Source organism: Bubalus bubalis, chromosome 16 (assembly GCF_019923935.1).
Source record: "Bubalus bubalis isolate 160015118507 breed Murrah chromosome 16, NDDB_SH_1, whole genome shotgun sequence".
NCBI classification, from domain to species: domain Eukaryota; kingdom Metazoa; phylum Chordata; class Mammalia; order Artiodactyla; family Bovidae; genus Bubalus; species Bubalus bubalis.
The window spans coordinates 35,442,820-35,514,908 of NC_059172.1; the positions used below are offsets into that span (position 1 = coordinate 35,442,820).

Below are 72,089 nucleotides of genomic sequence, written 5' to 3' on the forward strand. Positions count from 1 at the left end.
AAAAAGCTGGCTTAAAACTCAACATTCAAAAAACTAAGATCGTGGTATTTGGCCCCATCAATACATAGCAGACAGATGGAGAAACAATGGAAACAGTGAGAGAAATTATTTTCTTGGGCTCCAAAATCCCTGCAGATAGTGACTGCAGCCATGAAATTGCAAGATGCTTGTTCCTTGGAAGAAAAGCTATGACAAAACTAGACAGCATATTAAAAAACAGAGATGTTAGTTTGCCAACAAAGGTCCATGTAGTCAAAGCTATGGCTTTTCCAATAGTCATGTATGGATGTGAGAGTTGGACTATAAAGCTGAAGAATTGATGCTTTTGAACTGCGGTGTTGGAGAAGACTCTTGAGAGTCCATTGGACTTCAGGTAGATCCAACCAGTCCATCCTAATGGAAATCAGTCCTGAATATTCATTCAAGGACTGATGCTGAAGCTGATGCTCAAGTACTTCGGCCACCTGATGCGAAGAACTAACTTATTAGAAAAGACCCTGATGGTGGGAAAGGTTGAGGCTGGAGGGGAAGGGGACACCAGAGGATGAGATGGTTGGATGGCATCACCGACTTGATGGCCATGATTTTGAGCAAGTTCTGGTTTGGTGTTGGGACTTGATTTTAATATAGTACTGTGAAAAAAAAATGTTTTACTTATGCCAAAAATGTATTAGCATTATTTTATAACAAGTAGAATTTGCTAAAATTCAGATGTATTATCATAAGAAAAGAATTAGTTGAAACCATTCAGAATATGTATATATATGTGTGTGTATGTATATATTTGTATATATGTGTGTGCATATATATATATATAATATTTTGCCTTTTGGATATTATTAATTTTTCTTTTCTTTCACTAGCATCCTACTGTTATCAACTACTTCTTTTAGAGGGTACCAGCTAGAACAAAGACAGAAAGCAAAGAGTTTGGGATGTAGAAGAAGTTTCTTTTAGATATTAAAACAAAAGAAGAGTAATCGAACCCCTTTCAACACGAGATGGAGAAGAGAAACACAGATAGGCAAGGAGAATTGAAAAGATATAATCTTCAAGGTCTCAGGTTCAGCTGCATTCTTTGGCCCTTATTTAGTGTCAGGGCATGAGAAGCTAGAAACTCAATGTGTTTTAAGGGAGAAGTTAAAAGCAGAAGGAGATTAATAACCTACTACTTATTTATCTCCTGAGGGAGATTTCCATGCAAACTATCTCATGCCATCATCAGAGAGCAGCATTAGGGTAAAAATTAGCACATGGTATATTCAGTGAGGGAACCAGTTTCTTGCTCTTCCACAATGCAGCACATGGATCTAGGTGTTCTTTACAGCATTGTGGGGAACACAAAAATCATGGTGAATGCTGACTAGTAGAGTTGTCAAGGGAACTGTTATGCCTAGGAAACAATGATTCTGCAACCAAAGGCTTAAAAAAAAAAAAAAATAGAGTCAGGGAAATAAGAGAAAATGGGTCAGTTTTCAGAGCTTGTAGACTAAGAGCCATTTACAGTTGGATTACTAACTAGACTGAAGAGAGTCAGTCAAAATTCAGCAGAGGATGAGAAAAATCAGTGTTCCATACAGAGTGAGGAGGTAAGAGAAGATTCATTTAGCAAGGGTCTGCCAAGTATTACAGACTTAGAAAAGAGTCCCATCCAGTTCTTGAAAGCAGGGCCATGTCAGCTTCCCCTTCAATGCTCACTGTGATGAGGGGTTTGTAGAGAGGTGACAGTTAGTGGCAGAGACCTGTGGAAGAAAGAAATTTCCTGGCAGAGAATATCAGTTTCCAATTGACAGAAAATAAGACACCACGGCAAATATCTTTTTTAAACTCAAGAAATTTAATTGACATTTTAAGTGGAAGAACCATTAATTCTCTGAGAGCAGATAAGACTAAAAATAAACTAAACTCATCACATGTTATTATTTGAGTATAAAGTACAAAACCTGTTACATTAGAATTTTTTATATCATAATACTGGCTGATGAAAGAATGGCCTGCTAAATGGTTGTTTCAAGTGCTAATGCATTTGAAAACTTATATTTACAGCAACACACAATTTAACATTTTTAATTCACACCATGAACACCACCAACAATAAAAACAAATAGAATGATGGGGTGATAACTGCAATGTAAAACGGTACAGTAATGGCAGTGGTAAAAGTGCTGTGAAACTAAAGTGCCCCACAATTATTTTCTACTTTTTAAAAATCCCTTTACTTCAATTTCCTCATCTGCAAAATTGACAGATTATGATTTACCCATGGACTGGCTCTAAGATCAACAGTGAGAATCATTACTGTGTCCTTCCACAGTGCCTGGCATATAATAAGAATCTGATAAATAGAACCTAATTATTATTTTATGACCATTATAATTGTTATTGTGATGGTTAAAAATAAAATCTCACAATATTAGGGAATTGCTTTTAAAATTGCCTGGTGTAGCTGTTTATAAGTGCTTCATTCGAAATCAAAACTATAAAATGCTAACCCAATCAATTAATGAATAGTTTTCCCTATGTAGTACAATGGAATAAAACTCAAATATAAAAATGAGCTGTGGATGCAGGCAACAACAACAAGGTGAATCTCAAAAGTATTATTGCAAGTGAAAGGATCTGGACAAAAAGATTACATTACTTATGATTCAATTTACAGGATCTTCTCTAAAAGCTGCTTCCCAGGTGGCTCAGTGATAAAGAATCTGTCTGCCAACTCAGGAGACATAGAAGATGAGGGTTCAACCCCTGGTCAGGAAGATCTCTGGGAGTAGGAAATGAACCCACTCCAGTACTCTTGCCAGGATAATCCCATGGACAGAGGAGCCTGGTATGCTACAGTCCATGGGGTAACAAAAGACCTAGACACAATTGAGCACACACATAGGGGCTCTCTTAAAGGCAAAACCTATGATAGAAATTAGTTTGGAGGCAGTGGAGAATTTGTGGCTGTGGGAGAAGAGTGACTGCAAAGGGATAAAAGGAACTTGTGGGGTGATGGAAATTTCCATATCTTGATTTCCATATCTTGGTGGTGATTTCATGACTGTAAATATTTTTGAGAACTTATCAGACAGTGCACGTACATACATCTAAACAGAGTGAACTACTATTTGAAAGTATGCATTAACAAAACATGCCTTAAACATATCAAGTAGATTATATAAATATCCTTGCAACAATAATGTAAGGAAATTTACACATACCAAGAGTCCAAATGTGTGCATTATTTTGCTATCCATGATTTATTTGTGTTCTTGCTCACTTTTATTTTATGAAAGGTTTATGATGGTTGTGGAACCATTTAACAAACTTCATGTTAAAAAGTACAGAAGGGAGATAGGAAGGAAAGACTTTTCATGTGATTTGAAAATAAAACAGAGAATATATTGAAGTCATATCACCTACTACCACCTAAAAATTTGATGTATCATTTAATCTTTGTGTGTTTTAAACTACAAATCATATATGTATTAGAAAATAGCATCTACCACAGAGTCTTGATGGGGAGATAAATTAGAAACGTTTTTCTTTGATCACAGTAACATTCTCTCCCCATTGGATATAAATGATCTATGGGTTCATAGGAAACATTTTCAAATGGTTTTCAAGGGGAATAGCTATTTGTATTGTTCCCTGGATTAAGAAAATAAAACTAATCACAAAAGTATATTTTTTTTTTCTAATCTGGAAATTACTGATTGTCTCTCTCTCCAGTTCAGTAGGGTGGGAGTGGGGAAGACTGGCCGATGGGCAAAAAGCATCAAGATTAATTTTTTGTTGTTTGCTTGCTTCATTGCTTTTTAAATTTATTCAAAAAGGTCAAATTCTCTATTATGCTTATTTAGTTATATTGCCATGGGACTAAACTGGGAAAATGGGTAGACAATAAACAAGAATGTCATTTACAGTAGGGAGAATTTGAGTAAGATAAATTTTGGTCCTTAAGTAATTACTTGGGGGATTTTAATCAGCAAAATGTGCCTTTTATAATGAATGAATCCCAAACTGGCCATAGTGAGATGAATTTTAATAGCTAATCTGCCTCAGACCTTATTATGATTCAGAAGCTATTATATATGTATTTTCAGATATACAAAAATCATTGACAGCATAACTCATGTCAATTTCACTGATATGATAGTTTCAAGGAAAATGCAGAGGAAAGTATTTGTAAAATGGAAAGCCTCATTCAAATGAAAGTCATTAAACATATTTTAATTATTCACTGACTCTTACCCTTTTGAACTCCTTTGCTGACTTTTAAATACATTCACATTTGATATTAAGACTTACATTTTTTCAAGTAAAACAATCTCTGGACTCTTCTTCGTATTTGCTGAGTCTTGATACTATAAATAATGGGGTTCATCAAGGGCGGGAAAAGGATATAGACATTGCCCATGAGAACATGAACCCAGGGTGAGAGGTGTCTGCCAAAACGATGAACCATGGTCAGACCAATGATTGGGATGTAGAAAACCAAAACAGCACAGATGTGAGATACACAGGTCTGCAAAGACTTGATTCTCTCTTCTCGTGATGCAATTGCTAAGACGGCATGCAAGATCATGATATAGGAGATAATGATGAGCACTGCATCCAGCAACAAGTTGCTGATCACCAGGGCCAGACCATAGATGCTATTGAAGCGAATGTCTGAACAGGCCATTCGAATTAAGTCTTGGTGCAGGCAGAAAGAGTGAGAAAGGATGTGGGGGTGACAATAATTTAAGAACTTTAGGCGAATAATGACTGGAGGTATGAGCATAGAACTCCTACATAAGATTGCCACCCCAATCTTCATGATTTTGTCATTAGTTAGGATGGAGGAATAGCGTAGTGGGTTGCAAATGGCAATGTAACGGTCAAAAGCCATAGTAAGGAGGACAGAGGACTCCATGAAGGACAGACCATGGATGAAATAGGACTGGGCAATGCAGGAATCCAGGCTGATCTCTTGAATGACCCCCCATAAGATTCCCAGCACTGTGTGCACGGTGGACAGCCCCACACACAGGTCAGTGAGGGCCAGCATGGCCAGGAAGTAGAACATGGGCTGGTGCAGGCTCGGCTCAGTCCTGATCACATGGAGCACCATGCAGTTCCCCAGGAAAACCATAGCATAAATGGAGGCAAAAGGGATGGAGAGCCAGAGATAGTCAACTTCTAAGCCAGGAAAACCAGTGAGAGTAAATCTGGAACTATTGAAGTTCAGGATAGAGAGAGCAGACATTAATAGAGGATTAAAAATATTTCTAGAGAGGTATTAAAAATTAGATCACTTTATGACCCTTTAATTTCTAGTACTGTTTGTCTGCTTTTGAGAAGAAAATATAATACAGTTTCCTCGAGTATCATGAACTCCGCAAAGTAGAGGCCTGATTCATTATTCTTTAGATCAAGAACCAGTTGTCTAAACATAGCTATTCCAGTGCTAGTGACTAAGAATGTCAGAAGACTAGAGGGTTTTATGCAGAAACAATAATGTTAATAGGCTCATGGGACTTGGTTGGGGATACACTTCTGGGATCTCTGTTTATTTCTAAAGGAAGATAATATATGGCCACATACTGCTGCCATGGCTGGCAACACCACTGGGAAAATGTAAAATGCATGTGTAATTTTTCTCTTGGGTAGAACAGCTGATCATTTTACTATCACCAAAGTATCATAAGATCCCAAAGGAGATAGACTTGTTAAAGTAACCTAACTTTGCATAAAATAAAGTTAGCCAAAATAAATCTGACAAAATAAGTGGAATCAGAACTGTTGTGTGGTGTATTCCACACTGCTTAGCTTCTAATAAATTATTTACTGATTTTAGTTGTACTTTATTTTTCTTCTCTATGTTCATGTATCTCTTTATCCTGTTAAAAGCTTTCTAACTTTTCTGACATTCTCAATACTTTTACTTTTTATGTCTTTCTATAAAATATAAGTCATGCATTTTAGACTGTAAAGTCCAAAGCTTGCATTTGATCTTGAGTAATAGCTGGGCATGAAATAGCTAGATCATATGGTAGATATTTAACACTTTGGCAAGAATAGAGTGGAATGAAATATTTGAGTGTTCTAAGGAAAAAAAAAAAACAGTCTAAATTCTACATGTAGTGACATTATCCTTCAAAAGTGAAAGAAATGTTTTCTCAGGTGTGCAGAAACAGAGAATCAATAGGTAATAAACTGACACTGCAAGAATTACTTTAAAAAGTTCCTCAGCATAATGAAAAATGATATTGTCAGAAATTTAGATCCACATTAAAAAAGCATCAGAAATGGAATACTGAAGCTGGATACTTTATTTTTATTTTTAATTGATGTAACAGATGACCATTTATTCAAAGAAATAGTTGTAGGAATTTATTTTATGATTATATGGGTAAGTGAATGATTAACAGCAATGTTATAAAACATGGAAAAGAGAAACTGGGAGTTGGGACTATTCTAATGTAAGTTACCTTCAGTACTCATAAAGTGGCATGTTATTGAGTCGCTAAGTCATGTCTGACTCTTTTTTAACCCCATAGACTGTAGCCTGCCAGGTTCCCCCATGCATGGGATTTCCTAGGCAAGAATACTGGAGTGAGTTGCCATTTCCTTCTCCAGGGAATCTTCCAGACCCAGGGATTGAACCTGCATCTCCTGCACAGCAGGCAGATTCTCTACTGCTGTGCCACCAGGGAAGCACATAAAGTGATATATTACTGTTTAAAAGTGAACTTGGATTAGGCACTCACTAAACAAAAATGAAAAATGGGTAAAATTGATATGCAAGCAAATAAAAAGGAATCATCTAATGTGCTTAATTAAAACTAGGGAAGGGGAAAAAAGAGAGGAAGAAGGGAACAAAAACAAGAAAGAAGAGAAAAGTAGAACAAGTATAACTTATAGAAAACAATATCAAACATGGCTGATTTTAATCCAATTAAATTAAAGATCACTTTAGGTGTGAAATATCTGAATATCAAAAGTAATAGGGATAACTTGTCAGAGCGGATTTTAAAAACATAATTATATATTGTCTACATGATACCACTTTAAAGGCATAGGTTAAAAAAAAAACATTGTATGAACATTGATAAAAATAAATCTGAATTAAATACATTGTTTTCAGACAAAACTGATTTCAGAACAATGAAAACTATTATGATGAAGTAGTACATGACATAGTAAAAAGAAATGGGGGATGTGGGGACAATTTTTACCCAAAATTAGTATTCAGAGCTTTTGTGGCTATTTGTGGACATGCTCAGAGAGGGAGAAAATTGAGTCTCCTGATGTAAATACATGTCCCTGATGTAATACTCTCCTTTCTTGATTCAGCTCTGGTACTGTAAATAATCTTCTTCATGATCTATTTCGTGCCATCATTTAAACATTTTTGTACTTTTGATGATAAATTTGCTGCTTGAAATGTCTCCAAACATAGTGCTGTCTAGTATAACAGCAAGAAGGCTGGGATGTGCCTTACAGAGAAAATGTGTGTGTTACACAACCTTTCTTCAAGTGTGATTCATACTGCTGTTGTGAGTTCAAAGTCAATGAATCCACGATAGAGTACATCCAGGAAAAAAAAAAAGAGAGAGAAAATACCTGCATCCATATATGAGGGCCCTCCAGAAAGTGCTATAATAACATCTGTAGTGCATCATGAAGCTTGAAGAAAATGGGATAACAGCTAAATTTGTGGATTCATGAGATGACAGCTGACAAAAAAATTCATAGTGGACATCATTGTTGAGTGATTGAAAGCCAAAGAAATTAATGGTCAAGATTTTTGAGTGTTTCAAATGGCCTTTTGGCATGGTAAATATTAAATGTTAGAATAGTTTTTATATATGAGGAAGCAGAGGAAGATTTTTTTAATTAATTTATTATTTATTAAAGGATAATTGCTTTACAGAATTTTGCTGTTTTTGGTCAAACCTCAACATGAATCAGCCATAGATATACATATATCCTCTCACTTTTGAACCTTCCTCCCATCTTCCTCCTCATCCCACACCTCTAGGTTGATACAGAGCCCATATTTGAGCTTCCTGAGCCATACAGCAAATTCCTGTTGGCTATCTATTATACATATGGTAATATAAGTTTCCATACATCTCACCCTCTCCTTTCTTCTCCCCATGTCCATAAGTCTCTTCTCTAGGTTTCTCCATTGCTGCCCGTAAACAAATTCTTCAGTACCATTTTTCTAGATTCTGTATATATGCATTAGAATATGATATTTATCTTTCACTTTCTGATTTCACTTTGTTTAATAGGTTCTGCGTTCATCTGGGGCTGCCCCGGTGGCTCAGAGGTTAAAGCATCTGCCTGCAATGTAGGAGACCTGTGTTCGATCCCTGGGTCGGGAAGATCCCCTGGAGAAGGAAATGGCAACCCACTCCAGTATTCTTGCCTGGAGAATCTCATGGACGGGGGAGGCTGGTGAGCTACAGTCCACGGGGTTGCAAAGAGTTGGACACGACTGAGCGACTTCACTTCACTTCACTGCATGTTCATCCACCCCATTAGAACTGACTCAGATGTGTTCCATTTTATGGCTGAGTAATATTCCACTATGTATATGTACCACACTTCTTTATCCATTCATCTGTTGATGGACATCTAGATTGCTTCCATGTTCCAGCTATTGTAAATAGTGTTGCAGTGAACAATGGGATACATGTGTCTTTTTCAATTCTGGTTTCCTCAGGGTATATGCCGAAGAGTGGGATTGCTGGGTCATATGGTAGTTTTATACCTAGTTTTTAAGGGAATCTCCATACTGTCTTTCATAGTGGCTGTATTGATTTACATTCCCCCCAACAGTGCAAGAGCCTTCCCTTTTCTCCAAAACCTCTCCAGCATTTATTGTTTGTAGACTTTTGGATGATGGCCATTCTGACCAGTGTGAGGTGATATCTCGTTGTAGTTTTGATTTGCATTTCTCTAATAATGAGTGATGTTGAGCATCTTTTCATGTGTTTGTTGGGTATCTATAGGTATTCTTTTGAGAAACGTCTGTTTAGATCTTTTTCCCACTTTTTGATGGGCTTGTTTGTTTTTCTGATATTGAGTTGTATGAGCTGCTTGTATATTTTGGAAATTAATCCTTTCTCAGTTGTTTCATTTGATACTATTTTCTCCCATTCTTAGGGTTGTCTTTTCACCTTGCATATTATATATATACAATATATTACATTGTTGTGTAAAAGCTTTTAAGTATAATCAGGTCCCACTTGTTTACTTCTGTTTGTATTTCCATTATTCTAGGAGGTGAGTGTTCTACTTATGTTTTCCTCTAAGAGTTTTACAGTTTCTCATCTTACATCTAGGTCTTTATTCTATTTTGAGTTTGTTTTGGGGTATGGTGTTAGGAAGTGTTCTGATTCTTTCTTTTACACGTAGCTGTCTAATTTTCTCAGCACCATTTATTGAAGAGTCTTTCTTTGTCCCATTGTATATTCTTGCCTTGTTTGTCAAAAATAAGATATCCATAAATACATGGGTTTATTTCTGTGCTTTCTATCTTGCTCCATTGGTCTATATTTCTGTTTTTGTGCCAGTACCATATTGTCTTGACATGTGTAGCTTGTAGTACAATCTGAAGTCAGTAAGGTTGATTCCTCCGACTCCATTCTTTTTTCTCAAGACTGTTTTGGCTATTCGGGGTCGTTTGTGTTTACATATAAATTGTGAATTTTTTTGTTCTAGTTCTGTGAAAAATACCATTGGTAATTTGATAGGGATTGCATTGAATCTGTAGATTGCATTTGATAATATAGTCATTTTCACAATATTGATTCTTCCTACTCAGGAACATGGAATATCTCTCCATCTGTTTATGTCATCTTTGATTTCTTTCATTAGTGTCTTATAATTTTCTGCATGCAGTTCTTTTGTCTCCTTAGGTAAGTTTATTCCTAGATATTTAATTCTTTATGTTGTAATGGTGAATGGGATTGATTCCATAATTTCCCTTTCTGATTTTTCATTGTTAGTATATAGAAATGCAAGTCATTTCTGTGTATTGATTTTGTATCCTGCAACTTTGCTGAATTCACTGATTAGCTCTTGTAAGTTTCTGATACTATTTTTAGGATTTTGTATGTACAGTATCATGTCATCTACAAACAGTGAGAGCTGAATTTCTTCTTTTCTGATCTGGATTCATTTTATTTATTTATTTATTTCTTCTCTGATTGCTGTGGCTAGGACTTCCAGAACTATATTGAATGATATTTGTGAAAGTGGACCCTGTTGTCTTGTTCCTGTTCTTAGAGGGAATGCTTTCAGTTTTTCACCATTGACAATAAAGTTTGCTGTAGGCTTATGATACATGACCTTTACTATGTTTGAGTATGTTCTTTCTATGCCCATTTTTTGAAGAGTTTTAACCATAAATTGGTGCTGAATTTTGTCAAATGCCTTTTTTGCATCTATTGAGATTATCATATGGTTTTTATCTTTCCATTTGTTAATATGGTGTATCACATTGATTTGCATATATTGAAGTAGCCTTGCATCCCTGAAATAAACTCAACTTGACCATCGTGTATGAGCTTTTTGATGTGTTGCTGAATTCTGTTTGCTAAAATTTTGTTGAGGATTTTTGCATCTATGTTCATCAGTGATATTGGCCTATAGTTGTCTTTTTTGTGTGTTGTCTTTTTTTGCTTTTGGTATCAGGATGATGGTCACTTCATAGAATGAGTTTGGAAGTGTTCCTTTCTCTACAATTTTTTGAAAGAGTTTTAGAAGGATAGGCACTAGCTCTTCTCTAAATGTTTGATAGAATTCTCCTGTGAAGCCATTTGGCCTTGGGCTTTTGTTTTGTTTTGTTTTGTTTTTGGGAGATTTTTGATCACAGCTGCAATTTCAGTGCTTTTAATTGGGCTGATCATAATTTCTATTTCTTCTTGGTTCAGTCTTGGAAGATAGAATTTTTCTAAGAATCTGTCCATTTCTTCCGGGTTATCTATATTTATTGCCATATAGTTGTTCATAATAGTCTCTAATACTCCTTTGTATTTCCACATTATCTGTTGTAACCTCTCCTTTTTCATTTCTAATTTTGTTGATTTGATTCTTCTCTCTTTTTTCCTTGATGAGTCTGGCTAAAGGTTTGTCAAGTTTGTTTATCTTCTCAAAGAACCAGCTTTAAGTTTTATTTACCTTTACTATTGTTTCTTTTATTTCTTTTTCACTTATTTCTGCTCGGATCTTTATGATCTTTCCTTCTACTAATTTTGGGGTTTTTAAGTTCTTTTTCCAGTTGTTGTAGGTGTAAAGGTAGGTTGTGTATTTGATGCTTTTCTTGTTTCTTGAGGCAGGATTGTATTGCTATAAACTTCTCTCTTAGAACTGCTTTTGCTTTATCCCATAGGTTTTGAGCTGTGTTTTCATTGTTACTTGTTTCTAGAAATTTTTTGATTTCTCTTTTGATTTCTTCAGTAACCTGTTGATTATTTAGAAACCTGTTGTTTAATATCCATGTGTTTGTGTTTCTTACAGCTTTTTTCTTGTAATTAATATCTAGTCTCATAGTGTTGTCATTGGAGAAGATGCTTGATACAATTTCCTTTTTCTTAAATTCATTGAGGCTTGATTTGTGATCCAAGATGTGGTCTATCCTGGAGAATGTTCCGTGTGCACTTGAGAAGAAGGTGTATTCTTCTGCATTTGGATGGAATGTCCTGAAGATATCAAAGAGATCCATCTCATTTAATGGGCCATTTAAGATTTGTGTTTCCTTATTAATTTTCTGTTTTAACGATTGTACATTGGTATGAGTAGGGTGTTAAAGTCTCCTACTATTATTGTGTTACTGTCAATTTCTCCTTTTATGTCTACTAGTGTTTGTCTTACGTATTGAGGTGCTTCTATGTTGGGTAAATTAGATATTTACAATTGCTATGCCTTCCTCTTGGATTGATCCCTTGATCATTATGTAGCGACCTTCCTTATCTCTTGTAATGTTCTTTATTTTAAGTTCCATTTTGTCTGTTATGAAGATTACTACTCCAGCTTTCTTTTGCTTCCCATTTGCAAGGAATATATTTTTCCATCCTCTCACTTTCCATCTACATGTGTTTCTAAGCCTGAAATGGGTTTCTGGTATACAGTATATATAGAGGTTTTATTTTATATCCATTTAGCCAGTCTGTGTCTTTTGGTTGGAACATTTAATCCATTTATGTTTAAAGTAATTATTGATATATATGTCCCTGTTGCCATTGTCTTAATTATTTGGGGTTGATTTTGTAGATCTTTTTTTCTTCTCTTGTATTTCTTGACTGTGTAAGTCTCTTTAACATTTGTTGTAAAGCTGGTTTGGTGGCACTGAATTTTCTTAACTTTTGCTTATCTTAAATATTTTTTATTTCTCCATAAATTTTGAATGAGATTCTTGCTGGGAACAGTAATCTTGGTTGTAGATTTTCCCCTTTCATTTCTTAAAATATATCCTGCAATTCCCTTCTGGCCTGAAGAGTTTCTGTTGAAAGATCAGCTGTTAAGCATGTGGAATTTCCCTTATGTTTTACTTGTTGCTTCTCCCTTGCTACTTTTAATATTCTTTCTTTCTGTTTGGTCTTTGTTAGTTTGATTAGTGTGTGTGTTGGTGTGTTTCTCCTTGGATTTATCCTGTATGGGACTCTTTGTGCCTCTTGGACTTGATTGGCTATTTCCTTTTCCATGTTGGGGAAATTTTCAACTATAATTGCTTCAAAAATTTTCCCATACCCTTTCTTTCTCTCTTCCTCTTCTGGGATCCCTATAATGAGAATGTTGGTGCATTTGATATTGTCCCACAGGTTTGAGACTGTCCTCAAGTTCTTTTAATTCTTTTTACTTTATTCTGCTCTTTAGAAATTATTTCCACCATTTTATCTTCCAGCTAATTTGTTCTTCTGCTTCAAATATTTTGCCATTGATTCCTTCTAGAGTATTTTTAATTTCAGTAATTGTGTTGTTTGTCTCTGTATGTTTAGTTTTTAATTCTTCTAGTTTTTTGTTAATTGATTCTTGCATTTTCTCCATTTTGTTTTCAAGGTTTATGATCATCTTTACTATCATTATTCTGAATTCTTTTTCAGGTAGGTTGCCTCTTTCTTCTTCATTTATTTGAACTTCTGTGTTTCTAGTTGTTCCTTCATTTGTGTAGCATTTCTCTTCCTTGTCACTATTTTTTTTTTAATTTATTATGTTTGAGGTCTTCTTTTCCCAGGCTTCAGGTTGAATTCTTTCCTTGAAGAAGGTTGAATCCTTTCTTCCTTTGGTTTCTGCCCTCCTAAAGTTGGTCCAGTCATTTTTGTAAGCTTCATATAGGGTGAGACTTGTGCTGAGTTTTTGTTTGTTTGATTTTCCTCTGACGGGCAAGGCTGAGTGAGGTGGTAATCCTGTCTGCTGATACTTGGGTTTGTATTTTTGCTTTTTTTGTTGTTTAAATGAGGCCTCCTGCACAGGGTGCTACTGGTGGTTGGCTGATGCCAGGTCTTGTATTCAAATGGTTTCCTTTCTGTGAGTTCTTGCTATCTGATACTCCTTGACATTAGTTCTCTGGTAGTCTAGAGTCTTTGAGTCAGTGTTCCCACTCCAGTGGTTCAGGGCTTGAGCTTATTGATGTATGATGCAGGTAGTTCCTCAGGTCACAGACTCATAGAAGACAGATATGGGATTTGAATCTTATCCAGTTTCATAGAAAACCCAGTGCTTATCTTAGTAAAGCACAGTGTAGAACTCTGGTGGAATCCTTGACCTCAAAGAGCTTCTTGGCATCCCTTACAGGCCACTCCTCAGAGCTCTCCCTGGAACTGCCAACATGCACTGGCCTCTTGCTCCAGTGCACTTTAAGTCCCATGACTGCTGGGCTTGAAATGTTTTCACTCACATTGTGACCCGGGGTAGCATGGAGAGGAGGCCACTGGGCCTCTGAATGTTGAAAGTAAGCTTGGAGCCGAGGTGCTGGTCATTGTGTCGGACACAGGGCTCTGACACGTGATCTCTCAGGAATCAGGAAGATATTTTTTAAATATCTGCTAAGTGTTATATAGGGAAAGAGTTTTGTGCATGAACTAGTTTTCAGTGTTTGTGAGACTGGCTTGTCTTACAGAGTCATGGGCAAGTGAATCTATATAACATAACAGTAGTTCTGTTATGCTATTATATGCACAAAGCTGTCAAAAGCAAAAAAAATACAAAGATGCTGTGACCAAGACTTGTAGAAATCTACCCTTGTATTTCCCCTAGAAACAGTATTTATGTGGTCACCAGTTCAGTGTATGTGGCAACTTTATAGAACACAACTACCATGAATAATGAGAATTAGCTGTATAAAGGTGGACTCAAGGTTTTCAGTATAAGTAGGTAGATTTAATACCTAGCTAACGCCCCTGAAAGAACAAATAGGAGCAGAGTTTATCCAATAGAACTGACCTGTCTAGAATGCAAATCTCAGCTTCTGAATAGTGATCTGTATGAAAAAGAGCCATAACTTTTTCAGAAAATGGATGATTCCAGGGCCAGGTTAGTGAAAGTACATTGAATACACTGTTGTGCCAGAAACCAAAGAAGTGCTCCAAGAATAATGAACACAAGTCAAAAGCATGCCAAAGCCAGATTATGGTGCCCCCAACTGGCCAAATCTGGAACATTATAAAATCAACATTAAATTGAACACTAAAAATAATGATAGTGAATATTCTCTCCCCCAAAATACTTATTAAATGACAAAAGAAAATATGTAACTTTATAGGAACAAACCCTGGCTGACCTCACCTAACAAGATAATCATCCACAATGGGGTAAATTCAGGCATAACCTGAAACAGATGCATGGGAAGAAAAGAGACTGACAACCATGGCATTCCTGCATAATTGGAATCTAACCATGAGGACCCATCAAACAAACCCCATTGAGGGACATTCTACAAAATACATGACCTGTGATGTTCAAGTTTGTGTCATATAAAACAAGACAATTTTGAGGAAGTATCAGAGAAAAGACTAAAATAACAGAACTATTAATACTAACACAAATAATTCTGAACCAGAATTTTTTTAATAAAAGTTACATTAAAGGTACAATTGGAGAAAGTTAAATTGGGTTCTACAAATTCAATGGTAGTAATGTGTCTGTGTTAATTTCATGATTTGATGGTTGTATTATTGTCATTAGGAGATTGTCATTATATGTAGAAAACACATACTAAGGAATTTGAGGATCATGAGACATCAGATAAGAAACTTACTCTAAATGAATCAGGACAACTGTTTTGTGTGCTGTATTTGAAAGTTTTAAACAAGAAAAGATTTACTGAATTGTCTCAGAGGAACAAATTGAATAAAAGTTATCTAAAATTTCACATTCAGCATTTGACAATAATTATACACATATGAAGATAAGAAAATAAATTAAGTATTTCATAGATAAGTGCATGATGAACTAAGTATAATTAACCCTAATTGAATGTTTTAGCAATATGTGTATGTGCTCAGTCTTATCTACTTTTTGCAACCCCATGAACTGTAACCTGCCAGCCTCCTCTGTCTAAGGAATTTTCCAGGCAAGAATACCAAAGCAGGTTGCCATTTCATCCTCCAGGGGGTCTTCTCCATGCAGAGATCAAATCCATGTCCCTTGGATTTCAGGTGTATTCTTACCACTAGTGCTGCCTGTGAAGCCCAAATGTGTGTCATTATTATAGCATATTTTCAAAAAATTTTATTATATGGTTCTCTTTATTATGCCTGTCAAAAAGGAGACATATTTAGCTACAGTTCAGAAGAAAGATCAACTAAAAAAAATAAAGAAATTTAGAGAAAAATAAATCAATTTACTTTCTCAATTATGTCAAACTCTTTGCAACCTCATTAACTGCAGCACACCAGGCATCCCTGTACATCACCAACTCCTAGAGCTTACTCAAACGTATGTCCATTGAGTCGGTGATGCCATTCAACGATCTCATCCTCTGTGTCCCTTTCTACTCCTGCCTTCAATCTTTCCCAGCATCAGGGTCTTTTCCATTGAGTCAGTCCTTTGCATCAGGTGGCCAAATTATTGGAGCATCAGCTTCAGCATCAGTCTTTCCAGTGTATATTCAGGACCGATTTCCTTTAGGATTGACTGGGTGGATCTCTGTGCAGTCCAAGGGACTCTCAAGAGTCTTCCCTAACACCACAGTTCAAAAGCATCAATTCTTTGGTGCTCATCCTTCTTTATAGTCCAACTCACACATCCATACATGACTACTTGAAAAACCATAGCTTTGACTAGATGGACCTTTGTTGGCAAAGTATTGTCTCTGCTTTTTAATATGCTGTCTAGGTTGGTCATAACTTTTCTTCCAGTGAGCAAGCGCCTTTTAATTTCATGGCTGCAGTCACCATCTGCAGTGATTTTGGAGCCCAAGAAAATAATGTCTCTCACTGTTTTCATTGTTTCCCAACCTATTTGCCAAGAAATGATGTGACTGGATTCCATGATCTTAGTTTTCTGAATGTTGAGTTTTGAGCCAGGTTTTTCACTCTTTTCTTTCACTTTCATCAAGAGCCTTTTTAGTTCTTCCTTGCTTTCTGCCATAAGGGTGGTGTCATCTGCATATCTGAGGTTATTGCTGTTTCTCCTGGCAATCTTGACTTGTGCTTCATCCAGCCCTGCATTTTGCATGATGTACTCCATTACTTTGTCCACCTCATGTGAAGAGTTGACTCATTGGAAAAGACTCTGATACTGGGAGGGATTGGGGGCAGGAGGAGAAGGGGATGACAGAGGATGAGATGGCTGGATGGCATCACCGACTCGATGGACATGAGTTTGAGTGAACTCCGGGAGTTGGTGATGGACAGGGAGGCCTGGCATGCTGCAATTCATGGGGTCACAAAGTGTCGGACACGACTGAGCAACTGAACTGAACTGAACTCTGCATGTAGATTAAATCAGCAGGTTGACAATATTCAGCTTTGACATACTTCTTTCCTTATTTGGAACTAGTCTGTTGTTCCATGTCCAGTTCTAACTATTGCTTCGTGACCTGCACACAAATTTCTCAAGAGGCAGGTAAGATGGTCTTGTATTCCCATCTCTTTAAGAATAAAGTAATAAATAATAAGTAAGCAATAAATAATGAATAGGTAAATAATAAAACAAAAAATAAGACTTACTAAAACATTTCTTATTTCAAAGTGAAAACAAGTCAAGAAAAATGCTTCAGAATGCTGATATTCTATTTTCCTATTGAATGTTAATGTTTTGCCTTCTCCTTTTGAGTAAGTGTTAAATTTTCAGTCCATACCATTATGTTCCTCTAAAGCAGAGACATTACTTTGCCAACAAAGGTCCATCTAGTCAAGGCTATGGTTTTTCCAGTGGTCATGTATGGATGTGAGAGTTGGACTGTGAAGAAAACTGAGTGCCGAAGAATTGATGCTTTTGAACTGTGGTGTTGGAGAAGACTCTTGAGAGTCCCTTGGACTGCAAGGAGATCCAACCAGTCCATTCTAAAGGAGATCAGCCCCGGGATTTCTTTGGAAGGAAAGATGCTAAAGCTGAAACTCCAGTACTTTGACCACCTCATGCGAAGGGTTGACTCATTAGAAAAGACTCTGATAATGGGAGGGATTGGGGGCAGGAGGAGAAGGGGATGACAGAGGATGAGATGGCTGGATGGCATCACTGAATCAATGGACGTTGAGTTTGAGTGAATTCTGGGAGTTGGTGATGGACAGGGAGGCCTGGCGTGCTGCGATTCATGGGGTCACAAAGAGTCAGAGACGACTGAGCGACTGAACTGAACTGAAGATTAAAAAAGAGTTGTGGACTCCCTGGAAAATGCAGTTATTCATCTATTCTTCACATTTCCAGGAACTACTAGTTTATAAGTGACCACACAGAATCTCTCACTTACATCATTTACCCAAGGGGACACAGGTGTCCCAGGAGCATGGGTTCACTGAACTCACACAATCAGTCCTCTACTTTCCTTCCTCATAAATGTGAACACTCGGACTGCCTGGGCTCAAGGACTTGGGATGGAGAGAGTGTGCAGAGGCTTCTCAGGAGCAGCAGAACAGACAGCACTGTGCTCTCACTAACTGCAGTCACTGTCACCTGCCTTGTGTGCTGCTAGTCTCTCAGAGACTGAAAGGGAATGAAGTTTATGACTCACTCTGCCTAAAATCATCAGGATCTTGATTATCTTCTCTAACTTCTCAGACTAATACCAAGGAGGTTCCCTATGAAGTCATCTTGTGCTGTAACTTCTAATACAGAGTTGACACTCCCTGGGATTCTACAATCAGCTTTCCCTGGGTGATAATCCAAGAGGGTGTGTTATATCTGACTATTCTTATAGGCAGCAGAAAGTTTAAACAAAATTGTGAATAAATATTTATTTTAACTTGGAAATTATTTTTCAAATATTCATGTCTGCTTCTTCTGCTTCCAATATCAACTCTTCGATATTCATTCTCACGGGGTTCCCTGGCCTAGAACAATACTATCCCTGGTTTTCAGTTCCCTTTTCTTCGATCTATGCTGTGGTTTTCCTGGGAAACTGCCTGGTGCTGCATGTGGTTCATACTGAGCCGAGCCTGCATGAGCCCATGTTCTACTTCCTGGCCATGCTGGCCCTCACTGACCTGTTCATGGGGTTGTCCACAGTATACACGGTGCTGGGGACGATGTGGGGGCTCAGCCAGGAGATTGGTCTAGATGCCTGCATTTCCCAGACTTATTTTGTTCATGGACTATCTTTCATGGAGTCTGGAGTCCTTCTTGCCATGGCTTTTGATCGCTTTATAGCAATTTGCAATCCTCTGAGATATACATCCATTCTGACTAATAGCAGGATCATTTGCTTCATGGTGACCATTTTGACAAGAAGCTCTTTGTCTATTCTTCCTGTCATCATTCGTTTGAAGTTCTTTCCTTACTGCAGACCCCACATTGTCTCTCATTCCTTCTGCCTGCACCAGGATCTACTCCGACTGGCCTGCTCTGACATTCGCTTCAATAGCTTCTATGCCCTGGCTCTGGTGATTTGTACCTTGTTGTTGGATGCTGTCCTTATTCTCATCTCCTATGTTTTCATCTTGCATACAGTGCTGGCAATTGCATCTCGAAAAGAGAGGCTCAAGGCTCTGGAGACCTGTGTCTCCCACCTCTGTGCAGTTCTGGTTTTCTACATTCCCATCATTGGTCTCACTATGGTACACCGCTTTGGAAAGCATCTCTCACCTTTGGTTCATGTCCTTATGGGCAACATCTATATTCTCTTTCCTCCCATGATGAATCCAATAATCTATAGTGTAAAGACCCAACAGATTCGAAGCAGGATGAAGAAGTGGTTTTCTCTGCAAATGTAGTGCAACTCTTTGTTTTTATCAGTAAGAATACTATAATGACAACACAATATGCTAGTTCCTATTTGTGCAACCATTTACACATTGAGTACTATTTTCTATAACTTTTTGTTCTTTTTGAGGGCTTGAATATAAAGAACTTATGTCTTGCTAATCATAAAGGTGAGAATTGAGTTTTTCTAATCTACGTTCCATGATAGTCTTCTGAAATTTGCTGTAGAATAATCATAGTTCTTATGAACATGACAATGAATATCTCTACATTTTGTGGACATATTCTTTAAGCATGATTATCATATAAAAATTGCGTTACCCCGAATTCATCAATATTTTGATCATCTAGACCTATTTCTAATTAACTAAAATTTTGAAAATACGTCTAAGATTTAGACTTTTATGTGATGTTCATGTCAAAACCAGAGAAAGCAATGGCAACCCACTCCAGTACTCTTGCCTGGAAAATCCCATGGACAGAGGTACCTGGTAGGCTGCAGTCCATGGGGGGTTGCTAAGAGTCGGACACGACAGAGCGACTTCACTTTCACTTTTCACTTTTCACTTTCATGCTTTGGAGAAGGAAATGGCAACCCACTCCAGTGCTCTTGTCTGGAGAATCCCAGGGACAGCGGAGCCTGGTGGGCTGCCATCTATAGGGTCACACAGAGTTGGACACAACTGAAGCGACTTAGCAGCAGCAGCAGCATGTCAAAACATATGATGCAGTAAAATTGGGTTTCCCTCATTTCTAGTGGTGATGTAAATATCATCTGAAACTGATGCAGAAACCTTCCCTTTCATCTAGTTATTTTTCCCCATTAGTGACCTTGTGGAAGTCTATTGAAGGAATTTTGACAAGAAAATTGATAATTTCTCTATTGCAAAGATTGTCTTCTTAATCTCTATGCTCTTAAGATGACATTATTGCATGAATAAATTTCATTCTACATTTTTACTAAATATTTTTTTGAAAGTTAGTTCAGTTCAGTCACTTAGTCATGTCTGACTCTTTGTGGCCCCATGGACTGCAGCATGCCAGGCTTCCCTGTCCATCACCAACTCCTGGAGTTTACTCAAACTCATCTCCATTGAGTCAGTGATGTCATCCAACCATCTTATCCTCTGTCATTGCCTTCTCCTCCTGTCTTCAGTCTTTGCCAGCATCAGGGTCTTTTCAAATGAGTCAGCTCTTCACATCATGTGGCCAAAGTATTGGAGTTTCAGCTTCAACATCAGTCCTTCCAATGAATATTCAGGACTGATTTCCTTTAGGATGGGCTGGTTGGATCTCCTTGCAGTCCAAGGGACTCTCAAGAGTCTTCTCCAACACCACAGTTCAAAAGCATTAATTCTTCAGCACTCAGCTTTCTTTATGAAAGTTAGTAAGTGGTTTTATTTTTGAAATTAAAAAAAATTATTTAAAATTTTTATTGGAAGATAACTGCTTTTCAATGTTGTGTTGGTTTGTGCTATTTAACAACATTAATCAGTTATAAGTATACATATATCCCTCCATCTTAAGCCTCTGTCTCACCCCTCAAGGTCATTGTAGATCACTGAGCTGAGTTCCCTGTGCTGAAAAGATGCTTCCAGCTAGCTATCAGTAGGATTTCTGTATGGCATTGTATTTTTAAGATATTTAAAATGTACATCATGATGATTTGATGAATTCATCATTTTTAGTGATTATCTTTTTTTTTTACAGTGATTTCTAATTTTATTTCATAAATAAACTATTTGATTAAACAAATCATGCTTGGATTTTCCCATAAAAAAGCCACACATGATCTACCCTGAGTTTCTAATAAAGTAGGCATTCATCAAAGACAAACACTCTAAAAGCAAAAATATTTCCAATTCAATATAATTTCCATTCAATGTATTCCCATCCCACTTAAGAAAAAACAACCTGTCGTATCGACACATCATGCCAAAAGGACAAAAGGAAATCAGTATCCATATAGATCAATAAAATAGAAACTGTTCCTTTTTCTCAGAATATCCTTCAATGCATTGCTTGTCCCGGGCTCTGTGATCAGCCTTGATTGTCCATCCAGAAAAGATAGTTCTTGAGATTAACCTCCTTGCAGAACCCTGTGAACACTGAGTCCTTCCTTCCAGGTCCAGTTCCACACCATTGTTCCCCACATTGGAAGGGTTGGCATGTCATGTTGGCATGAGACGGTTCCTATTCTCCTGACAATTCTTTATGTGAAGTCACTAGAACAGGTCCCATTCATAGCAAACCCAACCAGCACAAAGATCACCCATTCAATACCAAAGATATTCAGTGTTGTTACATTTGTCCAACTGCTTTTGTCTACACCCTCTCCCAAGACAGCAACTTCCCAAGATCCATCCAGATCTCTGCACTACATCTAAACCTGAAGCAGGACACTCATCAATTTTCAGCTGTCAACCCTCCAATCTTTGTTATTTTTGCAGCTCTAAGGACTCTTAGACAAACCATGTCACACCATCCATTTCATCCAGTCCCATTCCCTTTAACATTTCATGGACACTTTTTTTTTTTTTAATTTTATTTTATTTTTAAATTTTACAAAATTGTATTAGTTTTGCCAAATATCACAATGAATCCACCACAGGTATACACGTGTTCCTCATCCTGAACCTCCTCCCTCCTCCCTCCCCATACCATCTCTCTGGGTCATCCCAGTGCACTAACCCCAAGCATCCAGCATTGTGCATCGAACCTGGACTGGCAACTCATTTCATACATGATATTATACATGTTTCAATGCCATTCTCCCAAATCTTTCGACACTCTCTCTCTCCCACAGAGTCCATCAGACTGTTTTATACATCAGTGTCTCTTTTGCTGTCTCGTACACAGGGTTATTGTTGCCATCTTTCTAAATTCCATATATATGCGTTAGTATACTGTATTGGTGTTTTTCTTTCTGGCTTACTTCACTCTGTATAATAGGCTCCAGTTTTATTCACCTCATTAGAACTGATTCAAATGTATTCTTTTTAATGGCTGAGTAATACTCCATTGTGTATATGTACCACTGCTTTCTTATCCATTCATCTGCTGATGGACATCTAGGTTGCTTCCATGTCCTGGCTATTATAAACAGTGCTGTGATGAATATTGGGGTACACGTGTCTCTTTCCCTTCTGGTTTCCTCAGTGTGTATGCCTAGCAGTGGGATTGCTGGATCATAAGGCAGTTCTATTTCCAGTTTTTTAAGGAATCTCCACACTGTTCTCCATAGTGGCTGTACTAGTTTGCATTCCCACCCACAGTGTAAGAGGGTTCCCTTTTCTCCACACCCTCTCCAGCATTTATTACTTGTAGACTTTTGGATCACAGCCATTCTGACTGGCGTGAAATGGTACCTCATAGTGGTTTTGATTTGCATTTCTCTGATAATGAGTGATGTTGAGCATCTTTTCATGTGTTTGCTAGCCATCTGTATGTCTTCTTTGGAGAAATGTCTATTTAGTTCTATGGCCCATTTTTTGATTGGGTCATTTAATTTTCTGGAATTGAGCTGTAGGAGTTGCTTGTATATTTTTTAGATTAGTTGTTTGTCAGCTGCTTCATTTGCTATTATTCTTTCCCATTCTGAAGGCTGTCTTTTCACCTTGCTTATAGTTTCCTTTGATGTGCAGAAGCTTTTAAGGTTAATTAGGTCCCATTTGTTTATTTTTGCTTTTATTTCCAATATTCTGGGAGGTGGGTCATAGAGGATCCTGCTGTGATGTATGTCAGAGAGTGTTTTGCCTATGTTCTCCTCTAGGAGTTTTATAGTTTCTGGTCTTATGTTTAGATCTTTAATCCATTTTGAGTTTATTTTTGTGTATGGTGTTAGAAAGTGTTCTAGTTTCATTCTTTTACAAGTGGTTGACCAGATTTCCCAGCACCACTTGTTAAAGAGATTGTCTTTAATCCATTGTATATTCTTGCCTCCTTTGTCAAAGATAAGGTGTCCATATGTAAGTGGATTTATCTCTGGGCTTTCTATTTTGTTCCATTGATCTATATTTCTGTCTTTGTGCCAGTACCATACTGTCTTGATAACTGTGGCTTTGTAGTAGAGCCTGAAGTCAGGTAGGTTGATTCCTCCAGTTCCATTCTTCTTTCTCAAGATCGCTTTGGCTATTCGAGGTTTTTTGTTTTTCCATACAAATTGTGAAATCATTTGTTCCAGCTCTGTGAAGAATACTGTTGGAAGTTTGATGGGGATTGCATTGAATCTATAAATTGCTTTGGGTAGTATACTCATTTTCACTATATTGATTCTTCCAATCCATGGACATGGTATATTTCTCCATCTATTAGTGTCCTCTTTGGTTTCTTTCACCAGTGTTTTATAGTTTTCTATATATAGGTCTTTAGTTTCTTTAGGTAGATATATTCCTAAGTATTTTATTCTTTCTGTTGAAATGGTGAATGGAATTGTTTCCTTAATTTCTCTTTCTGTTTTCTCATTATTAGTGTATAGGAAAGCAAGGGATTTCTGTGTGTTGATTTTATATCCTGCAACTTTACTATAGTCATTGATTAGTTCTAGTAATTTTCTGGTGGAGTCTTTAGGGTTTTCTATGTAGAGGATCATGTCATCTGCAAATAGTGAGAGTTTTACTTCTTCTTTTCCAATTTGGAATCCGTTTATTTCTTTTTCTGCTCTGATTGCTGTGGCCAAAACTTCCAAAACTATGTTGAATAGTAATGGTGAAAGTGGGCACCCTTGTCTTGTTCCTGACTTTAGAGGAAATGCTTTCAATTTTTCACCATTGAAGATAATGTTTGCTGTGGGTTTGTCATATATAGCTTTCATTATGTTGAGGTATGTTCCTTCTATTCCTGCTTTCTGGAGAGTTTTTATCATAAATGGATGTTGAATTTTGTCAAAGGCTTTCTCTGCATCTATTGAGATAATCATAGGGTTTTTATTTTTCAATTTGTTAATGTGGTGTATTACATTGATTGATTGTGGATATTGAAGAATCCTTGCATCCCTGGGATAAAGCCCACTTGGTCATGGTGTATGATCTTTTTAATGTGTTGTTGGATTCTGATTGCTAGAATTTTGTTAAGGATTTTTGCATCTATGTTCATCAGTGATATTGGCCTGTAGTTTTCTTTTTTTGTGGCATCTTTGTCAGGTTTTGGTATTAGGGTGATGGTGGCCTCATAGAATGAGTTTGGAAGTTGACCTTCCTCTGCAATTTTCTGGAAGAGTTTGAGCAGGATAGGTGTTAGCTCTTCTCTAAATTTTTGGTAGAATTCAGCTGTGAATCCTTCTGGGCCTGGGCTTTTGTTTGCTGGAAGATTTCTGATTACAGTTTCAATTTCCGTGCTTGTGATGGGTCTGTTAAGATTTTCTATTTCTTCCTGGTCGAGTTTTGGAAAGTTGTACTTTTCTAAGAATTTGTCCATTTCTTCCACGTTGTCCATTTTATTGGCGTATAATTGTTGATAGTAGTCTCTTATGATCCTTTGTATTTCTGTGTTGTCTCTTGTGATCGCTCCATTTTCATTTCTAATTTTATTGATTTGATTTTTCTCCCTTTGTTTCTTGATGAGTCTGGCTAATGGTTTGTCAATTTTATTTATCCTTTCAAAGAACCAGCTTTTGGCCTTGTTGATTTTTGCTATGGTCTCTTTTGTTTCTTTTGCATTTATTTCTGCTTGAGAAATATATGTAGGACCAAGGAACTAGCCAAAAATGAACTGAACCCACAATACTCACAACAAAACCAGAGAAAGTCCTAGATATATTTTTACTATTTTTACAATCAGTTTCTTTCCTTTTTTTTTAATTTTTTAAAAAAATTTAAGTGATTATCTTATATTTTATTTTATTTTTTACGAGATTGAATTTTCTTCTTCTTCTTCTTCTTTTTTTTTTTTTTTTTTTTTTTTACTTTACAATATTGTATTGGTTCTGCCACACATCATCCTCAATACTACAGTTAACCATGAGTCAGAGGCTACTGTCAATACAAGTTTTATTTAAAAAACAAATGAATAAATGAATTCTGAATAAATCTACTGGCACAGTTACATATTTCTTTCCATGTTTTTTTGTATTTCTAGGAAGAAAATGAGCTTCATATTTGCACTAAGTTGGCATGGGCTTATCCAGAATAGTCTACATTTTGACACATATGGAATTATCTTTCAATTCATATGAGCAGTGGAATACATGATTGCAATTTTTATGTACATAGACAAATAATTGGCTAACTGCTTTTCAATGAGTTTATTATTTTTTTCCATTCTAGATAAGGACTATGCTAAATAATGCTCTCATCATCTGCCAAGCAAACCCTAAATATCATCCCATTGCAGACAGAATTTGAGTCAGTAAAATCATAGCACCATGAGTCCATAAGGATTTCTAGTCCTATTATATAACAACACTGAATATATTATTTGAATTATTTATTTTTTCAAATTGAATCTTTAACATTATGTAGAAATATTCTACATGTTTCTTTCATCCTTCTGCAACCTCTAGCTGTTTCCTCTAGAAGACATTTCTGATTCATTTCTGTTTCCAGTGCTTTAGAATCCAGTTACCAAGATCTCTGAAAATACCCACTTCACCAATGGTCCTATGTTGATATTACACCCACAGACAGACTGCTACCAGGATTTAAGTCATCAAATTCAAAGTGGTGGTGGTTTAGTTGCTAAGTCATGTCCGATTCTTGCAACCCCATGGACTGTAGCCTGCCAGGCTCCTTTGTCTGTGGGATTCTCCAGGCAAGAATACTAGAGTGGGTTGCCATTTATTTCTCCATAGGTCATCAACACAATAATTTCTACAGGATTAATCTTGCCCTGTTTTGAAAACAGCAACTGTTTTTTCAACTGACTGTAAGATATCTCTATATTAGTTTTCTAGTATCACTGTAACAAACTACTGCAAATCTGTTGGGCTGAAGCATAGATTTATTACCTTACTGATTTGGAGGTTAGAAGTCTAAAATGGGTTACCAGGTCTCTGTTCTGCTAAAGAGTCTAAGTAGGAATCTGTTTCTTTGCCTGTTTCAGCTTTCAGAGACTGTCTACTTTCCTTAGATTGTATTCCCAATATGATTCTGCTTCTGTTGACCCATTACCTTCTCTGATTTTGACCTTCAAAAGTTTCACTATTAATCTCATCAGGATAATGCATAAACTTCTCTATATGTCAAGATGCTTAACTTAATCACATTTGCAAATTCCCTTTCAATATATAAACTGATATATTCACAGGTTCTAGAGATTAGGACATAAACATCTTTCAGTTCAGTTCAGTCGCTCAGTCGTGTCCGACTCTTTGTGATCCCATGAATCTCAGCACGCCAGTCCTCCCTGTCCATCACCAACTCCCAGACTTCACTCAGACTCACGTCCATTGAGTCAGTGATGCCATCCAGCTATCTCATCCTCTGTCATCCCCTTCTCCTCCTGCCCCCAATCCCTCCCAGCATCCGAGTCTTTTCCAGTGAGTCAACTCTTCACATGAGGTGGCCAAAGTACTGGAGTTTCAACTTTAGCATCATTCCTTCCAAAGAAATCCCAGGGCTGATCTCCTTCAGAATGGACTGGCTGGATCTCCTTGCAGTCCAAGGGACTCTCAAGAGTCTTCTCCAACACCACAGTTCAAAAGCATCAATTCTTCAGCGCTCAGCCTTCTTCACAGTCCAACTCTCACATCCATACATGACCACTGGAAAAACCATAGCCTTGACTAGACGGACCTTTGTTGGCAAAGTAATGTCTCTGCTCTTGAATATGCTATCTAAGTTGGTCATAACTTTTCTTCCAAGGAGTAAGTGTCTTTTAATAATAATGAATAATAATGACTGCATCATGGCTGCAGTCACCATCTGCAGTGATTTTGGAGCCCAAAAAACAAAGTCTGACACTGTTTCCACTGTTTCCCCATCTATTTCCCATGAAGTGATGGGACCAGATGTCATGATTTTCGTTTTCTGAATGTTGAGTTTTAAGCCAACTTTTTCACTCTCTTCTTTCACCTGCATCAAGAGGCTTTTGAGTTCCTCTTCACTTTCTGCCATAAGGGTGGTGTCATCTGCATATCTGAGGTTATTGATATTTCTCCCAGCAATCTTGAGTCCAGCTTGTGCTTCTTCCAGCCCAGCATTTCCCATGAAGTACCCTGCATATACGTTAAATAAACAGGGTGACAATATACAGCCTTGACATACTCCTTTTCCTATTTGGAATCAGTCTGTTGTTCCATGTCCAGTTCTAACTGTTGCTTCCTGACCTGCATACAGATTTCTCAAGAGGCAGATCAGGTGGTCTGGTATTCCCATCTCTTTCAGAGTTTTCCACAGTTTATTGTGATCCACACAGTCAAAGGCTTTGGCATAGTCAATAAAGCTGAAATAGATGTTTTTCTGAAATTCTCTTCCTTTTTTGATGATCTAGCGGATGTTGGCAATTTGGTCTCTGGTTCCTCTGCCTTAAACATCTTTAGTGGGTCATTATTCAGCCTATTAGAATCTCCATTTTGAAATGTCTAAATTGAAATTATTTTAATTTGGAATCCATAGGGTTTCCTTGTTTTCAGTTTAATAAAGTATGTGATAAAGAATTTTTTTTGTGTGTAATGGTAAAATATCCATAAGACAAAACTTACAATTGTAGCTATTTTTCCATATACAGTTCAGTGTCATTAGAATAATCACATTTTTTATGTAACCATAAGCACAACTTAGCTCCAGAACTTTTTCATCATTCTACACTGAAACTCTGTTCAGTTCAGTCACTCAGTCGTGTCCAACTCTTTGTGACCCCTGCAGCACTCCAGGGTTCACTGACCATTACTAACTCCCAGAGCTTGCTCAAACTCATTTCCATAGAGTCGGTGATGCCATCCAACCATCTCATCCTCTGTCGTCCCCTTCTCTTCCCACCTTCAATCTTTCCCAACATTAGAGTCTTTTCCAATGAGTCAGTTCTTCACATCAGCAGGCCAAAATATTGGAGTTTCAGCTTCAGCATTAGTCCTTCCAATGAATATTCAGGACTGATTTCCTTTAGGATTAACTCGTAGGATCTCCTGGCAATCCTAGGGACACTCAAGAGTCTTCTCCAACACCACAATTCAAAAGCATCAATACTTTGTAACACAGCCCTCTTTACAGTCCAAATATCACATCCATACATGAATACTCGAAAAACCATAGCTTTGACTAGACGGATCTTTGTTGGCAAGGTAATGTCTCTGCTTTATAATATGTTGCCTAGGTTTGTCATAGCTTTTCTTCCAAGGAGCAAGCAAGTGTCTTTAAATTTCATGGTTGCTGTCATCATCTTCAGTGATTTTGGAGCCCAAGAAGATGAAATCTGTCACTATTTCTATTGTATCACCATCTATTTCCCATGAAGTGATGGGACAGGATGCCATGATCTTAAGTTTATGAATGTTGAGTTTTAAGCCAACTTTTCACTCTCCTCATTCATTTTCATCAAGATGTTCTTTAGTTTTTCACTTTCTGCCATAAGAGTGGTGTTATCTGCATATCTGAGATTATTGATATTTCTCCTGACAAACTTAATTGCAGCTTATGTTTCATCTAGCCTGGCATTTTGCATCATGTGCTCTTCATGTTTAACTTATATGATGTATTTTGCATATTTAACTCTTGAGAGTCCCTTGTACTGCAAGGAGATCCAACCAGTCCATCCTAAAATAAATCAGTCCTGAATATTCATTGGAAGAACTGATGTTGAAACTGAAACTCCAATATTTTGGCCACGTGATGTGAAGAACTGATTTATTTGAAAAGACCCTGATGCTGGGAAAAATTGAAAGTGGGAGGAGAAGGGGATGACAGAGGATGAGATGGTTGGATGGCATCCCCAATGTAATGGACATGAGTTTGAGTAAACTCCTGGAGTTGGTGATGGACAGGGAATCCTGGTGTGCTGCAGTCCTTGGGTCACAAAGAGTCAGACATGACTGAGTAACTGAACTTAACTGAACTCTGCATATAAGTTAAGTAAGCAGGGTGACAATAAACAGCCTTGATGTACTCCTTTCCTGATTTGGAATCAGTCTGTTGTTCCATGTCCATTTCTTTCTTTTTTTTTTAATTTTATTTTTTAACTTTACAATATTGTATTGGTTTTGCCATATATCAACATGAATCCACCACAGGTATACACGCGTTTCCCATCCTGAACCCTCCTCCTTCCTCCCTCCCCATACCATCCCTCTGGATCGTCCCAGTGCACCAGCCCCAAGCATCCAGTATCATGCATTGAACCTGGACTGACGTCCATGTCCATTTCTAACTGTTGTTTCTTGACCTGCATACAGATTTCTTAGAGGAAGATAAAGTGGTCTGGTATTCCCATCTCTTGAAGAATTTTCCACAGTTTGTTGTGATCCACACAATCAAAGGCTTTGGTATAGTCAATAAAGCAGTTGTTTTTCTGGAACTCTCTTACTGTTTTGATGATCCAACAGATGTTGGCATTGTGATCTCTGGCTCTTCTGCCTTTTCTAAATACAGCTTGAACATCTGAAAGTTCATGGTTCACATACCATTGAAGCCTAGCTTGGAGAATTTTGAGCATTACTTTGCTAGTGTATGAGATGAGTTCAACTGTGCAGTAGTTTGAGCATTTTTGGCATTTCCTTTCTTTGGGATTGGAATGAAAACCGACCTTTTCCAGTCATGTGGCCACTGCTGAGTTTTCCAAATTTGCTGGCATAATGAGTGCAACACTTTCACAGCATCATCTTTTAGGATAGCTCAACTGGAATTCCATCACCTTCATTAGCTTTGTTCATAATGATGCTTCCTAAGGCCCACTTGACTTCACATTCCAGGATGTCTGGCTCTGGGCGAGTGATCACACCATCATCATTATGTGGGTCGTGAAGATCTTTTTTGTATAGTTCTTCTGTGTACCCTTGCCACCTCTTCTTAATATCTTCTGCTTCTGTTAGGTCTCTACCATTTCTGTCCTTTAGTGCATCAATCTTTGCATGAAATGTTCCCCTGGTATCTTTAATTTTCTTGAAGATATCACTAGTCTTTCCCAGTCTGTTGTTTTCCTCTATTTCTTTGCATTGACTCCTGAGGAAGGCTTTCTTATCCCTCCTTGCTATTTTTTGGAACTCTGTATTCAGATGGGTATCTTTCCTTTTCTCCTTTGCTTTTAGCTACTCTTCTTTTCTCAGCTATTTGTAAGGCCTCGTCAGACAAACATTTTGCCTTTTGCTTTTCTTTTTATGGGGGATAATCTTGATCATTACCTCCTGTACAATGTCTCGAACCTCCATCCATAGTTCTTCAGGCATTATGTCTATCATATCTTCCCTTGAATCTATTTGTCACTTTCACTGTATAATCATAAGGGATTTGATTTAGGTCATACCTGAATGGCCCAGTGGTTTTACCTACTTTCTTCAATTTAAGTCTGAAGTTTGTAATAAGGAGACATGATCTGAGCTACAATCAGCTCCAGGTCTTATTTTTGCTGACTATATAGATCTTCTCCATCTTGGCTGCAAACAATACAGAAAATTCAATTAAAGACTTACTGATCATGGCCCCACCCATCAGATCAAGAGCCAGTTTCCCCCATAGACAGTCTCTCCCATCAGGGAGCTTCCATAAGCCTCTTATCCTTATCTCTCAGAGGGCAGACCAAAGGAAAACCACAGTCACAGAAAACTAATCAAATTGACCACACGGACCACAGCCTTGTCTAAATCAATGAAACTGTGAACCATGCCACGTAGGACCATCCTAGACAGACGGGTCCTGGTGGAGAGTTCTGATAAAATGTGGCCCACTGGAGATGGGAATGGCAAACCACTTCAGTATTCTTGCCTTGAGAACCCCAAGAACAGTATGAAAATGCAGAAAGATATGACACTGAAAGATGAACTCCCAAGATCGGTAGGTACCTAATATGCTACTGGAGAAGATTGGAGAAATAACTCCAGTAAGAATGAAGAGACAGAGCTAAAGCAAAAACAGCGCCCACTTATGGATGTGACTGGTGATGGAATTAAAGTCCAATGCTTAAGAACAATATTGGATAGGAATCTGTAATGTTAGGTCCATGAGTCAAGGTAAATTGGAAGTAGTTAAGCAGGAGATGGCAAGAGTGAACATCCACATTTTAGGAATCAGTGTCTTAAAATGGGCTGGAGTGGGCGAATTTAACTCAGATGGCCACTATATCTACTATTGTGGGCAAGATTCTCTAGAAGAAATAGAGTAGCCATCATAATCAACAAAAGAGTCTGAAATGCAGTTCTTGGATGCAATCTCAAAAATGACAAGATGATCTCTGTTCGTTTCCAAGGCAAACCATTCAATATCATAATTATAAAAATCTATGCCCCAACCAGTAATGCTGAAGATGATGAATATGAACAGTTCTATGAAGACCTACAATACTTTCTAGAACTAACACCCCAAAAGATATCCTTTTCATTATAGGGGACTGGAATGCAAAAGTAGGAAGTCAAGAGATACCTGGAGTAACAGGCAAATTTGGCCTTGAAGTAGAAAATAAAGCAGGGCAAAGACTAACAGAGTTTTGTCAAGAGAACATACTGGCCATAGCAAACATCCTCTTCCAACAACACAAGTGACGACTCTACACATGTATATCATTAACTACATTGCTTTCAGACAAAACTGATTTAAGATCAATGAAAACTATCACAGATGAATAGGAGCACAACATAGTTCAATTTGTTACTGAAAATTAATATTCAGAGCTTTTTATGGTCATGTGTGGACATGCTCAGAGTATGAGAAATTGTACGTGTCCTAGCTGGGGTCAAACAAGGTAATATTCTTCCTTTAAGCTTCACCTCAAATACTATAAATAAATGTCCTCTTCACGATGTATTTTGTGCCATGATTTAAACATTCTTGTACTTTTGCTGATAATTTCCTGTTTAAAATGCCTCCAAAAATAGTGCTGTCTAGTGGTCCTAGGAGCAAGAAGCTGGATGTACATGACAGACACAGAGTATGTGGTACACAAGCTTCTTTCAGGTGTAATTCATAGTGCTGTTGTGAGTTCAGGGTCAGTGAATCCATGATATGGTATATCCAGAAAAAAAGAAAAAGAAAATTCCTGCATCCTTATGTGAGGGCCCTCTAGAAGGTGCTAGAATAACATCTATAGTACATGATGAAGCTTGAAGAAAAGGAACAGAAACTAAACTTGTGAATTCATGAGATGACAACTGACAAGAACTACATAGTGGACATCACTATTATGTGGTTGACAGCCAAAGAATTAATGCAATTCTCAGCTTCTAGTGATTTGTATGAAAAAGAGCCAAAACTTCTTCAGAAAATGGATAACTCCAGGGCCAGGTTAGTGAAAGTACATTGAATACACTGTTGTACCAAAAAGCAAATAAATTATCAAAGAATACCAAGCACATATCAAAAATATGCCAAAGCCAGATTATGGTGCTCCCACAGGCCTAATCTGGAACAAATTGAATGTTAAAGGGATGATAGTGGCTACTTATTACCTATTAAAAAAATATGGAACAAAGATAATGTAACAAATCTGTATAGTTTCAAAGTTTCTCCCACGAAATACTAAATACCAAAGGAAAATATATAACTTAACTGGGACAAACTCTGGCAGGCCCTATCTTAGTTAAATTATCAGTGACAGTGATCAGTAATAAGGCAAATTCATACCAGGAATAACCTGAACAGATACATGGGAGGGAAAGAGCCTTACTTCCATGGCATTCCCAGATAATCTGATATAGCCATGAGGACTCATCAAACAAACCTCACTTAGGGACATTCTACAAAATAATTGGACTGTGATGGTCAAGTTTGTGTCGTACAAGAGAAGAGAAAAGTGAAAGTGAAATTCATGTCCGATTCTTTGTGACCTCATGGACTATGCAGAGCCTTTCCTCAAATCTAAATATTTCCCTACTAGTGACCTAATGAACAATTATTAAAGGATTTGGGGATAAAAAATTTATAACCCCTATGTTGCAAAGATTGTCTTAATTTCCTTTTATGCTATTAAGATACAATGTTATTGCAAAAAGACTCATTATTCTACATTTTCACTAAATATTTTATTATTCAGTTCAGTTCAGTTGCTCAGTCATGGCCGACTCTTTGCGACCCCATGAATCGCAGCATGCCTGGCCTCCCTGTCCATCACCATCTCCCGGAGTTCACTCAAACTCATGTCCATCGAGACGGTGATGCCATCCAGCCATCTCACCATCTGTCGTCCCCTTTTCTTCCTGCCTCCAATCCCTCCCAGCATCAGAGAATTTTGCAATGAGTCAACTCTTTGCATGAGGTGGCCAAAGTACTGGAGTTTCAGCTTTAGCATCATTCCTTCCAAAGGACTCCCAGGGCTGATCTCCTTTAGAATGGACTGGTTGGCTCTCCTTCCAGTCCAAGGGACTCGAAAGAGTCTTCTCCAACACCACAGTTCAAAAGCATCAATTCTTTGGCGCTCAGCCTTCTTCACAGTCCAACTCTCACATCCATACATGACCACTGGAAAAACCATAGCCTTGACTAGATCGACCTTTGTTGGCAAAGTAATGTCTCTGCTTTTCAACATGCTATCTAAGTTGGTCATAACCTTTCTTCCAAGGAGTAAGCATCTTATTTTTAGGATTTCTGTATGGCATTTTTGATGCTTTTGAACTGTGGTGTTGGAGAAGACTCTTGAGAGTCTCTTGGACTGCAAGGAGATCCAACCAGTCCATCCTAGAGATCAATCCTCGGTGCTCTATGGAGGGGCTAATGTTGAAGCTGAAACTCCAATACTTTGGCCACTTCATGCGAAGAGTTGACTCATTTGAAAAGACCCTGATGCTGGGAAAGATTGGGGGCAGGAGGAGAAGGGGACGACAGAGGATGAGATGGTTGGATGACATCACCGGCTCAATGGACATGAGTTTGGGTAAACTCCGGTAGTTGATGTTGGACAGGGAGGTCTGGTGGGCTGTGGTTTATGGGGTCGCAAAGAGTTGGACACGACTGAGTGACTGAACTGAACTGAACTGGTGGCATTTTTGTTCCTCATAAAATCTTCGGGAAAAGAGTTTAGTTTAGGCCCTGTGGCAAAAGCATAATAGAGAAATGATAGTGGCCTCAAAGTAGTGATTTGAGAATGGGAATATGATAGCAAATACAATTATTATTTAAGATATGTGAGTAAAACTTAATAACTGACTGTGTATTGGTGAACAGATGGAGCAGTTTCATAAAAGTACACCAAATGATAAATCTATTTTATCAGTTTGAGAAATCATGAAACTATTTCCCAAAGCTGCTGCAATATTTACGTTCCTACCAACAACATCCGATGGTTGACATTTCTCCAGAATCACATCACCACTCATTCTCTGTTAGATTTAGCCATTCTAGTAGATGTAAGTTATTTTGTGGTTTGAATTTGCATTTCCTTAGTACTCTTACCTGGAAAATCCCATGGATGGAGGAGCCTGGTGGGCTGCAGTCCATGGGGTCGCTAAGAGTCGGACACGACTGAGCGACTTCAATTTGACTTTTCACTTTCATGCATTGGAGAAGGAAATGGCAACCCACTCCAGTGTTCTTGCCTAGAGAATCCTAGGGATGGGGGAGCCTGGTGGGCTGCCATCTATGGGGTCTCACAGAGTCGGACACGACTGAGGTGACTTAGCAGCAGCAGCAGTGACTGATATCTGGCTTGGAGCTGGTTTGTCAGTTGTTCCCTGGCAAGGAAACTAATTCACAACCCCGCACAGTGGTGAAAACAACATTCAGTCTGCCTCACCAAGAAACCTCACCAGAGATCATAGGTAGCTGCATAGGCCATCCAAAAGCCCTGCTTACAGTGGCACTTGGTCAGAGAGCACAGCCCCATCTGCAGAGCAAAACTGGTAACCTTCGTCTGACCAGGGAATTTAGGGCACAGTCTTGCCTGATACTGCCCTAAACCATGAGCTACACAGATCCTCTGCTCCAATCCTGCTGCCCCACCAGGGTAGAGAAGGTAATTCATAATTCTACCTATTGATAAATATAGTTCACAGTCCTGATTGTCTAGTAAGCCACATCTCCCTCCCTTAGCTCCTGACCATGACTTATCCATCATCCTTTCATTTGTAAGTTTGCCCTTCAACCCAGTTTGCAATTAATTTTTGTTCAAAAAGCCCTTCCCATGCAGACACATTAAAGTTATCATATGGTGTTTCAACACATAATATCTAAGAACCATTCAAATGAACATTCTAAAATTTCCAAACAAGTAACCTGGATCACTTTATTTTCTCTCTGTATTGCTTTCCACATTTGTGTGCTGGAGATAATAAATAACTAAATGAAATGATATAGCCCTGAAGTTTTTATCCAGAAAAATCACTCAGTAAGCACCAGCTTTTATAGATCGGGGGCTTGTTAGAATTCCCATTAGAAGAAGATGAAATTGAAGCTTAGGTTGAAACAGAACTTGAAGTTGGTATTCAAACTTTTTAGTTATTTCTAAGGTGTGTTTCTTCTTCCAAAATTATTAAGAATTTTACTGAAATTTCAGGTGAATAGATATATACTGTGCAATGTGTCTTGGAAAAAAATGTGACTTTCCAGTAAGAAACAATATATTAAATCAAGTTGTTCAATAGCCTTTTGTCTCTCTTAAGATAAAGTCTAAACTCATTTATGAATGTTTTGAGAGTCAGTTCCTAGGCAGTTTAATAAGAAGCCCATGGTCCCTGAGGAAGAGAAAGGGGTCTAGGGCTCTTGAAGAGGAGATAGAGGTCTGGACTTCTCAAGGAGGAGGAAAGGACAAAGATCTTTTTTTTTTTTTTTTCTATATTCCTTAGTCTTAGTCACATAAAACAGTTTTTTTTTCTTTAAGTCTGAAGCTGATGATTACACAACAAAACAACTCAATTTAAACTCTGTACTAAGGATTCTATAGCAACAATGTATCCTGCTTGAGGACAGTTTCTCCTTCCTGAAAACCTTCTGAATAATCTTGTTATTTTAAAATGTATATTATGAAAGTGGGTCTGGTAAGATCTTTCTAGTGTTACTTCTAACCCTGTCACCTTAAAATGTAACTTGTGGGAGCGTGTCTAGTAAAATCTTTACAACCTTGAGACATTCTTTTGATATATTATAATAACCAATTAAAAAAGTATATAGTTCCCTTGCTAAGACTAGCAAGGGGGGCATTCTCCAGCCCCCTTTTTATGTCTATGTCAGAAGCATTCTCTGTCCCTTTTCATATTTTAATAAAACTCTGCTACACAAAAGCTCTTGAGTGATCAAGCCTGGTCCCTGGTCCTGAAGTTAAATCTTCTTTGGAGATCACAATTCCGACATCGTTCAGCATAAGCTATCATTTTGGGGGCTCGTCTGGGATCTTCAGGACAAGGTAAGAACACTCAGAGCTCTAGTCTCTCCGCTTTCTCACTATACATGCCTTCTGCTTTACTTTACCAACTCTCCAGTGTGCTTATGTGAATGAATGACATGCCCTGCATGAAGCAAGTAATGAGCCCTGCTTTGTGGTTTCATGGAGCCTCAAAATGATTGAAGACAGCCCCAGAAAGGGGAGCCTTGATGGGGGTTTATGCCAACCTGCCAATGCCAAGAGATACCCAATGTCCCTGTGAGGGGAGCAGCCAGAAATGGGCAAAGCCTGTGGACCAAACTTTCCTTTCTCAGTCATCTTTTCCTGGTCTTTTTGACCATTTTGTAAATGAGTGGGGAATTAGAACTACTAACCTAATCTGTCGGATCATAGACTTTCAAGGGACTTGTGATCCATGCTGTTACTATGTTCTTTTACTTAGACCCCATATATGGAAGCACCTAGCCTTGCTAGGAGCTGAAAGTTACATAAGCATGTTTGGAAGCGAGGCGGAACTCTAGCTCTAGGAACATCTCTCAGGCTAGAAGTCACTCTCCTGGCTGCCTACCTCAGAGGCCAGCAACCTGAAAATGAGTCTTTGTCATGGCTGTGCCTCAAATCTATAGGGATAAAAACACTGCTGATGACCATGAGGTTTCTGAGGACACAGATAGGGAATTTCAGGATTTGGCCAGATTGAAAGTGCAATGGGCTTCTTCCTCTGGTAGCACTAGCTCTTAGTGGACCAGAGGAGGCTCCCTGGTGGCTTTTGTCTCAACTCCTTAGATATTCCTTTTGTGAAATCTGTAGAAATAAACTATAAGGATTGGCCCTAATAGCTCAGGGACAAAAATCACTTTTTCCTCACTGGCTGACCCTCCACCACGTCTTTTGCTATCACATACACTAGCATGGTGGAGCTCGGGAGGGACATCTTGGTTGTTGTTTGCCTCTTTATGACTCATTGCTTTTACTCCAGTTAGGACTATTCTCAGGAATGTGCATAGGCACACATAAGATGGATGCTTCCCCTGGTAGTCCCAGCTTGGGAAATATTCCAGGAAACTACTGTTACACCCTGGGTGGCATCAAAGGAAAAGGACAAATGAAATTAAAGGCCTTGGTGGTAAGGAAATAAATCACTTTGGGATGACATCAGGTCTACCCCTGGTGCATCTCCACCCCACCTCAGTGGTAGAACTGGGAGGGATGAGTAAGGCGCCTGCATCAGTAAGGGACAGATTAAGTCTGACCAGGGAAGGAAAGCTTTGGTGGAAAATCTGTCTACATCCCCAACTAGAGCAGGGAGGGACGCCTCTGGTGGAAAGAAGTTGTGGCTGTGGATGCCACTTTTTTCTCTTACAGATGGGCACAAGCAGTTCCAGAACCACTCCTTTAAAATGTATTTTTTAAAAATCTGGGACCAGTTTGATCCCCAGAATTTAAGAAAGGCACGGCTGATCTTCTGTGATACTGAATGTCTGCAATATCCTTTGGAAGATGGGGAATGCTGGCAGTTTGAAGGATTTCTCAATTACAGTACTGTTTTATAATTAGATCAGTTCTGTAGAAAACAAGAGAAATGGATAGAAGTGCCATATGTGTTGTTCTTTATCTGTCTGCGAGACATACCAGACTTGGGTGTGAAACCTTCAGCTCTTTCCTGTCCTCTAACTTCTTACTTTGCCCCTGTGTCTGGGGTTTCCAACTGAACAGGCTGAGAATCAGGGCACTCTTCCGGGAGGGGCTGCCTCAGTCTTGGTAAAAATTAAAACAGTACTGTTGGATGAGTGTGTAATTTCCTCAGTTCTGTCTCACCACAACAAAGATTCAAAATGGCAGACCAGTGTTACAGCTTGGTTACAACTCAGTTTTATTAAGCAAAGGATAGTATACCCTCAAGCCGTGAGGGTGGGCCAACCCCAGAGGATAGGCCTCAATCCATCTTGGCTTCCTCCTTTTGTGTATTTGTCTCCTCCCTGCCTTGAGCCTGCCCTATGCAAATTGGGCTGGCCAAAAAGGAGAGGAGTTTATTTCACCTGAAGTTCTCACTCTGGTCCGTGGGTTTTCTTTTGTTCAGCTTTCGTGGGTTTTTTCCTTTCTTTGTCTTTTAGCCACTGACATTTTGAACTCCTTTTTCCTATTCTAACTACCTAATAGTACGAATTGCAGTTGAGACTATTTAGAGGATCCAAAAGTACATAGAAACCTTTATGGGACTAACTGTACTTTATGAGCTTACTTGGAGAGATGTAATGTATGTCTTGGGACAAACACTGACCCCTGACTCAAAAGGCTTGAGTTTTGGAGGAAGCTACTACTTTTGGAGATGAATGGCTTGAACGTGAGACAAGGGGAAAGAGGGGACATGAAATAGCCCTCCTTCCTACTGGAAGCCAAGCAGATCCCCTAACAATACCAGACTGAGATGATAACATGGCTAAAGGAAGGTGGGATTAGAGCGACTTTGCCGAATGTATTCTTGAAGGACTCAAGCAAACACATGCTAAGACTTTGAACTATGCTAAGTTGACTAACTCCTTGGAAGGAAAGTTATGACCAACCTAGATAGCATATTAAAAAGCAGAGATATTACGTTGCCAACAAAGGTCCGTCTTTCAAGGCTATGGTTTTTCCAGTGGTCATGTATGGATGTTAGAGTTGGACTGCGAAGAAAGCTGAGCGCTGAAGAATTGATGCTTTTGAACTGTGGTGCTGGAAAAGACTCTTGAGGGTCCCTTGGACTGCAAGGAGATCCAACCAATCCATCCTAAAGGAGATCAGTCCTGGGTGTTCACTGGAAGGACTGATGCTGAGGCTGAAACCCCAATGCTTTGTCCACCTCACGCGAAGTGTTGACTCATTCAAAAAGACTCTGATGCTGGGAGGGATTGGGGGCAGGATGAAAAGAGGTATGACAGAGGATGAGATGTCTGGATGGTATCACCGCCTCGATGAACATGAGTTTGGGTAAACTCCGGGAGTTGGTGGTGGACAGGGAGGTCTGGTGTGCTGCGATTCATAGGGTCACAAAGAGTCAGACACGACTGAGTGACTGAACTGAAATGAACTGAACTGAACTGAAAGTTTAATTTTTAAAAAATGCCTGTAAGGCCCAGTTTATTTGACATGTTGGGTAGCTGATCCCGTATATTGGGAGTTACCTAATATTGACTGGTCAAAATTGACTACGACCAAGGTGGTTTCTAGAAATAAGAAATTTATATGCATTAAAATAAAAATCCATGGAATCTCCTAGAGATTTCAAAAGTATTAGGGTCAGCTCTTATCACTATTTTCACTTCTCTCAGGCTTGTGAAATGAAATTATGAGTCTCAGAATATACTGGAAATAGAGTCCTAGAATTGACACTTACTACTTTGTCCAATATTCATGCATTTAGAAGCCATTGAAAGCTGGAAAAATTACGCTATTGTTTATGATTTGTTATTAACCCCATTCCTCAGGAGAATTACATCATGCCCTTGCTGAACTGCTGATATAATATGTGTCCTTCGTTTGTCTCACTGGAAACAGTTTCTTTATAACTGCATGTGCAATTGTATTACCATCCCAGTACATGCATGTAAGAAGACTGAAGAGTTGAGCTTGTGAGTATGTGTTCTTCTAGGTGCCTCTGAGATCTACACAGAGAAAGGATCTAAGGAGACTGTGGGAAATTGGACTCTATAACTATGTATAAAGAGATTCTCTGATGAAATCGCAAGAAGAGAATAATAAATACTTTAGTTGTCAGGATTTCACCTAAGACATGAGGAGAATAATAAATAGTACTGAGTTCCTCTTGGTCAGGTTAGCATTTTTCACATTTCTTTCCCCTTCTTACCCCTGATGAATTTCTTTATATCTTCAACTAAAGCAAGTATATATCCTACCTTATGTATTAAAAATAATACTGAAATAAAAACAGAGGAAACTTATATACTAAGGTAATCAGATTCCTAATATTTTTCTTTGACTAGTTATTTACCTTTCCTAATTCATCCCCTTCTCCTTGCAGATATACATCTGAAAACAGGGCAAATGAATTTGCAAATGCATTGTTTGGTACATTTTTGATATTAAACATATCTGAGGAAAATAAAATACTATTGCATTTCTCCTAGATTTTTCAATAAATAGTCACATGTTGAGGCCAGAAACAAATACTTTTGAATTTTAAATAGAATATCATGAGACTCTTCATAGAGGAGGTAATGCTTGGGTTAAATGTTTAATAATCAATGGTATTTGTCTGATGGGAAGACAAAGAAGTGGTAGGAGGAAACCTAAAGGAAATATAACAAGCAGAGGAAAGCCTAGTAAGTACAAATAGAATTCTAAATTAGTTTGCAGAATTCTAGCCTATATTTCATTATAGCTGATAAATTTGTTAGGATGATAATGTATTAAAATAGGCTTACTATTAATATATATATGAAAATTGTTTCTCTTATTGCTAAGCATTTAGTCACTAAATGTGTGATTGGGTCTGATGGAATGAATGGTTTTCCAGTTTTCTTCTAGAGGAACTGAGGGGGGTTTTCTTCCTGTATGTAATTATGTATAATAAAAGACCTTTGTGTACATCCTATTGAAGTATATTGACTACAGGACAGGCAAAGCTGGATCAAATAAAGATAACTGAATTTAAAGACCAAATCCAATTTGGCTTCTCCCTGATCCCTGAAATAGACTTCACCAACTTGAAACTCCTTGCATGAACATTTAGTCTCTCAGTAGCGTCCAACTCTTTGCAACCCCATGGACTGTGGCTGGCAAGGCTCTTGTCTCCATGGAGTTCTCCAGGCAAGAATACCGGAGTGGGTAACCATTTCCGTCTTCAGGGGATCTTCCCGACCCAGGGATCAACCTGGCTTTCCTGCATTGCAGGCAGATTCTTTAGCTTCTGAGCCACCATGGAAGCCTGTGGAGCTGCTTAAGAGGTGGTTAAGCATATGTATCCTGTGTTCAGGTTAGATTTATTGAAGTATGATTATTTATTTAGGCATAGTCAGTTGTAAGTGAAATTCTGAGGTTGGACAGAATGTCTGGGTGGAGAGCCACATATAATGAGAAGAAAAAGAACCATGGGGAAGAATATGGGTTTCAATGGAATTCAGGGCATCAACAAAATAAAGGGAGTCAGAAAAAGCAACAAAGGAGAAGAGTGTCTTGAGACTGAAGGAAAAAAGAAAGATAGACTGTGTTTATAGAAACAAAATTTTTATTTTAAAGATAAAATAGTTTTAAGCACTGTACAAATAATCAACATAGAAGAGTCCTTTAAAAAGTTCATTGTATTTGGACAGAGTATAATTTTGAATTTTCTTCAAACATATGAACTTTCAAGAATAATGGAGACAAAGTCTCATGACAATCATTTAAAAATCACTTAAATTGATTTAAAAATATATAGCAAGTCATGGGGATTCATTTAGGATTATAGTATATTTCATAATGAGATTACAGCACCTATTAAAACAAATGTGTATAAACCTGAAATATATTTTATCATAAGGGAAATAACTGCTAAATTAATGCATGATTAAAATACATGTTTTGAGGGAAAACTGATAAACCTATATATATATATAGGTTTATTTATATATATGCAATTTACCAGAGAAAAGGTAAAGGAATGATAATGAGCTGTACTGAGCTCAGTCACTTCAGTTGTTTCCAGCTCTTTGCAAACCCCATGCAAACCCCAAAGCAGGGAGATTGTGTCAGGGTAAAAGGCATAGCTAATATGTTATACCATGAATATAGAGTTTGAGAAGAATGTGAATCAGGAAAAGGTAGTAAAACAGCAATGGTAAACTAAGACAATATGGGCCTTGTATTAAACTTTTGTGAGTGTATAGGGAATTGAAAACAAAATTTAATGAGGGACAGAGAAATGGCCAGAGAGACTTTTGTATTCCTTCCTCAACAAAGTTGGGTAGTGATTTAGAAAAGCAAGCAAATAAGCATTTGAATTGCAGCTCTAAGGAACTAAGAGAATAGTGTAATAATAGACTGCATTTTGGGCTCATTTACAAGTGGATTTCCATGATCCTGCAGATAATTTTACACAACCCTATTGGAAGAAGGGAATCTGTGATCAACAAGTATGAGTAAAAGGTAAACGTCATACTGAGTTGATTTTCAGGGTTTTAGGAAATATTTGGAGAAACAGTGATATGAATGATGTGCCTATTTTCAAATCTGTGAGAGAAAAATAAACCTCCAAGGAATTCAAATAATGCTTACATATGGAAATTGCCAGCAAATGTCTTTTATAACATACACTAATACTTTCATGAACTTCCCTGGTGGCTCAGTGTAAAGAATCCACCTGCCAATGAGGGAGATGCAGGTTTGAGTCCTGGGATGGGAGGATCCTCTAGAGAAGAAAATGGCAACCCACTCCAGTATTCTTGCCTGGGAAATCTCATGTACAGAGGCACCTGGTGCACTATACTCCAAAAGGTCGCAAAAGAGTCAGATATGACTTAATGACTGGAACAACAGCAAATCACTTCCATAGCAGAATGAATGGAGCAGACAGAAAACAGAGCTGTATGATAGTGTCCAAAGGTGGTTTGTAATAAATATATTAAAACTGGTTATTTCTCATTGGGAATCACATGATAAACTGAATTCCACTGAACAAATATAGTTATGTATTCAATATAGAGTATATTTTAAGTTTATGTTCATGGTTTTGATACTTTCTGATTTATTTTCCTAGAATAATATTGATAAAATAAATTTTGGTATATATTTGCAATATAGATATTATTAATTGTTCAGATTTTGATAACTTGAGAAATAATCATAGCAGCTTTCCGTTTTTGGATATTATTGAATCAGGTAAAAATTTTCCCAATTTAAATTTGCAGAAATAAATTTGCATGTGATTCATGTATCACATTTTATCCCAATATAAGTTCGCCTATTTCTTTATTGTCATGTTGCATTTTATTTTATGTTATTGTCTCTAAAATACCTAATTTTATCCATATTTCTTAAAAAATTTACCTAGGTTCCAACTTGGAGATAAAGCCAGATTCTAAATACTTGTTACAACCTTATATGTAACATATGCATACTTAGCATACTAACTGTCTTATATAATTGTCACAAATTGAAGTCATTGCCTATGTCTTCTTTGAGTATGCCACTTTATAACTTATTTTCCCAAGATCTAGAGCAACTTCTAAAAGTCTCTTATTATCATTACTATTATTTTACCTCTACTAGACTGTCCAAATGAATTATAAGTTATTTGATTGAAAAACAAACAAAAAAAAAACCAGTTATGTTACACAGAATTTATGTTCTCAGAACTTGTTAGCTTAGCAGAACAAACTGTATTCAATGAGATAGTGTTTAACTAATTATGTAAAAACCAGAATTCACATTGACTAGAAGGAGTGCTTCTTCTCTCTATGGTGAGTATTTGTATGCCTCTGAGAGTGTATATGTTTCTATATACAGAAAATGAGAGAGAGAAATAGAAAACAGAAGCAGAAATTTGAGATACATCATCCAGGGAGACTGTATCTGTATTCCTGGACAAATTTAATTGTTACATTAAAAAAATGAATATGTCTTTCAAAATGCCATTTTAAACCACATTTAACCACTGACGATATGAATTTAGGTAAAAACAGAAAATAAGAAAGACAGTCAATACAAACTGCCATCTTGAATCAGAATCTCTAAACCCGGCAGTTCCAAGCCAACATGCTCCAGCTCAATGGTACAGTCTTCCTGCCCTCAGTGTTGACACTGATTGGGATCCCTGGCCTGGAGCCTGTGCAGTTCTGGATCGGCATTCCCTTCTGTGCCATGTACATCATTGCTCTGTTTGGAAATTTCCTAATCTTGGTCATCATCAAATCAGAGCACAGCCTCCATGAACCCATGTATCTCTTCCTGGCAATGCTTGGAGTGACAGACATCGCTCTCAGTACCTGTATCCTACCAAAACTGTTAGGGATATTCTGGTTCCATTCAGCAGAAATATATTTTGATGCCTGTCTCTTTCAGATGTGGCTCATCCATACCTTCCAGTGTACTGAGTCAGGTATTCTGCTGGCCATGGCCTTGGACCGCTATGTGGCAATCTGTGATCCTCTGAGACATGCAGCCATTTTTACCCACAAACTCCTCACTCAGATTGGCGTTGGAGTGACACTCAGAGCAGGTGTCCTTATAGCTCTGTGTCTCATCCTTATCAAATGCCGGCTGAAACACTATCGGACCACTGTGGTCTCCCATTCATTCTGTGAGCACATGGCCATTGTGAAGCTGGCAGTAGAAGATACTCGAATCAACAAGATTTATGGTCTTTTTGTGGCTTTCATTATACTTGGATTTGACATAATCTTCATCACACTCTCTTACATTCGAATATTTGTAACTGTCTTCAAACTGCCTCAAAAGGAAGCTAGACTCAAAGCTTTTAACACTTGCATTGCCCACATTTGCGTCTTCCTTGTGTTTTATCTCCTGGGTTTCTTCTCCTCCTTTACACACAGATTTGGGTTTCATATTCCATCTTACATTCACATTCTTCTGTCCAATCTTTACCTGCTCGTCCCACCTTTTCTCAATCCTATTGTTTATGGTGTAAAGACCAAACAGATTCGAGATCGAGTGTCCAAGATTTTTCACTTGAAGGATGCATCTTGAGCTCTCATCTATCTTATTTCAAATAATACAAATTCAGTCTGAGAAACACTAATTTTTAATGTGATTGTTTGCTTTCTTATGTTCATTTGTTTCCTGAAATAGAGAGCTCTAGATTTTACATTTGCAACACTGAAGCTCTGATTCCTATTCAAATAATTTCACTTGTATGGATACAGAATTACTTGGAGCATACATTTAGCCAGTAGATAACACAGAAGAAGAAATTATGAAGACTTTGTTTTTAATTAAATAAATTTTTAAGGACTTCTTTTAAAAGTGCAACTAAATATTAATACTTTTTTGATTCTCCTGTTTAAAAATATGAAGTGGCATCAATGCTACTATGTAGAAATATCAGTGTAATGAATTATAATAAATTGTGTGTGAAACAAAATCTGTGCTGTTGTTTATAAATATACTTATTATCATCATTATTATTGTATTTAAGGCCCTAAAGTTCTTTGTTCTGCAATTATGTGTTGAACATTAAGTCTACTTATACCTTATACATTGAAACATATTTATATTTTATATTTATAATATTAAGCAATGTAAGCATATTTATATTATTAAAATATTAAAATCATACTAAAATGTGTAATAGAGTTATAACTGAAGTTAATGGAAGCATTAAGTAAATATAAAAAACTGCACATTTAATATACTTGTTTTGACCTATGATATGATATATTAACAATATTTTTAGGTAAAAGCAAGTTCTATAACTATATCTGAAGAAGAAGCAACTAATTCTATAAAAGGAGATTATACATATACTATATATATATATAGAATCCTTATGTTTACATATATATACATACACACACACACACACACATATATATACACACACATATGACTTCCATCACACTTGTTCATGGAAGGCTCTTACTCTGGTTCTGTCTCTGTGTGTGAAGCATTCACGATTAGCTCATATATTTGTGAAAAGTTACGCCAATGCAGGTTAAGGTTTTTGATGACAAAGAACACCAAATCCTTCACTTTACAGATAGGGGAAGTAAGCTCAAAGTGGTCATACATAACGGTCATGATTAATGAGAAATATGTTTACCCAAGATTTTACCTAAATTAGCTCTGAGTGTATGTATACTTTTTCAAATTGTTTTATTGTTAATTTTGTGTTTCCCAGTAAATACCCAGGAATGAGATAGCTGGATATTGTGGATAATGGTTCTTTTCATATTTCATATAAACTTTAGATTTTTTTTTGTTTTATTTCTGTGAAAAATATTCCTTGGAGTTTGATAGGAATAGCACTGAATATGTAGATGGCTTTAGGTGATAAGGACGTTTGACAGTGTTAATTCTCCCAAGCCATGAACACAGAATGCCTTTCCATTTATTTGTGTATTCATCAATTTCTTTTTTTTTATTTTATTTTATTTTTAAACTTTACAAAATTGTATTAGTTTTGCCAAATATCAAAATGAATCCGCCACAGGTATACATATGTTCCCCATCCTGAACCCTCCTCCCTCCTCCCTCCCCATACCATCCCTCTGGGTCATCCCAGTGCACTAGCCCCAAGCATCCTGTATCGTTCATCGAACCTGGACTGGCAACTCGTTTCATACATGATATTATACATGTTTCAATGCCATTCTCCCAAATTTTCCCACCCGCTCCCTCTGTACAGGTCTTTTACCTCCTTGGTTACATTTATTCCCAAACTCATTTTATTATTTTTGTTGAGACTGCTAATAGGGTGGTTGTTTTAATTTCTCTTTCTGCTAAGGCACTGTTAGCATACAGAAATGCAACAAATTTTTAAACATCAAATTTGTATTCTTAAATGTTACTATATTCATACATCATGGTGAAGTTGATAGAATAATTTATGTATAAAATCATGTCACCCACAAATAGTGACTGTTTCACTTCTTTCCAATATGAATGAACTTTTTTTCTTCTTCTCGCCTAATTGCTCTGGCTAGGACTTCCAATATTTTGTTTACTAGGAGTGCCAAGAGTGGACATCCTTATCTTGTTCTTGTTCTTACACAAATGACTTAAAGTTTCTCACTATGGAGTGTGTTACCTGTGGGTTTGTCACAAATGTCTTTTTTATTATGTTGAAGTACTTTCTATTCATACTTTAGTGAAAGGAAATATAGACGTAAATACTGTGTTTCAGTTCGGTTCAGTTCAGTCGTTCAGTCGTGTCTGACTCTTTGCGACCCCATGAATTGCAGCACACCAGGCCTCCCTATCCATCACCAACTCCCAGAGTTCACTCAAACTCATGTCCATCGAGTCGGTGATGCCATCCAGTCATCTCATCCTCTGTCGCCCCCTTCTCCTCTTGCCCCCAGTCCCTCCTAGCATGAGGGTCTTTTCCAATGAGTCAACTCTTCGCATGAGGTGGCCAAAGTACTGGAATTGCAGCTTTAGCATCATTCCTTCCAATGAACACCCAGGACTGATCTCCTTTAGAATGGACAGGTTGGATCTCCTTGCAGTCCAAGGGACTCTCAAGAATCTTCTCCAACACCACAGTTCAAAAGAAGCAAATCTTTGGCGCTCAGCTTTCTTCACAGTCCAACTCTCACATCCATACATGATTACTGGAAAAACCATAGCCTTGACTAGATGAACCTTTGTTGACAAAGTAATACCTCTGCTCTTTAATATACTATCTAGATGGGTCATGAAAGTGAAAGTGAAGTCGCTCAGTCGTATCCTACACTTAGCAACCCCATGGACTGCAGCCTACCAGGCTACTCCGTCCATGGGATTTTCCAGGCAAGAGTACTGGAGTGGGGTGCCATTGCCTTCTGAGTCAGATAGGACTGAGCGACTTCACTTTCACTTTTCACTTTCATTCACTGGAGAAGGAAATGGCAACCCACTCCAGTGTTCTTGCCTGGAGAATCCCAGGGACGGGGGAACCTGGTGAGCTGCCGTCTATGGAGTCACACAGAGTCGGACACGACTGAAGTGATTTAGCAGATTGGTCATAACATTCCTTCCAAGGAGTAAGAATCTTTTAATTTCATGGCTGCAATCACCATATGCACTGATTTTGGAGCCCCCAAAAATAAAGTCTGACACTGTTTCCACTGTTTCCCCATCTATTTCTCATGAAGTGATGGGACCAGATGCCATGATCTTAGTTTACTGAATGCCACGCTCTAAGCCAACTTTTTCACTGTCTTCTTTCACTTTCATCAAGAGGCTTTTTCGTTCCTCTTCACTTTCTGCCGAAAGGGTGGTGTCATCTGCATATCTGAGGTTATTGATATTTCTCCCAGCAATCTTAATTCCAGCTTGTGCTTCTTCCAGCCCAGCATTTCTCATGATATACTCTGCATATAAGTTAAACACTGTGTTTAGTGTCATACAAAAAGAGAACTGTCATACATCAGTTTTGACAAATTACCATTCTTTTAATTTAGTACATTGTCTCCAGAAATCTGATACTATGAAAAGAATAATTCTAGCTTAGAGGTTTTTTTTTTTTTTTCCCTGCAATTAAACTTAATTTCAAAGTTGTTTACTTCATCCACTCCTGCCTTCTAAAGTGAAGATGAAGAGCCTTGCCTGAAGGCTTCCATCACACTTGTTCATGAAAGACTTTTACTCTGATTCTGTCTCTCTGTATGTGAAACATTCATGATTAGCTCATATAGTTGTGCAAACTTATGCCAGGCAGGCTAATTTTTATCTGCCTGCCTTTTTAATGACAAAGAAGACCAAATCCTTTACTTTACAGATGAGGGGAGTAAGCTCAAAGTGGTCATACATAATAGTCATGAGTAATGAGAAGTATGTTTACCCAAGATTTTTCCTGAATTGACTCTGAACACACAGACTAGGTTAGCACACTTGAAGCAAGCAAGAAGACAGAAATATGAGTACAAACTAATTGTACGTTTATCTGGACTATCCCATAGAAAGGATTGTGATAGTTTCAGAGCTCCCTACTTCTTGTTGTGACTGACTTTGTAATGAAAATAATAATAATTTCAATGCATCTATGTGGAAATCTTGCTTCACAAACCAATAAGTATCTTCCCAAAGTCAACAATCTTTCCTTATGTAAAACATAAGATGAAATATTATTCAGCCATATAAAGGAATGAAATAATGCCATTTGCAGCAACATGGATGGACCTAGAAATTGTCATACTGAATGAAGTAAGCCAGACAGAGAAAGACAATTATCACATGATATGACTTACATGTGGAATCTGAAAAATTGATACAAATTAACTTATACACAAAAGAGAAATAGACCCAGAATCATATGAAACAATGGAGAAAGGGCCAGAGAGAGGGATAGATAAGAAGTTTGGGATTAACAGATACATACTACTCTATGTAAAATAGATAACCAATAAGAATCTACTATACTGCTCAGGTTATTATATTCAATATTTTGTAATAACCTATAAAGGAAAATAATCTGGCAAAATAGACGTATACATATGTATAACTGAATCACTTTGCTATATACATGAAACTGCTGCTGCTGCTGCTGCTAAGTCGCTTCAGTCGTGTCCAACTCTGTGCGACCCCATAGATGGCAGCCCAGCAGGCTCCCCCGTCCCTGGGATTCTCCAGGCAAGAACAGTGGAGTGGGTTGCCATTTCCTTCTCCAATGCATAAAAGTGAAAAGTCAAAGTGAAGCTGGTCAGTCCTGTCAGACTCCTAGCGACCCTGTGGACAGCAGCCTACCAGGCTCCTCCGTCCATGGGATTCTCCAGGCAAGAGTACTGGAGTGGGGTGCCATTGCTTTCTCCAATACCTGAAACTAGCACATTTTAAATCAATTATACCTCATTTTTTTTAAATGCCTATATGGCCATGTCTGACTCTTTGCGACCCCATGAATTGCAGCATACCAGGCCTCCCTGTCCATCACCAACTCCTGGAGTTCACTCAGACTCACACCCATTGAATCGGTGATGCCATCCAGCCATCTCATCCTCTGTTGTCCCCTTCTCCTCTTGTCCCCAATCTCTCCCAGCATCAGAGTCTTTTCCAATGAGTCAACTCTTCGCATGAGGAGGCCAAAGTACTGGAGTTTCAGCTTTAGTATCATTCCTTCCAAAGAAATCCCAGGGCTGATCTCCTTCAGAATAGACTGGTTGGATCTCCTTGCAGTCCAAGGGACTCTCAAGAGTCTTCTCCAACACCACAGTTCAATAACTTAGAAGACTTAACTACATTCAAATAGATAGTTTTCAACTAATTTTGCAAAAACCATAGGAATTCACATTGACTGGAAGGAGTGCTTCCTCTCTCTATAGTGAATATTTGTAAGTTTCCAAGTGTGTATGTGTTTATATCTATCTGTATAAGTAACAAAAAAAGAGACAGAGAAATAGAGAACAGAAGGAAAATTCAAAATAAATTATTCAGGGAAACTATATGCATTCACAACCAAATTTAACTGCAATATAAAAAAAAATGAGTATGTGTGTCAAACTGCCATTTGAAACCACATTTAACTACTGATGGTATGAACATAAGTAAAAACATAAAACAAGAAAGATACTCAGCGAAAACCACCATCTTGAATCAGACTCTCTAAACCAGAGAGTTCAAAACAAACATGCTCCAGCACAATGGTACAGTCTTCATGCCCTTGGTGCTGACACTGCTTGGGATCCCTGGCCTGGATTCTATGTGGTTCTGAATCAGCATTTCTTTCTATGCCATGTACATCACTGCTCCGTTTGGGAATTTCCTGCTACTGGTCATTATCAAATCTGAGCCCAGCCTCCATGAACCCATATATCTTTTCCTGGCAATGCTTTGAGTGACAGACATTACTCTCAATACCTGCACCCTGCCAAAAATGTTAGGAATATTCTGGTTCCATTCACCAGAAATATATTTTGATGCCTATCTTTCAGATGTGGCTCATCCATACCTTCCAGTGTATTGAGTCAGGTATTCTGCTGGCCATGGCCTTGGATTGCTACATGGCAATCTGTGATCCTCTGAGACATGCAGCCATTTTTACCCAGAAACTCCTCACTCAGATTGGTGTTGGAGAGACACTCCGAGCAGCCCTCTTTGCAGCTCCCTGTCTCATCCTCATCAAATGCTGGCAGAAACACTATTGGACCACTGTGGTTCCCCATTCATACTGTGAACACATGGCCATTGTGAAGCTGGCAGCAGAAGATATTTGAATCAACAAGATCTATGGTCTCTTTGTGGTTTTCATTATACTCTAATTTGACATAATCTTCATCATTTTCTCTTACATTCGAATATTTATAACTGTCTTCAGTCTGACTCAAAAAGAAGCTAGACTCAAAGTTTTTAACACTTGCATTGCCCACATTTGTATCTTCCTTGAGTTTTATCCCCTCGGTTTCTTCTTGTTTTTTGCACACAGGTTTGGGTTCCATATTCCGCCTTACGTTCACATTCTTCTACCCAATCTCTATCTGCTTGTCCCATCTTTCCTCAATCCTATTGTTTATGGTGTGAAGACCAAACAGATTCGAGATCAAATATCCAAGATTTTTCACTCTAAGGATGCATATTGAGTTCTCATTTATCTTATTTCAAACCATAGCAGAAACAAGTACTGAGAAAACGTTCTTGAGAGTTTGTGCTTTCTCAGATTCATTGTGTGCTGAAGAGCAATGTTCTGGTTTTGCATTCAAGACAATAAGTCTTTGACTCCTATTTAAACATCTTAGCTTGTTTTGGATACAAAGTTTGTTGAAACACACAGAATTAGTCACATCTAATCTGAGAAATCTGTATGCAGGTCAGGAAGCAACAGTTAGAACTGGACATGGAACAACAGACTGGTTCCAAATAGGAAAAGGAGTACATCAAGGCTGTATATTATCACCCTGTTTATTTAACTTATATGCAGAGTACCTCATGAGAAACGCTGGACTGGAAGAAACACAAGCTGGAATCAAGATTGCCGGGAGAAATATCAATAAATTCAGATTTGCAGATGACACCACCCTTATGGCAGAAAGTGAAGAGGAACTAAAAAGCCTCTTGATGAAAGTGAAAGAGGAGAGTGAAAAAGTTGGCTTAAAGCTCAACATTCAGAAAACGAAGATCATGGCATCCAGTCCCATCACTTCATGGGAAATAGATGGGGAAACAGTGGAAACAGTGCCAGACTTTATTTTGGGGGGCTCCAAAACCACTGCAGATGGTGACTGCAGCCATGAAATCAAAAGACGCTTACTCCTTGGAAGGAAAGTTATGACCAACCTAGATAGCATGTTGAAAAGCAGAGACATTACTTTGCCAACAAAGGTCCGTCTAGTCAAGGCTGTGGTTTTTCCTGTGGTCATGTATGGATGTGAGAATTGGACGGTGAAGAAGACTGAGCACTGAAGAATTGATGCTTTTGAACTGTGGTGTTGGAGAAGACTCTTGAGAGTCCCTTGGACTGCAAGGAGATCCAACCAGTCTATTCTGAAGGAGATCAGCCCTGGGATTTCTTTGGAAGGAATGATACTAAAGCTGAAACTCCAGTACTTTGGCCACCTCATGCAAAGAGTTGACTCATTGGAAAAGACTCTGATGCTGGGAGGGATTGGGGGCAAGAGGAGAAGGGGATGACAGAGGATGAGATAGCTGGATGGCATCACCGACTCAATGGGTGTGAGTCTGAGTGCACTCCGGGAGTTGGTGATGGACAGGGAGGCCTGGCGTGCTGCGATTCATGGGGTCACAAAGAGTCAGACACGACCGAGCGATTGAATTGAACTGAACTGAACTGAATCTACACATGATATAAAGTACAAAAATTAAGCTCAATTGACTGTTGGTGACAGGTGTTTCTTAAAAGCAAAATTAAATTATAGTATTTTAGCCTATGTTAAAATATATCAAGTGTCATTTTGGGGACTGCAAAAGAAATTCAGTATAATATATTATAATTCTAGTATATATGAAAATAAATTTGTCCTTTTCCTATATCATTTATTGAAACACTTCATTATCCTAAAGTTCCTTACTGAATGATCATGAATTAATCATTAAGTGGGGAATTAGGGTTTTACTATATGCATCAAATGGTAGTAATATTTTCTTATTTCCTGAAAAAAAATCACACAGCTTATTACAGGGGCATATATAGTGGAGTTCTTATATATTAAACTCAAATGGAAAAATTTGAATTGATAGTAACTAAAGTCAGTGTGGAATGATTAGCAATGTACTTCCTTGTTTTATGTTATGGTCTTACAAATAAGTAAAATAAAGTTTTAAATAATGTGTTTTATTACTATAGCTGAAAAGGAAAATAAGTTCTGCAAGTGAAGCTATATATATTTTTAAATTATGCTCATGGTTTTATTATTTTTATGTTTCCATGAATCTAATTTTCAAAATAATTACTGCAGTTGGATTCACACATTTGAACTTGCATTAGCATTTGTTAACTTAAAATTGCTTTTACTGTAAATGTTTTTGTGGATTGGTGAACAGTGGTTCTTATAGAAACTTATAGAAATTTTAAATAGTAAAGATCAGATGTAAGTTGATAAAAGCAACTATAAAGGAAGAGTAGTGAGTATGGCCTAAAGAAACAGCCAACTGGTGGCCAAGGCCAGCACATGGAATATTTAGAGATGTGAATTTGGATCCTCTCCCTTATTCTACATTCTACCTTCTGATTAACATATATTCACTTCATATTCTTTGTTATGATCCTGAAATCTTCACATTCCATGTAGTTTGTGAAGTATAATCTCATACTCTACCAGGGCTAAAAGTAACATTTTCATTATATTTATGTGTTCAAGTTTTGGACTAAATTTGTTTTTAATGGAGTTATGGTTGTCTATCTTACAAAATTATGTGTGGTCTTCACCATTAACACTTCATTGTCCTTTAATTCCAAAAGATGACCAATAATATGCATAGTGCCAAAAGTCGGAATTTTTCCAATTGGACTTTTTTGCTCTTAGGACATTTTTATACTTAAGAGATGTATCTATTTCTATTATTTTCACTCTCATTAATTGTGATATATCCTCTACCTGGAGACCCTGACCCTGATTCCTGAGTTGATAAAATAGTCTTCATTCTATAACATTAGGCTCAGACTTTTTTTGGTATCTTCTTTCTCAAGATTCCTTAACTGAGGTTTCCTTTTGGGGTCAGAGTTGTTTTGTAATCCACAGTGATCTGTGCAGTTCAAACCATATTATATTGAAATGCATCTGTAGTTTAGGGAATTATGTGTGGGTGTGCTTAGTCCATGGGGTCACACAGAGTCAGACATGACTGAAGCGACTTAGCAGCAGCAGTAGCAGCACTTAGTTGATCAGTCACGTCCAACTCTTTGCGACCCCATAGACTATAGCTTGCCAGGCTCCTCTGTCCATGGGATTCTCCAGCAAGAATACTGGAGTGGGTAGCCATTCCCTACTCCAGGGTATCTTCCTGACCCCAAGGATTGAATCTGGGTCTCCTGTATTGCTGGCAGATTCTTTGTCATCTGAGCCACCAGTGAAGCCCCTGGTGAATTATACAGGATGTCTAATAATTTAGCTTTATCACTTTTTGTCATAATGTGGCACAATAAATTCTTAATGACTCTTACTGTTTTTATTTATTTGGTTTGATGTTCACTGAAAGAAGCAATTTTGAAGGATAATCTGGTGGAAAAACACATGCCATAAAATCCATATACGTTAATATTTATTTAAGGTAATAGAGCTCCCTAGTATTCCCTGGCAACTCTCTGGTGGCTCAGCTGGGAAATAATCCACCTGCAATGTGGGAGACCTGGGTTCAATGCATGTGTTGGAAAGATCCACTGGAGAAGGGGACAACTATCCATTCCAGTATTCTGGCCTGGAGAATTCCATGGACTGTATAGTCCATGGGGTCACAAAGAATCAGACATGACTGAGCGACTTTCACTCACCCAGTACAGATATCTATTGGACAATTAAAAGTAAGATCTAGGGGGGAAAAAAAAAAGCTTGTCTAGTTCATCTTCTTATCTTCTACTCCTAATATAGTTCTGATACTGGTATAAGCAGAGTACAATTTATTGAATAAACATAATAATGAAATTCCCCTCAGCATCTAATTGCATCTTTACAGCAGCCTAAAAAATATTTAGTCCGTGTTAGATTTGATGAACCTGAAAACTGAGATTAATGGGAGGTCTTTTTCTCACTGTGGGGTGGAAGTTACAAATATCTAAAAGGAGAAAAGTTGAATGATTATCTGTAGTTTGGGATTTGTTAAAGATATCCATCAGTGAACCTGAAAGTTTACAATGTGTGTTGATATAATTTATCAAAATGAATGTAGATGTAATTTATGTAAGGTGAGTAAAACTGATCCATGTGTCAACATGCTTGTGTGTGATTGTGTTTTCTAATATTTTGTCTTCTGCAATGGCCTTTGCGCAGTGAATTTCCAGTATAAATAAGCCCAAAAGGTCACAAGCAAATTCTAAGCTACATAACAAGATAGAACTTTTGATTCTATGGATCTATTTTGTTGATGTTCAGTCACTCAGTCATATCAACTGTTTGCAACCCCATGGACTGCAGCATGTCAGGATACCATGTCCATCACCAACTCCCGGAGCTTGCTCAAACTCATGTCCATTGAGTCAGTGATGCCATCCAACCATCTCATCCTCTGCTGTCCCCTTCTCCTCCTGCCTTCAATCTTTCCCAGTATCAGGGTCTTTTCTAAAGAGCTGGCTCTCCAAATTAGGTGGCCAAAGTATTGGAGCATCAGCCTCAGTATCAGTCCTTCTAATGAATACTCAGGATTGATTTCTTTTAGGATTGACTGGTTTGATCTCCTTGCAATCCAAGGGACTCTCGAGAGTCTTCTCCAACATCACAGTTCAAAAGCATCAATACTTTGGCACTCAGCCTTCCTTATGGTCCAACTCTCACATCCATGCATGACTACTGGAAAAACCATAGCCTTGACTAGATGGACCTTTGTTGGCAAAGTAATGTCTCTGCTTTTCAATATGCTATCTAGTTTGGTCATAACTTTCCTTCCAAGGAGTAAGCGTCTTTTAATTTCATGTCTGCAATCACCATCTGCAGTGAATTTGGAGCCCCCCAAAATAAAGTCTGACACTGTTTCCACTGTTTCTCCATCTATTTCCTATGAAGCGATGGGACCAGATGCCATGATCTTAGTTTTCTGAATGTGGAGCTTTAAGCCAACTTTTTCACTCTCCTCTTTCACTTTCATCAAGAGGCTCTATAGTTCTTCCTCGCTTTCTGCCATAAGGGTGGTGTCCTCTGCATATCTGAGGTTATTGATATTTCTCCTGGCAATCTTGATTCCAGCTTGTGCTTCATCTAGCCCAGCATTTTGTAGGATGTACTCTGCATGTAAGTTAAATGAACAAGGTGACAACCTATAGCCTTGACGTACTCCTTTCCTGATTTTTAACCAGTCCATTGTTCTGTGTCCAGTTCTAACTGTTGCTTCTTGGCCTGCATACAGGTTTCACAGGAGGCAGGTAAAACCTCTGGATCTATAGGTTTGTCAAATTCCATTCCAGTGATCTTGACTTTATCACATGAGCTATGTTTTTATAATTACAGAGTTAATGTCATAAACTTTGTTTATGTGGACATCATTTTTATCCAGCTAGAATTAAATTGCTTTGAAAATAGGAAAGGATTTCACTAATCTATATTTTTCCAATACTGTAGAACCCACTGAAACTCCCTACTTCTCTGACCATGAGTCCTATTGATGTTGCACACCAGTAGAGTGTGATGCAAAGTCTTTACAACTCTAATTTCCCAAACCTGACAGTATCTTTAAGTGATATCACAAATCCTATAGGGCTAAGCTTTACAGTGCTGAAATTGCCCCAAACTATCCAATTGTGTCTTTCTCAGATGACTTTAGGAAGACAGCACCTTGCAAATTCTAGATTATACTAAATTAATCTCATTTGACATCCTTACTTTTATTCTTATATCGTTAATGTTTTTAATGCTACTTTATCTAAATTTATTACAAATTTCTTTTTTTTAACATCATTTTCCCTTATGCAAAATTCTATCTGAATACAATAATGAACTGAAAAATGTCCTAAAGTTATCTTTTCTACAGTGGTCAGCATGATATCATGAGGACACTCTGAGAGAGGTACTGATTATAGCATTAACAGTTCTTTACCAAGTTGTTACTTAGTGGTTTGTGATGACATTCCTTAACTGTAAATTGCATGGTTTTAATGAGGGAAATTTAACAAATTGTATTTTTTCATATTTTACTTTATGGTAGTTCAGTATGAGGTCAAAAGGAAAAGAAACAATGATATAGTGGATATTTTGTTAGAATTTTAAGTCTAAGGGAAATTAAGTTTTTATTAATGAAACAGAGGAATGCCGCTTAAGTTAGATAAATAATTTGGGTTGAAAAAATAGCACCATTAAGTTGCATACTGACTTTGGGAAAAAAATAGTACGAAGAATGTTTCCTAACCTATATCCATTTAACAGAAAAAGTAGATTCATGGATGTCCATGTTGCACTTGAGACATGTGTCTTTTAGTGTATTTACTATCATATCCACACACTTCACACAATTCTTTCAGTTCAGCTCTAGGTTCAACAAGAAGTACATAATGTATACTTTTTGGTATTTATGATTTAACTCTTCTTTTTGTAAGATGCCATTTAGGTAAATTTAGGCTTCCCAGGTGGTGCTAGTGGTAAAGAACTTGCCAATGCAGGAGACATAAGAGTTGCAGGTTTGACCCCTGGGTCAGGAAAATTCCCTGGAGGAGGGCTTGGCAACTCACTCCAGCATCTTGCCTGGAGAATCCTATGGATAGAGAAGCCTGGAAAGCTACAGTCCTTAAGGTCACAAGGAGTCCAATACGATGGAAGCGACTTTAGTACACACAAATGCATTTAAGTAAATAGGATGCTATATGCAAAAATAATCGGGATTGGACTATAAAAGTCCTATTCTTAAATCTATAGAGCATAAATATTCAGTATTTTTGAGAACCTTAAATACAGAATAACACTGCTTTTATATGTTCAATTACATTTATTTATAATATATTAATGTAAGTGAGTGTAAATGTGGACTTTCTTGGGGTCTCAGTGGTAAAGAATCTGCCTTTCAATGCAGGAGAAGTGAGAGTTTGATCCTTGGGTCAAGAAGATCCTCTGGAGAAGGAGATGCAAATACCAGACCACCAAACCTGCCTCCTGAGAAATCTGTATGCAGGTCAAGAAGCAATAATGAAAACTTGATATGGAACAACAGACTGGTTCCAAATCGGGAAAGGAGTATGCCAAGGCTGTAAGCTTACCCTGTTTATTTAAATTATATGCAAAGTACATCGTGAGAGATGCTGGGCTAGATGAAGCACAAGCTGGAATCAAGATTGCTGGGAGAAATATCAATAACCTCAGATATGCAGACGACACCACCCTTATGGCAGAAAGTGAAGAACTAAAGAGCCTCTTGATGAAAGTGAAAAGGGAGAGTGAAAAAGTTGGCTTAAAACTCAACATTCAGAAAACTAAGATCATGGCATCCGGTCCCATCACTTCATGGCAAATAGATGGAAACAATAGAAACGGTGACAGACTTTATTTTTGGGTGCTCCTAAATCACTGCAGATGGTGACTGCAGCCATGAAATTAAAAGACACTTGCTTCTTGTAAGAAAAGCTATGACCAACCTAGATAGCATATTAAAAAGCAGGGACATTACTTTATCAGCAAAGCTCCATCTAGTCAAAGCTATGGTTTTGCCAGTAGCCATATATGTATGTGGGAATTGGAGTATAAGGAAAGCTGAGCATTGAAGAATTGATACTTTTGAACTGTGATGTTGGAGAAGACTCTTGAGAGTACCTTAGACTGCAAGGAGATCCAACGAATCCATCCTAAAGGAAATCAGTCCTAAATAGCCATTGGAAGACTCATGCTGAAGCTGAAACTCCAATATTTTGGCCACCTGATGCAAAGAACTGACTCATTAGCAAAGACCCTCATGCTGGGAGAGATTGAAGGCAGAAGGAGAAGGGCACGACAGACGATGAGGTGGTGGATGGCATCACTGACCTGACGGACATGAGTCTGAGTAGGCTCTGGGATTTGATGATGGACAGGGATGCCTGGCATGCTGCAGTCCTTGGGGTCTCAAAGAGTCAGACACGACGGAACAACTGAACTGACTGACCACAACTTCTTTATCCATTCATCTGTTGATGGACATATAGGTTAGTTCCATGGTCTAGCTATTATAGATAGTGCTGAAATGAACAAAGGTATACACGTGTTTTTTTCAATTTTGGTTTCCTCAAGGTATATGCCTAGGAGTGGTATTGTTGGGTCATACGGTGGTTTTATTCCCAGTTTTTTAAGGAATCTCCATACTGTCTTTCATAGTGGCTGTATCAATTTACATTCCCAGCAACAGTGCAAGAGCCTTACCTTTTATCCACACCATCTCCAGCATTTATTGTTTGTAGACTTTTTGATGATGGCCATTCTGACCGGTGTGAGGTGATATCTCATTGTAGTTTTGATTTGTATTTCTCTAATAATGAGCGATGTTAAGCATCTTTTCATGCATTTGTTAGGCATCTATATGTGTTCTTAGGAGAAATGTCTGTTTAGGTCTTTTTCCCACTCTTTGATTGGATTATTTGTTTTTCTGGTTTTGACTTGTATGAGCTGCTTATATATTTTGGAAATGAATCCTTTGTCAAGTTGTTTCAGTTGCTATTATTTTCTCCCATTCCAAGGGTTGTCTTTTCACCTTGATTATAGTTTCCTTTGCTGTGCAAAAGCTTTTAAGTTTAAATAAGTCCCAGTTTTTTACTTTTGTTTCTATTTCCATTACTCTAGGAGGTGGGCCATAGAAGATCTTTCTTTGATTTATGTCATTGAGTGTTCTGCTTATGTTTTCCAGTAAGAGATTTTTAGTTTCTGGTCTTCAATTAGGTCTTTAATCCATTTGAATTTATCTTTGTATATGGTGTTAGGAAGTATTCTGATTCATTCTTTTACATGTAGCTGTCCAGTTTTCCCAGCACCATTTATCGAAGAGGCTTTCTTTGCCCCATTGCATATTTTTGCCTCCTTTGTCAAAAATAAGGTACCCATAGGTTCGTGGGTTTATTTCTGGGCTTTCTATCTTGTTCTATTGGTCTATGTTTCTGTTTTTGTGCCAATACCATATTGTGTTGATGATGTAGCTTTGTAGTATAATCTGAAGTCAGAAAGGTTGAATCCTCCAGCTCCATTCTTCTTTCTCAAGACTGCTTTGGCTATTTGGGGTCTTTTGTGTTTCCATATGAGTTGTGAAACTTTTCCTCTAATTCTGTGAAAAATTTCATTGGTAATTTGAAAGGAATCACATTGAATTTTTGGATTGTATTTGGTAGTTTAGTCATTTTCACAATACTGATTCTTCCTACTCAGGAACATGGAATATCTCTCCATCTGTTTATGTTATCTTTGATTTCTTTGATTAGTGTCTTATACTTTACTGTGTACTGTTCTTTTGTCTCCTTAGGTAAGATTATTCCTAGGTATTTAACCCTTTTTTTTTTTGCAATGGTGAATGGGATTGATTCCCGAATTTTTCTTTCTGATTTTTCACTGTTAGTATATAGAAATGCAAGTGATTTCTGTGTATTGATTTTGTATCCTTCACCTTTGATGAATTCACTGATTAGCTCTAGTAATATTCTGATACTATTTTTAGGGTTTTCCATGTACAGTATCATGTCATCTGCAAACAGTGAGAGCTTTACTTCTTTTACAATCTGGATTCTTTTATTACTTTTTCTTTTCTGATTTCTGTAGCTAAGACTTCCAGAACTATGTTGAATAATAGTGGGGAAAGAGTGCATCCTTGTCTTGTTCCTGATCTTAGGGTGAATGCTTTCAGTTTTTCACCATTGAGAATAAGGTTTGTTGTAGGTTTATCATACATGCCCTTTAGTATGTTGAGGTATGCTCCTTCCATGCCCATTTTTTGAAGAGTTTTAATCATAAATGGGTGCTGGATTTTGTCAGAGGCTTTTTCCACATCAATTAAGATGATCATATTGTTTTTATCTTTCCATTTGTTAATATGGTGTATCACATTGATTGATTTGTGTATATTGAAGAATCCTTGCATCCAAAAAATAAACTCAATTTGATCATGGTATATGAGCTTTTTGATGTGCTGCTGAATTCTGTTTGCTGACATTTTGTTGAGGATTTTTGCATCTATGTTCATCAGTGATATTGGCCTGTAGTTGTCTTTGTGTGTGTGTTGTCTTTGTCTGGTTTTGTTTTCAGGGTGATGGTGGCCTCATAGAATGAGTTTGGAAGTGTTCCTTCCTCTGAAATTTTTTGAAAGAGTTTTAGAAGGATAGGCATTAGCTTTTCTTTAAATGTTTGCTAGAATTCTCCTGTGAAGCCATCTGGTCTTGGGCTTTTGTTTTTTGGGAGATTTTGATGACAGCTTCAATTTCAGTGCTTGTAATTGGGTTGTTGAAATATTGAATTTTTCTAAGAATCTGTCCATTTCTTCCAGGTTATCCATTTTTTTTGCTATATAATTGTTCATAATAGTCTCTTATACTCCTTTGTATTTCTGCATTGTCTGTTGTAACCTCTCCTTTTTCAATCCTATTCTTGTTGATATGATTATTCTCTCTTTTTTCCTTGATAAGTCTGACTAAAGGTTTGTCAATTTTGTTCATCTTCTCAAAGAACCAGCTTTTAGTTTTATTAGTCTTTACTCTTGTTTATTTGATTTCTTTTTCATTTATTTCTGATAGGATCTTTATGATTTCTTTCCTTCCACTAACTTTGGGGTTTTTTTGTTCCTCTTTTTCTAGCTGTTTTAGGTGTAAAGTTAGGTTGTCTATTCGATGTTTTTCTTGCTTCTTGAGGTAGGATTGTATTGCTATAAACTTCCCTCTTAGAACTGCTTTTGCTGCATACCATAGGGTTTGAGTTGTGTTTTCACTGTCATTTGTTTCTAGAATTTTTTTGCTTTCCCTTTGATTTCTTCAGTAACCTGTTATTTAGAAACATGTTTTCTAATCTCCATGTGTTTGTGTTTCTTACAGTTTTTATTTTCTTTATTTTAATTGATATCTAGTCTCATAGTGTTGTGGCTGGAGAAGATGCTTGATATGATTTCCATGTTCTTAAATTCACTGAGGCTTGATTTGTGATCCAAGATGTGGTCTATCCTGGAGAATGTTCCATGTGCACTTGAGAAGAAGGTGTATTCTTCTGCATTTGGATGGAATGTCCTGAAGACATCAAAGAGATCCAAATCATCTAATGGCTCATTTGAGACTTGTGTTTCCTTATTAATTTTCTGTTTTGATGATCTGTCCATTGGTATGTGTGGGGTGTTAAAGTCTCCTACTATTACTGTGTTACTGTCCATTTCTCCTTTTATGTCTGTTAGTGTTTGTCTTATGTATTGAGGTGCTTCTATGTTGGGTGCATAGATACTTAAAATTGTTATGTCTTCGTCTTGGATTGATCCCTTGATCATTATGTAGTGTCCTTCCTTACCTCCTGTAATCTTTGTTTTAATGTTTATTTTGTCTGATATGAGGATTGGTACTCGAGCTTTCTTTTGCTTCCCATTTTCATGGAATATATTTTCCCAAGCCCTCACTTGCGGTCTCAGAGAAGGCAATGGCACCCCACTCCAGTACTCTTGCCTGGAAAATCCCATGGATGGAGGAGCCTGGTAGGCTGCAGTCCATGGGGTCACTAAGAGTCAGACACGACTGAACAACTTCACTTTTACTTTTCACTTTCATGCATTGGAGAAGGAAATGGCAACCCACTCCAGTGTTCTTGCCTGGAGAATCCCAGGGACGGGGTAGCCTGGTGGGCTGCCATCTATGGGGTCGCACAGAGTCAGACTCGACTGAAGCGACTTAGCAGCAGCAGCAACAGCAGCACTTGCAGCCTATATGTGTCTTTAGGTCCGAATTGGGTTTCTTGTAGACAACATATTTATGGGTTTTTTTTTTTGTATCCATTCAGCCAGTCTGTGTCTTTTGGTTGGAGCATTTAGTCCATTTACGTTTAAAGTAATTATTGATATATATGTACTGAGCTGATGTTCCTATTGCCATTTTCTTAATTATTTGGGGTTGATTTTGTAGATTTTTTTTTTTTTTTTCTTCTCTTGCATTTCTTGACTATATAAGTCCCTTGAACATTTGTTGTAAAGCTGGTTTGGTGGCACTGAATTCTTTTAACTTTTTCTTGTCTGAAAACCTTTTTATTTCTCCCTTAATTCTGAAGGAGATCTTTGCCGGGTACAGTAATCTTGGTTGTAGATTTTTCCATTTCAGTACTTAAAATATATCCTGCCATTCCCTTCTGGCCTACAGAGTTTCTGCTGAATGATTAGCTCTTAAGAATATGAGGTGTCCCTTGTATGTTACTTGTTGCTTCTCCCTTGCTGCTTTTAATATTCTTTCTTTGAATTTAGTCTTTGTTAGTTTGATTAGTATGTGTCTTGGCATGTTTCTCCTTGGCTTTATTCTGTATGGGGCTCTTTGCGCCTCTTGGACTTGATTGGCTATTTCTTTTTCCATGTTAGGGAAATTTTCAATTACAATCTCTTCAAAAATTTTCCCATACCCTTTCTCTTTTCTTCTTCTGGGACCCCTATAATTTGAATGTTGATACATTTGGTATTGTCCCAGCAGTCTCTGAGGCCGTTCTCAGTTCTTTTCATTCTTTTTGCTTTATTTTGCTCTTCAGAATCCATTTCCACCATTTTATCTTCCAAGTCACTGATTCGTTCTTCTGCTTCAGGTATTCTGCTATTAATTCCTTCTAGAGTATTTTTAATTTTAGTAATTGTGTTTGTCTCTCTATGCTTATTCTTTAATTCTTCTATGTCTTTGTTAATTGATTCTTGTATTTTCTCCATTTTGTTTTCAAGGTTTTTGATCATCTTTACTATCGTTATTCTGAATTCTTTTTGAGGTAGTTTGCCTATTTCCTCTGCCCTCTCAAGTTTGGTCCAGTTGTTTGCATAAGCTTCTAATGGGGTGAAATTTGTGCTGAGTTATATGTTTGTTTGTTTGTTTATTTGTTTGTTTGTTTTTCCTATGATGGACAAGGCTAAGTGAAGTGGTAATCCTGTCTGCTGATGATTGGGTTGGTATTTTTGTTTTGTTTGTTTAGATGAGATGTCCTACACAGTGTACTATTGGTGGTTGGGTGATGCCCAAACCACTTGTATTAAAGTGGTTTCCTTTGTGTGAGTTCTTACTACCTGATACTCCCTGACATTAGTTGTTTAGGATTTTGGAGTCAGGGCTCCCTCTCCAAAGGCTCAGGGCTTGATCCTTGGTCAGGAACGAAGATTCCACAAGTAGTTTGTTATGTCAATAAGTGAGATTAAAACAAATACCCCAAAATGAGAAACCAAAGACGAAACCCAGGCAAATGGCAGTTACAAAATCAGGCAAATAATAGTTAAAATAATGGAATATACACATATACATATACACCCATGAGCAGAGTCAAAACAGTCCAACAAAAATAAAGTAAAATATATTGACCTGGGGCACAAGGGAAAGAAAAAATTTTATTTACCACTTCCCTGGTGGCTCAGACGGTAAAGCTCCTGTCTACAATGTGGGAGACCTGGGTTCGATCCCTGGGTCGGGAAGATCCCCTGGAGAAGGAAATGGCAATCCACTCCAGTACTATTGCCTGGAAAATCCCATGGACAGAGGAGACTGGTAGGCTACAGTCCATGGGGTCGCAAAGAGTCGGACACGACTGAGCGACTTCACTTTCACTTTCAAGAACAAAACTAACTAATGAACAAACTGGAAAACCAAACTAAAGCAAGGTGCCAAGTGGGGAATAAAGCAATGAAAACAAAACTAACACATATGTTGAAAGGAAAGGAAAGAAAAAAAGAAAAGATATGTAAAGTTAAATAGAGGTAGATGAAGAAGTTTATGTACATTAAAGATTAACTGCAAGGGGAAAAGAAGAGTAGGAAAGGCAAACAAAGGAATAAATGTAGAAGAAAATGTAATTGGTTTAAAAAATTAAAAAATATCAAAGAAAAAAATAAGAAAAAAGGAAAATTCTACAGAACTGCAAAAGCCCAATGTAGAGGCAGAGGGTTTTAGCAACAATAAAATGTGTGGCTGAATATTTGCATATACATATACACCCATAAGCAAAATCAAAACATTCCAACAAAAATAAACTACAATAGATTGACCTAGTGAAGAAAAGAAACCAAAAATTATATCTACCAGGTAAGAACAAAACTAACTAAAGCACAAACTGGAAAACAAAAGTAAAGCAAGGTGCCAATTGGGGAATAAAGCTATGAAAATAAAACTAACAAATATGTTGAGAAGAAAGCAAAGAAAGAAAGGATATGCAATGTTAAATAGAGGTATATAAGATTTACATACATTAAAGATTACCTGCAAGGGGAAAAGAATAATAGGAAAAGCAAACAAAGGAATAAATGTAGAAAATAGATAATAAATTTAAAAATTGAAAACTAAAATTAAAAGTAGAGAGAGAGAGAAAAAAAAAAAAAAAAGGAAAACTCCATAGAGCTGCAAAAGACCAATGTAGAGGCAGAGGTTTATAACAACAATAAAAAATGTGACTGAGGAACAAAAAAAAGGCTCAAAAGCTTAATTAGATTTCATAGTGCCAATTACAATTGGGGGGGGGGTGGTACAGAAAAAAAATCCAAAAGAATCTACAGAACAAGTTAAAACATAAGAATAATACATATTTTCTTGAGTCACTGCTGCCAGAGTCTTTTCCTTCTCTGGGAGTCATAGTCTACCTTACTTCCCTAGGATGCCCTCCAACACTGTGCTGATCTCTGGACCTGCTGTAGGGGCAGATCAGATTCTAATCTGGTCCTACTCCTTTGTCTTCTCACCTCCAATGTCCTCAGCTATCAGAACTAGTGTGTTTTCTTTTGTGGGAGCTCTCAGTGTCCTTTGATATATTCCATAGAAAAATAGTCTGCTTAGTTGATCATGTGGATTTAATCTGCAGCTTGTACAGCTGGTGGGAAGGTTTTGGGTCTTCTTCCTTATCCACAATGCCCCTGGATTTCAACTGTGGTTTTATTTCCACCTCTGCATGTGGGTCGTCCCCTGGGGATTGCTCCTGAGGCTTCCTTGAGCACTTGGGTTTGGTTCTGTGAGGGCCAGGTGTGGGGATGGTGCAGCTGCTTGGGTTGGAAGGGTTCTGATAGCACCGGGTTCTCAGCAGAGTTGGCAGCTAAGGCACTAGGAAACATAGTGCTCTAGAAGGGTATGGCAACCAGTATTGACCAATATAATCCAGTGTTCTTGCCTGAGGAACCCCCCTTTCTGACAGAGAAGTCTGGCAGGCCACAGGGTTGTAAAGATCTGGACATGAGCTGCCTGTTGCAGCTCTGCCCCTGTGAGATTTGAGCGTGCTTGGCTTGTGGGGACCCTGGTGGAACACAGTGTGCAGGGACATGGACTCCCTCCACCCCAGAAGTTATGGCCCTATCAGAGTCTTTTATTGAGCCTCTTGTAGCTGGTGATCAGAAAGCCTCTTTGGCCAGTCTTTTTCCATAGCTCCACCTGTTCAGGCACTTTGAGGACTCCCTTGCCTGGGGTCCATCTCTGTTGTTCAGTGTGTCAGGCACATATAGGGGCCCCCCTGGCTGGGGTGCTACTCTGTAGATCAGCGCATCAGGCACTTAAAGGGGCACCTTGAGTGGGGTCCTACTCTGTCGTTCAGTGCGCCAGGTGTTTCATGGGTCAGCTCTCTATTGTTCAGCTGCAGGTGCTGGCATGTGGGGAGAGAGGCTATGGTGATGGCTCCACCCCCTACGCGTGACTCAGCAATATCTCCTTGTTTCCATGGCTGCCCAGCTTTCCTCCACAGGCATTTCCCACCACAATCTCCTCCCTCACATCCCCTTGATCCATCTCTCCACAGATAGCAGCCCTCGCCTTGGGATTGTGGAGCAATCCTTAAGCTCCAGCCCCTAGCCGCTGCACCTTCCAGGGGACCAGCGTCCCTGTCTGAACTATGTATGGCTGTACAAGGACTGTCTGATTCTCATTCCATTTAGGCTGACACAGATCAGCTGTCTCACTCTGACCTTAAAATGTTTCTCCTCTGACTCAGACTTTTGCCCCAATGTGGGGATTGGACCCCTGCGTCAGTTCCCCCACCCGCTGAGGGCACTTCCAGTCCTACTAATATGCCTAATTTTTTCCCCTAGTTACTTGGTCCTACCGAGTTTTGGGTGTTTCTGTATATTCTTTTCTGCTGGTTAGATACTCCTGTCCACTCTCAGCTGGTGTTCTGCATGCATTTCTGTGTCTGAAGGTGTATTCATGATGCATCCATAGAGAGAGATGTACTCCATGTCCACTTTCTCCTCTGCCATCTTGTTTTCCTCCTGGCTGTTGGATTTTTATCCCTCCCTCACACACAAATAGTTTTTACTGCATCAATTCATATAATCATATGATTTAGCTTGATGATGTGATGGGTAACATTCATTGATTTTGAAATATTGAACCAATCTTGCACACAATCTTACTCACTTGGATGTAATTTAATATTTTTAATATATTATCAGATTTTATTTGTTAACGGTTGAAGATTTATGTATCTATATTCATGACAGATATTAATCTAATTGGTCTTTTCTGTTAAAGTTTTATCTGTTTCTGTTACTAGAGTTATACAGACTTAAGTATCTAGATGGATTATCACATATATTTATTCTTATATAGAACTATGGACAGAGGTTCATGACATTGGACAGGAGGCAGGGATCAAGACCATCCCCAAGGAGAAAAAAAAATGCAAAAAGGCAAAATGGTTGTCTGAGGAGGTCTTACAAACAGCTGTGAAAAGAAGAGAAGTGAAAAGAAAAAGAGAAAAGGAAAGATATACCCATTTAAATGCAGAATTCCAAAGAATAGCAAGGAGAGAAAAGAAAGCCTTCCACAGCGATCAATGGAAATAAATAGAGGAAAGCAATTGAATGGAAAAGACTAGAGATCTCTTCAAGAAAATAAGAGATGCCAAGGGAACAGTTCATGCAAAGATGGGCTCAATAAAGGACAGTAATGGTATGGACCTAACAGAAGCAGAAGACACTAAGAAGAGGTGGCAAGAATACACAGAAGAACTATACAAAAAAGATTTTCATGACCCAGATAACCACGATGGTGTGATCTGGAGCCAGACATCCTGGAATGTCAAGTCAAGTGGGCCTTAGGAAGCATCAGTAGGAACAAAGCTAGTGGCGGTGATGGAATTCCAGTTGAGCTATTTCAAATCCTAAAAGAGGATACTGTGAAAATGCTGCAGTCAATATGCCAGCAAATTTGGAAAACTCAGCAGTGGCCACAGGATTGGAAAAGGTCAGTTTTTATTCCAATCCCTAAGAATGCTCAAGTCATTCAATTGCATTCAATTCATTCCATTCAATTGCATTCAATTCATTCCATTCAATTGCATTCAATTCATTCAATGCCAAAGAATGCTCAAACTACCACACAACTGCACTCATCTCACACACTAGTAAAATAATGCTCAAAATTATCCAAGCCAGGCTTCAACAGTACATGAAGCATGCACTTCCAGATGTTCAAGCTGGTTTTAGAAAAGGCAAAGGAATCAGAGATCAAATTGCCAACATCCATTGGATCATCAAAAAAGCAAGAGAGTTCCAGAAAAAAAAACATCTATTTCTGCTTATTGACTATGCCAAAGACTTTGACTGTGTGGACCACAACAAACTCTGGAAAATTCTGAAAAAGTTGAGAATACCAGAGAGAAATCTGTGCGCAGGTCAGGAAGCAGCAGTTAGAATTGAACATGGAACAGCAGACTGGTTCCAAATCAGGAAGGGAGTATGTCAAGGCTATATATTGTTACCCTGCTTATTTAACTTATATGCAGAGTACATCATGAGAAACGCTGGGCTGGATGAATAGCAAGCTGGTTTCAAGATTGCTGGGAGAAATATCAGTAACCTCAGATATGCAGATGATGCCACTCTTATGGCAGAAAGTGAAGAACTAAAGAGCATCTTGATGAAAGTGAAAGAGGAGAGTGAAAATGTTGGCTGAAAGCTCAACATCCAGAGAACCAGATCATGGTCCTATCACTTCATGGTAAATAGATTGGGAAACAGTGGAAACATTGACAGACTTTACTTTTGGGGGTTCCAAAATAACTGCAGATGGTGACTGCAGCCAAAAAATTTAAAGATCTTGCTCCTTGGAAGGAAAGTTATGACCAATTAGACAGCATATTAAAAAGTAGAGACATTACTTTGCCAGCAAAGGTCAGTCAAAGCTATCGTTTTTCCAGTAGTCTTGTATGGATGTGAGAGTTGTACAATAGAGAAAGCTGAGCACCAAAGAATTGATGCTTTTGAACTGTGATGTTGGAGAAGACTCTTGAGAGTCCCTTGGACTGCAAGGAGATCCAACCAGTCCATCCTAAAGGAAATCAGTCCTGAATATTCATTGGAAGACTGATGCTGAAGCTGAAACTCCGATACTTTGGCCTTCTGATGGGAAGAGCTGACTCATTTGAAAAGACCCTGATGCTGACAAAGATTAAAGGCAGGAGGAGAAGGGGACGACAGAGGATGAGATGGTTGGATGGCATCACCGACTCAATGGATATGAGTTTGGGTAAACTCGGGGAGTTTGTGATGGATAGTGAGGCCTGGTGTGCTGTAGTCCTTGGGGTTGCAAGGAGTCGGACACGAGTGAGTGAATGAACTGAACTGATAACTATTATTAAAAAGGAAAATCTATTAATGTCTCAAAGGATACTGTTTTTTTCTGTATTATATATGCACATTTTGGTCATTGAAATCTGTTGTTGTTCCTAGAACTAAACTAAATTAAATTACACACATGAATGTGTGTATATAGGAAGCAATGAATGAAAAAACAGACCTATATCTGATCAAAAACTTGTTGTCTTTAGGTCACAAAGTCATGTCTGACTCTTACGAGACCCTGAGGACTGTTGCCCAAAAGACTTTTCTGTCCATGGAATTTTCCAGGCAAGGATACTGGACTGGGTAGCCATTTCCTTCTCCAGGGTATCTTCTCGACCCAGGAATCAAACCTGCATCACCTGCATTGGCAGGCAGATTCTTTACCCCTGAGTCACTGGGGAATTTCAACTAACACATTATGATGTAGTGAATTGTTGCTCTAAATTATAGATTAGCAAACTTTTTATATAAAGAGATTGACAGTGAATATTTTAAACTTTTTGTATGATCTCTGTCCTAGTTATTCAACTTTGCCCCTATAGTGTCAAAGCTTCCGTCAACAATACATTGATCAATGGATATGATGGTGATCCAATAAATTTTTTTAATTTAGAAAAAGAGGCAGCAAGATGGATTTAGCCTGTGTGCTACAGATTGCCCCATGAACCTGACAAAGTCATATTCTGTGAAGTAGGTCAAAAGTAGTATTAGGCTCTATAAGTGCAAAGTATAATGTAGAGTTTAATTAAATAAATTCCGATTTTTGGCTAGATTTATCACCTGGAGACAAGGTCATTCATTGCATACAAGATTGTATGGCCCTTTCACCATTCCCATTGTACAACTCTTTATTTCTCATGGTGAACTATGACCATCACAGTGCCCCAAATTAGATATTTTCTTATTGGATGCTCCTCCTGCTTTTCTAATTATGTTTTTTTCTTTAAGTTTTATTCTCCTTTTTTAGTATGCCATGACTTTCTTCTGGATGTATTTTTATTTTTCATGCAGTGTCTATTCACCTCCATTGTGATGTTGCCTCTTGGAAAACCTTTGACACCCTTACTACCTGGATATGTTATCATTACTTTTCAAGATTCAAGTCATCCTTTTCCTAGCATCTCCTCCAATATACCTTAGAAAATTGTCTCCTCGTGGTAGTTTTGGTATTCCATTATTACCTGAACATTTTTTAAACTGTTACTTTGAATTTATCTTTTTTTTTTTATTATCTGGGATATATGCTGATTTTTTAAAATAAAAATTAGTTCATTTTTTACTACTTTGTTTCTCATATATTTGGACAAATATTTGACACTTAATAAATGCTTTATGACATTAACTGATTCTCCCACTGACTTAAGTGACTTGATGTGTTACTTATTGAGACTATAAATTTTTTAGGATGGTTTGGGTGGGTGAATAAGTGTGAAATGTCCATTTTGGAGAATGCTAAATAACTAAGAGGATATCTTTGTAGAGCTATCTATTTCAGAATTCTATTGGTATTTGGAAAAACATCTTTTCTAACAGATCTTCCAAATTTCAGTACCTATCTTGGCACTATTCATGATAATATGGAAGAAGATTATTTATTACTGTGATAACTGTGTTTCAGTCATCATTTAATTTAATCCTTGCTCTGACACTATAAAGTATAAAAACTATTTCCTCTGTTTAATCAATGATGAAACTCAGAATTTATACAGTCAAAAATGAAACACAGCCAGTCATTAGTAACAGAAGCAACATAAGAGCCACTCAGCGTATACTCATTGAAAAAAAAAAAAAAAGGAAGACTTACATTATTGTAAGGAATCAAGCTATTTGCAGTGTAATTCATACAAAAGTTAATGCGATACAAATACAGTTATAAATAGGTAAGACGG

At 37.8% G+C, this 72,089-nt stretch overlaps 3 protein-coding genes and 1 pseudogene across 3 annotated transcripts; 3 read left to right on the forward strand and 1 right to left on the reverse strand.

Annotated features, from left to right (window-relative positions):
* Window positions 1-4,285: 4,285 nt before the first annotated feature.
* LOC123329607 (olfactory receptor 51V1-like) lies at window positions 4,286-5,236 on the reverse strand. Its single transcript, XM_044928981.2, has one exon. The coding sequence runs from the start codon at window positions 5,234-5,236 to the stop codon at window positions 4,286-4,288; it is 951 nt and encodes a 316-aa protein (XP_044784916.2).
* Window positions 5,237-18,416: 13,180 nt separating this feature from the next.
* Window positions 18,417-19,358, forward strand: LOC123329606 (olfactory receptor 51V1-like). The gene has a single exon (XM_045162876.1). The coding sequence runs from the start codon at window positions 18,417-18,419 to the stop codon at window positions 19,356-19,358; it is 942 nt and encodes a 313-aa protein (XP_045018811.1).
* A 25,111-nt stretch (window positions 19,359-44,469) lies between these two features.
* Window positions 44,470-45,623, forward strand: LOC102391102 (olfactory receptor 52A5-like). Its single transcript, XM_025265919.3, has one exon. It carries the CDS (start codon window positions 44,470-44,472, stop codon window positions 45,418-45,420), a length of 951 nt encoding a protein of 316 aa, XP_025121704.3. The 3' UTR covers window positions 45,421-45,623.
* Window positions 45,624-50,998: 5,375 nt separating this feature from the next.
* On the forward strand, window positions 50,999-51,947 carry LOC123329642 (annotated as a pseudogene).
* The last annotated feature ends 20,142 nt before the right edge of the window (window positions 51,948-72,089 follow it).

Bases quoted from the DNA above. Each gene is read 5' to 3' on its own strand.
- LOC102391102 (XM_025265919.3), top strand. From the start codon at position 44,470: ATGCTCCAGCTCAATGGTACAGTCTTCCTGCCCTCAGTGTTGACACTG.
- LOC123329607 (XM_044928981.2), bottom strand. From the start codon at position 5,236: ATGTCTGCTCTCTCTATCCTGAACTTCAATAGTTCCAGATTTACTCTC.
- LOC123329606 (XM_045162876.1), top strand. From the start codon at position 18,417: ATGTCTGCTTCTTCTGCTTCCAATATCAACTCTTCGATATTCATTCTC.